This window comes from Syzygium oleosum, unplaced genomic scaffold (assembly GCF_021117445.2).
Source record: "Syzygium oleosum isolate NSW1041296 unplaced genomic scaffold, Sole_v2.1 Sole_v2.18, whole genome shotgun sequence".
Taxonomy (NCBI): domain Eukaryota; kingdom Viridiplantae; phylum Streptophyta; class Magnoliopsida; order Myrtales; family Myrtaceae; genus Syzygium; species Syzygium oleosum.
The window spans coordinates 3,714,400-3,784,657 of NW_026607502.1; the positions used below are offsets into that span (position 1 = coordinate 3,714,400).

General features: G+C 40.0%; 7 protein-coding genes across 11 annotated transcripts in view; 3 read left to right on the forward strand and 4 right to left on the reverse strand.

The window, feature by feature from the left end:
- The first annotated feature begins 1,756 nt into the window (after positions 1-1,756).
- Positions 1,757-8,778, forward strand: LOC115682067 (ABC transporter B family member 9-like). Of its 2 annotated transcripts, none has more exons than XM_056319519.1 (13): positions 1,757-1,879; positions 2,203-2,472; positions 3,247-3,301; positions 3,640-3,815; positions 3,929-4,150; positions 4,237-4,475; positions 4,576-5,101; positions 5,433-5,706; positions 5,796-6,471; positions 6,607-6,835; positions 6,921-7,187; positions 7,287-7,550; positions 7,912-8,778. In XM_056319519.1, exons 2-13 carry the CDS (start codon positions 2,224-2,226, stop codon positions 8,557-8,559), a joined length of 3,825 nt encoding a protein of 1,274 aa, XP_056175494.1. In that variant the 5' UTR covers positions 1,757-1,879; positions 2,203-2,223; the 3' UTR covers positions 8,560-8,778. The 2 variants fall into 2 exon arrangements, with proteins under 2 accessions (XP_056175494.1, XP_056175493.1); XM_056319518.1 differs by having other exon boundaries at positions 1,860-1,964.
- Positions 8,779-16,130: 7,352 nt separating this feature from the next.
- On the forward strand, positions 16,131-22,144 carry LOC115682075 (ABC transporter B family member 9-like). The gene is made up of 12 exons (XM_030606220.2): positions 16,131-16,391; positions 16,749-16,803; positions 17,144-17,319; positions 17,447-17,668; positions 17,775-18,013; positions 18,111-18,636; positions 18,970-19,243; positions 19,332-20,007; positions 20,142-20,370; positions 20,455-20,721; positions 20,818-21,081; positions 21,297-22,144. The coding sequence occupies exons 1-12, from the start codon at positions 16,146-16,148 to the stop codon at positions 21,942-21,944; spliced, it is 3,822 nt and encodes a 1,273-aa protein (XP_030462080.2). The 5' UTR covers positions 16,131-16,145; the 3' UTR covers positions 21,945-22,144.
- Positions 22,145-23,757: 1,613 nt separating this feature from the next.
- On the reverse strand, positions 23,758-32,106 carry LOC115682072 (SH3 domain-containing protein 3). The gene is made up of 10 exons (XM_030606216.2): positions 31,953-32,106; positions 31,115-31,237; positions 29,654-29,723; positions 29,374-29,519; positions 28,575-28,676; positions 28,243-28,440; positions 28,086-28,148; positions 27,910-27,999; positions 26,921-26,995; positions 23,758-24,063 (listed from the first exon to the last, which is right to left on the reverse strand). Exons 1-10 carry the CDS (start codon positions 32,010-32,012, stop codon positions 23,944-23,946), a joined length of 1,047 nt encoding a protein of 348 aa, XP_030462076.1. The 5' UTR covers positions 32,013-32,106; the 3' UTR covers positions 23,758-23,943.
- A 6,409-nt stretch (positions 32,107-38,515) lies between these two features.
- On the forward strand, positions 38,516-43,411 carry LOC115682071 (uncharacterized). Its single transcript, XM_030606213.2, is given in 6 exon segments — positions 38,516-38,941; positions 39,287-40,067; positions 40,069-40,128; positions 40,130-40,541; positions 40,660-40,758; positions 43,070-43,411. Coding segments are annotated over 5 exon segments (1,452 nt in total). The 5' UTR covers positions 38,516-38,835; the 3' UTR covers positions 40,753-40,758; positions 43,070-43,411.
- A 540-nt stretch (positions 43,412-43,951) lies between these two features.
- Positions 43,952-45,208, reverse strand: LOC115682074 (membrane protein PM19L-like). The gene is made up of 4 exons (XM_030606219.2): positions 44,947-45,208; positions 44,630-44,849; positions 44,366-44,411; positions 43,952-44,277 (listed from the first exon to the last, which is right to left on the reverse strand). The coding sequence occupies exons 1-4, from the start codon at positions 45,080-45,082 to the stop codon at positions 44,191-44,193; spliced, it is 489 nt and encodes a 162-aa protein (XP_030462079.2). The 5' UTR covers positions 45,083-45,208; the 3' UTR covers positions 43,952-44,190.
- Positions 45,209-57,979: 12,771 nt separating this feature from the next.
- Positions 57,980-65,986, reverse strand: LOC115682068 (uncharacterized). Its single transcript, XM_030606211.2, has 10 exons — positions 65,670-65,986; positions 64,330-64,466; positions 64,083-64,217; positions 62,923-63,033; positions 62,576-62,848; positions 61,563-61,762; positions 60,841-61,096; positions 59,505-59,615; positions 58,928-59,116; positions 57,980-58,440 (listed from the first exon to the last, which is right to left on the reverse strand). Exons 1-10 carry the CDS (start codon positions 65,881-65,883, stop codon positions 58,090-58,092), a joined length of 1,977 nt encoding a protein of 658 aa, XP_030462071.2. The 5' UTR covers positions 65,884-65,986; the 3' UTR covers positions 57,980-58,089.
- Positions 65,987-69,008: 3,022 nt separating this feature from the next.
- The window catches only part of LOC115682078 (phytochrome E), a 7,468-nt gene continuing 6,218 nt past the window's right edge, over positions 69,009-70,258 (reverse strand). For 3 of the 4 annotated variants that reach the window (XM_056319603.1, XM_030606222.2, XM_030606221.2), the window contains exon 4: positions 69,009-69,627. In XM_056319603.1, coding sequence (XP_056175578.1) covers positions 69,402-69,627 — 226 coding nt within the window. In that variant the 3' untranslated portion in view covers positions 69,009-69,401. The remainder of the gene's footprint in view (positions 69,628-70,258) is intronic. The other variant, XR_008818398.1, reaches the window with a different exon arrangement.

Below are 70,258 nucleotides of genomic sequence, written 5' to 3' on the forward strand. Positions count from 1 at the left end.
CGAAAAATGAATTAGGGCCTATTTGGTAACCGGCCAAACAATGCATGATTCTATTTTTTTGTTCCTCAGAACAAAAAAAGAACAGAAATTCGTTTGGCAATTTTTTTGTTTCCGGAAATAAATTTGTTCCCAGAAATAGTTTTGGAACAGAATCAAGAATAAAAAAAAAATTGATTCTTAATTCTAGGAACAAGAATTAGAAACGGAAAAGAAAATTTTTTCTTCTTCTTCTTTCTTGGCCTGTGGCCGGCGAGGGTGTCGCGGCCCTTGCTGAACCCTCACCAGATCCGGCAAGGGTTTAGCCCTCGCCCTCGCTAGCGAGGATGGCCCTGGCCTATGGCCAATCGCCGGCCATGTTGGTGACCCAGCCATGGGCCAAGGAAGGAGAAGAAGAAAAAAAAGGAAAAAAAAAGAAAAAAAATATTAAAAAATTCAAAATATTATTAATAAAAAAATTGTGTAGTTACCAAACGCATTTTTGTTCTTTTTCTATTCCAGGAATAGAAATTTTGGGTAGTTACCAAACACCTTCAAATGCTTAGAAATTATTTCCGAGAATGGAATAAAAAGAATAATTTCTGAGCAGAAATTGTTTCTGGATAACATAATGATTACTAAACGCACCCTTATTCGAAAAATATTTTTCTAAGAATAATAGTTTGTATTGTTTGAAATAATTAGTCAATGAAAAATATTTCATTATTAACAAAAAATTATATTTTTCATGGATGATGTATTTTTTTTTTCGTTTGTTTATTTTTGTAAGGCATACAAGTGATTTCTTTTATGAAAATATTTTTTAAATTATTTATATTTCGCTAAACAAATGAACCCTTCATTTGCAATCATGTGGTGAACTCCGACGGTGTGCATTTAGTTATTTGGAATAAATGAATGGCTAGATATAAAATATGAGCAATTACTTCCTTCGAAACCTATGTGGTTTTGTGTTCTCTTTAATCTGCCCCGCCCCCGCCCCCCAAAAAAAATACAAAACCCATATCCGATTTTGCAACTCAGGCTCGTCAAAATTGGTTGGGGGCGTTGAGGGATTTCCAATTTAGGAGTCGAAGGTTACCCCATTCAAATCCTATCAATTGTCGCCGAACCGCTCCGAATCAAGACCACCTGCATAAGTTGAGGGCTTGGACTTACTCGATTCATGAGACTTGTAGGATGTTTTGTAGCCTCCAAACAATTGCTCCTCTAAAATAAAAGGAAAACGAATTATCAATAAGCTAAAATGTAATCATGCCAGTGGATAAATTGTCATCATCCTCGGGGCAAGTCTTCTGGAAGCAAAACCAGGCTTCTAGAATCAAGCATGAATCCACACAAAATCCGAGTAAAAAAGCCTTAATCGCCATACGCCTTTAACTATAATTATCCAATCAGTCGTAAACATTCGTTTTCATTCTGTCTTGCGCCCTCGATTCCAGCAGTCCCGCCTGCGACACGTGCGCAAAGAAAGGAGAGATCTTGCACCATTTTAGGGCTTTCCCATCTAGTTATGGTCAGCACCATAACCCAATTTTTTACCTGGCAAAGGTCAAACCTTCTAGAAGCTGAATGTGTGCGCAAACCTTCGCCCCTGCGCACGTGCGGTTCTTTTTGTTCCTGTCGGGTTTGTCTCTGGAAGGAAACTCTCCGGCGGCCACGTGACCACCGACGTCGCCGGCCGCTAAGAATAGACACCAAAACGAACAACCTCCGCGCATCAAGAAAACCACTGCTCATCTATATATATATACATACACATGGAGCTTCACCATTTCTATCTACACCAACCCTCTTTCTGGTTCTCAGAATCAGAAACCCAGAAACCAAGAACACCCCCCCCTCTCTCTCTCTCTCTCTCCACCGTCCGCTCGTGAACTCGGTGCGTCTTTCTCTCTCTCTCTCTCTCTCTCTCTCTCTCTTTCTCTCACCATTCCGATGCCGCATTCCGGCACGTCGGCCGCCCGGTGAGTCCGGCGTTTCTTTGTTCACGTTCTTGTCTCCATAGGCAAGAGGAAGGGACGATAAGAACCCTTTTCTTTTGATTTTCTATTACCTGCCCTCAGTTTTTTTGCCTGTTCCGCGTAGCTCCGGTTCTTTTCGTGTTTCCGAGCTTCCGTTCTCGTTGCATGGCCACGTTCCGTTTTTTCTTTGGTCTTCTTTGTTGATCTTTATTAGAGGGCCATTCGTTTTTTTGTTTCGCAGAGGAAAGATTGCGGCTGAACCATGAGCGAAGATAAAAATGCGTCGGAGCAGCCACAGGGCGACGGTGGGAAAAAAGGGACGGACCAGAAGGTGTCCTTCTTCAAGCCGTTTGTCTTTGCGGACCGGCTCGACCTCATTTTCATGGTGGTCGGCACCATCACCGCCATCGCCAACGGGCTCGCGCAGCCTCTCATGACGCTCATATTTGGGAAGCTCATCAACTCTTTCGGCTCCTCCGACCGCGACCATGTTGTTAAGGAAGTCTCAAAGGTACATCTACATTGTGGTTAGCTCTTGTTCTTTTCGAATGTGTCGGATTTTTTCCTACCCGGAAAACGGGCATTGCTTGTCTGAAGCTTGGATGGGTAAAAAGTTCGATAATTATCAAGAAACCACTCGAAATCAGGATCGATACTTTTCTGGGTTTCAAGGTGAACCTAGCAAGAACTCATTTTCCCTGTTAAATGCTCTAGTTGTTACATATATGAACGTGAGGAGAACCATGTGACTCTTTCCACTTTGTTGGGGTTTTTCAAGAAAAGGAAAGAGAAGATATTAATGAAGGAATACATCTCATTCAGTGAAGCTTATGCTTTACAAGTTCTGTTCTGGTTTGACTTAACTTTGTCATATATGTTTGGCTGATTAGCATAATAGCACCAATTTATTTATTAGGTAAAATGAGTACCTAAATTGGTCAGCGCTGAAAGCAGACCCGCCCTCTTTCTGCCTGCATATACATATTTTCTTTGAAAAAAAAAATTTGTTTAATTTTTTATCTTGTGAAGGCACGGCTTTTGTGCTTAGATTTCACTCACGTCTGCGTCCTTCAGTAAATTTTATTCGAAACGTTAATTCCACCACTGAATTAATCTCATGGCCGAGAAGGAAAGGTTTTGATTTTCAGTTGCGGTCAGGTCACTATCCACATTTTCTAACTCTGTGCACCATCCTGAGCAGGATGCCGCAATAGAGCTACCAGAAAAGTCATTCTTTCCTATATATGTTACTAATGATCAGTAATTATACCTTTTTGACTTTCAGGTGGCTGTCTTGTTTTTGTACTTGGCTCTCGGTACCGGAGTCGCTTCTTTTCTCCGTAAGTGCCATCGGATTCTTTCTTTAACAATACCATGCTTGAGTATGTCTATAATTGGTCAAGTCCCTTGATTTTTCTCTTGATTGCATAAATAGGGAGTCAAAAGAAAGTTATGTTCTGTTTGCTGTGGTTTCAGGATCTATCCATGTTGTTCAGGTCTAGGCAGAATTATATTTACCGACAGTAACTTAGAATAGCATGACGCCGAAAGTTCTGTACAATGCTTAATTAGTTTCGGGTTCTTTGGTCATATTCTTTCTTCTCATCTGATGTTCGTATCTTATCTAGCTTCTCCGTAAGATCTACAATTAAAGGCTTAATTGCTGTATGTGTTGCAGAGGTAGCTTGTTGGATGGTCACAGGAGAGAGGCAAGCGACCCGGATTCGAGGTTTGTACTTGAAAACCATACTAAGACAAGACATTGCCTTCTTTGACACCGAAACAACGACCGGAGAGGTCATCGGGAGGATGTCTGGAGACACCATTCTCATTCAGGACGCAATGGGAGAAAAGGTAGAGAAGGGCTGGCACTTGCTCTTTTTTCATAAGTGTACCAGGAAAAACATGATGATTGGGAAAGTATTATCATATGCCCACAATTGACTTGTTTCATTCGCAACTTGTAGGTTGGCAAGGTTATTCAACTACTGGCGACATTCTTAGGAGGTTTCGTGGTTGCTTTTACAAGAGGATGGCTTCTTTCCTTGGTTCTCCTCTCTTGCATTCCTCTCATCGTGATTGCCGGAGGGGCTATGGCGTTGATCATGACTAAAATGTCGAGTCAAGGGCAGATCGCCTATGCAGCAGCTGGAAATGTTGTGGAGCAGACAGTCGGGGCCATTAGAACGGTAAGTAGTGGAGAGATTTATAAACCTGAAAAACTTGTAAATTTTTTTTTGTCCCATTTTTAATCTTCCTTCTGTTTCATCACTAGGTTGCATCCTTCACCGGCGAAAAGAGAGCGATAGAAAAATATGACAACAAGCTGGAAGTTGCATATAAATCTACCGTAAACCAAGGGTTTGTCTCGGGCATGGGGCTTGGAGTTGTCCTGTTAATTGTGTTCTGCACTTATGGACTTGCGGTATGGTACGGATCCAAATTGATCATAGAGAAAGGATACAATGGCGGACAAATCATCAACGTCATTATGGCCATTATGGTTGGCGGAATGTGAGCGCTGTGCTTTCTTTTTGTTCTACTTCCTTTTTTATCAGTTTGCAACTACAGAAGAAATTCTCATCTTTCCGAATGGACATTTCTTGGTCTGTAGGTCCCTGGGCCAGACATCTCCTTGCCTAAATGCATTTGCATCGGGACAAGCCGCAGCATACAAGATGTTTGAGACCATTGATCGAAAACCACTCATTGACTCCTATGACACCTCTGGAAGGATATTGGAAGATATAAAAGGCGACATTGAGCTTAGGGATGTTCATTTTAGGTATCCCGCAAGGCCAGATGTGCAAATCTTTGCTGGATTTTCTTTGACAGTCCCGAGCGGCAAAACTGCAGCTCTAGTCGGTCAAAGTGGCAGTGGGAAATCCACAGTCATCAGCTTGCTCGAGAGATTCTATGATCCTGATTCTGGTGAAGTACTCATCGATGGTGTCAATTTGAAGGAGCTTCAGCTTAAATGGATCAGGGAGAAAATTGGATTAGTGGGTCAGGAACCTGTCTTGTTTTTAACAACTATAAGAGAGAACATAGCCTATGGAAAGGAAAACGCAACTGATGAGGAAATCAGAAAAGCGATTCAACTTGCCAATGCTGCAAAATTTATCGACAAGCTGCCGAAGGTACCCCTGTTCTTTTGATTTGAACTTCGCACGAGTATACATTCATAGGGTATGAAAAGAACTCTACAAAAAGGAGCTTGACTTGATACAGAAAAGAAGTTGTGCTTACAATATGCTCATTCATCCACACAGATGCAAAAGTAAAGAGAGATTTATCAGAGTAGACCACTCATGATTGGAATTTCTCATCTGATGTTTCATCGAAGTTATCGATAATCAAGAAAACCATCAAGCATATGAACAGAAAGCCTTAATTACTTTCATATCTTGTATGTTGACTTCTGATGAGATGTTTCGAGGGAATAATCTTGACGGTTGAATGTGACTGTAGGGCCTTGACACAATGGTGGGAGAGCATGGGACACAATTATCTGGCGGACAAAAGCAGCGAATCGCCATAGCAAGGGCCATTCTGAAGAACCCAAGAATCCTCCTCCTTGATGAAGCAACAAGTGCACTTGATGCAGAGTCTGAACGAGTCGTTCAAGATGCCTTGGAGAATGTCATGACGAACCGAACTACTGTTATAGTCGCACATCGCTTGACAACTATCAGAACTGCAAACATCATTGCAGTTGTGCACCGTGGCAAGATAGTGGAGCAAGGTAAACTAATACTTCAACCTCATCTGACATGTTCTTATCATCTCTTTTTACAACTAATTCAAGTTGAGACGCTCGAATCCAACATTTAGGAACTCATGAGGAGCTGATCCAAGACCCCGAGGGGGGCTACTCGCAGCTTGTCCGTTTGCAAGAAGGAAACAAAGCCGCCGAAGAGAAACTTGGCCAGGTTGATACTAAATTGGATGCGAATTTTGAAGTCGACAAGGTACTGATTAGAACCTTTAGCAAAAACTCATCCGGTAGACCATCCATGAGGAGATCTATAAGCAGAGGTTCATCAGGAGGCCGCCCCTCTTTTGCTCTCAGCTATGGTATTCCTGGTCCAATTAATCTTGTCGAGATGGGTGGAGAGGAGGAACAATATGAGAGAACTGAACTGGACAATGAGAAGCGTCAGAGTGTATCCATCAGACGTCTTGCATATTTGAACAGGCCCGAGTTGCCGATTCTGGTTGTCGCATCCCTTGCAGCCTTGGTACACGGAGTGGTATTTCCGATATTCGGACTCTTGCTGTCTACTGCTATCAAAATGTTCTATGAACCTCCTGACCAACTAAAGAAAGACTCCAATTTCTGGGCGCTCGTTTATGTCGGTATGGGATGCATCACTCTAGTAATCGTGCCGATTCAGAACTATTTCTTCGGAATTGCTGGTGGCAAGTTAATTAGAAGGATACGATATATGAGTTTTCAGAAGGTTGTACACCAACAAATTAGTTGGTTCGATGATCCTGCTAACTCAAGGTATGCTAATTTATTATTCATACTTCTACCCTTTCAACGTATTAGCATGATTAATGCTAATGTACTCGATTAATTCAAGGGTTCTGCACCATCAAAATGTCCTTACAACCTCTTCTTTTCTTTTTAACTCTGCAGCGGTGCAGTTGGTGCGAGATTGTCCACTGATGCATCAACGGTGCGGAGTCTAGTTGGCGATGCATTAGCTCTGATTGTCCAAAATGTGGCAACAGTTACAGCGGGATTGCTCATAGCATTCATAGCGAACTGGATGTTGGCTCTCATAGTTCTTGCAGTGTCACCTTTGTTACTTGCTCAAGGATTTATCCAAGCGAAATTCACTACGGGTTTCAGTGCAGATGCCAAGGTCTGTCTGCCGGTTCTAACTGTTCCCTATTGTTTACACTTCCCATATGATTTCACATGACACTTACTGTATTCCCACGTTACAGGAGAAGTACGAGGAAGCTAGTCAAGTGGCGAATGATGCGGTGGGTAGCATCCGGACAGTGGCGTCCTTTTGCGCCGAGAACAAGGTGATGGACTTGTACGAAGAGAAATGTCAAGGCCCAAAGGAGCAGGGCGTCCGGCTTGGGGTTGTGAGCGGGATCGGATTTGGCTTCTCCTTCTTTGCCCTCTACTGCGTAAATGCGTTCTTGTTCTACATTGGAGCTATACTGGTGCAACACGGGAAAGCAACCTTTTCAGAAGTTTTCAAGGTAAAAAATTTGGGAGCTAAATTCTTCTTTTGGGGCCTTTCTTTTTTAAGTAACAATCCTTTCTCAACATGATATACTACTGACTATTGAGATCTGCAGGTGTTCTTTGCTTTAACAATTTCGGCAGTTGGGGTTTCCCAGAGCAGTGCGTTGGCCCCAGATACTAACAAGGCCAAAGATTCGGCTGCTTCGATCTTTTCCATTTTGGATAGCAAGCCTCAGATAGACTCGAGCAACGATGAAGGAATGACGCTGGAGAATGTAACTGGAAACATAGAGTTGGAACATGTCAGTTTCAAATATCCAACAAGACCAGATGTCCAAATCTTCAAAGACTTGTCCCTGACCATCCCCGCCGGCAAGGTAACAGCGATAACCCTCTCTCTCTCTCTCTCTCTCTCTCTCTCTCTCTCTCTCTCAGCTAGTTTATCAGAAATTGTAGATTTCACTAACCAAGAAGATTATCCACTTCATAGGCATTGAATATTATGCTTATGTTAAGACTAAATATGAAATTTACAGTTAATATTTCAAACTCTTAAGCAGTTTTGCGCATGTAAAAAGTTCAGAAACACCGTAACAGTCCAGATGACTTTATAAAAGACTGTATTTGGTTTGACGTTTAACGGGTTATTGATTTCGTTTATGAAAATGGTTGACACAAAATATTTAGTTCAATTGAAGGTTATCGAAGATAACTGAACCATGAAACTTTTCCTTGCAGACCGTTGCTTTAGTTGGAGAAAGTGGCAGCGGGAAATCAACAGTGATCAGTCTTATAGAGAGATTCTATGATCCTGATTCCGGCCGTGTATTTTTAGATCATGTGTTGCTCCAAAAGTTCAAGCTTAGTTGGCTGAGGCGACAGTTAGGTTTGGTAGGCCAAGAGCCTATCCTCTTCAACGAAACAATCCGCGACAACATTGCTTATGGTAAGCAAGGCGGCGTCACTGAGGATGAGATCATTGCCGCTGCAAAGGCATCAAATGCACACAACTTTATATCTTCCCTGCCTCAAGGTTATGATACATCAGTTGGTGAGCGAGGAGTGCAATTATCTGGTGGACAGAAACAGAGGATAGCTATTGCTAGGGCCATTTTGAAGAATCCTAAGATACTTCTGCTCGACGAAGCTACGAGTGCGTTGGATGCGGAATCGGAGAGGATTGTGCAAGAGGCACTAGACAGGGTAATGGTGAATCGGACAACTGTAGTTGTGGCTCACCGCCTTACGACGATAAGGAATGCAGATATAATTGCGGTTGTAAAGAATGGAGTCATTGCCGAGCAGGGTAGGCACGACACTCTGATGAAGATAAATGACGGCGCTTATGCATCGTTGGTGGCACTTCATGCGAGTGCTTCAAAGTGATGACGGGAACAAGAAATGGTGGCAGAGCTTTCGCATGCAGTACAAAGGCAATCTATTCACAACCAAGGATAGTTAAATTAGACAAATCTTGCAATTCTTTTCTTGTTGTATACAATGCTCATATAAGAATCTTCCGGAGGCCACACTTCAAAAAGATGAGAACACCTATTTGTACAGTTCATCTTTTGGCAAATTGGATGCGGCTGTTGCACGACTAAATTGCGTTGGTCCTGGATATCGTGAAACCTGTAGGAGCAACACATAGAATGCTAGGATACTAATTCTCTCACGCTTGACTCGTTAATACAAGGCTTGAAACAACAAAGGCAGGAAAAGATAAATCATCCAAACATACTAGTCAGTAGTCAGAGTGCCCTTTGTGATTAAGAGTCATGCTGTTAAGGAAATGCAAGCATATTCAAGAGAAGAATTGCAACGAATTTAACAGCAGATTTCATTGAGGTGTTGCTGTTGACAGATATATCATGAAGAACAACCTCTGCAGCCATACCATTCATTGGTAACCTCTGCCGCTTCTCCACAAATGCCGATGGAAACCACCCTGCTTTACCTTTGCATTCTCCTTCCGACCATCCCGATGGACTTATGTAAGGAATACCGATTAATATCATGAATGAGCGGATAGAATATGTTTCATGCCTGTACAATTAAATCACTTGAGTGACAAATACATCATTACTAGTATCATGTCCCAAATAGAGGCTCATGTTTAGCGCGGCACTCAGCAATCCTAACTGAAAGGAATACAACCTAATGCTCATTATCACCTTTATTACCCAGATTCCGTGGCCCCAAAAGTTGTCCAGTCTTTTTTGGGTTGACATGCTAGGATTTGTATACTCTTGTCTGATCTTGTTTATACTACGAAGCGTTGAAGTACATTTATGGATATTAGTAAGTATTAGCACATGATAATAAACAAAAAAAAAAGAACTAAAGTTTTGTAGTATCTCTCATACTTTATAAATACAGCCATCTATGTAATTTTTATCGATTCATAGTAAAGATGTAAGGTTTTAGTATTTTTTCCATCCCCTTTGTTGGAGATCCTAAAATACTTACATGGTGTCAGAGCCACCAAGAGAGAGGGACGCAAATCAAAATCCTAACTTTATCTTGCTTATTGTCATTGGTCTTGAAAAAAGAACCCTATGTCATATCATTTCTACATTGACACTGTGACCACCGGTCTTCGTCATCGAGATCAGCCAAAACCAGTTGTATTCAAGGGCAGCATCATCATCCTCCGCCAGTCATAGTCTCCGATCTGCTTCAGGTGTCTCTAAGAGCAGTGTTATCTCGAGAGTCATTGGTCTCGATGCTGTCGTCATTGGGAGTTGTCGATGTTCACTGCGGCCTTATCAATCTTGTCACCTGTACTAGTGAAGTCTAACGCAAGTCGAGCCTCTCTATTGTCTACCGTCATTTCACCGTTCGTCCTTCTCGATCTTGGTCAATGGTTCTGCTAGTTTTCGTTTTTTTGTATTCTGTCCTTTTCAATTCCTAAAGAAGAAAAAAGAAAAAAAAAGGGCTTTGTAGGGTGCCCTTAATACTCCAATCTACAATGCCTCATCTCCATAAATTTAAATCAACACTTACCAAAGCCTACCGGGATGTTATTCATTGTGAAACTCCTTTTCAATTGTGAGCGTCAATGACAAATGACAAGCAAAGTTGTCATATAAAAATGTGACTCTTGCTTATGAAAAGATGTGATTGTTGACATGAAAAGTGATGATAGTTTAACAGTAAGAGTGGTGATGGTTGGGATAATGTATGTATTCCCAAGAGATGTGTTGATTGGTTGTCTAAAAATATGATCAATCATATATTGTTCATCATAACAGTTCAAGTATCACAACTCAACATTTTCTTCTTCGTAACTCTCTTCTCTTTTTATACATACAACTTTGATAACACATTCGAAGTGAAATTTCAAAAAAGAAATTAAGTAATTGCGGAACTCGTCTCTCTCGGCTTTGGTATATATCTTGGGGGTATATTTGTTTAAAACCCAGCCGCAACAATAGTGGTGCCAAATAATACCTTAAGAACAGTGATCGTCTTCGCACATCAAAATATCAAAGATCCATAACTACTGCGCTATCTTCATCGCAATCAAATTTCCCCAATAATCTTAAGGTATTACTATTTTCGTGAAGATGGAGACAATGGTCTCATTTAGTACTCACAATCTTGACAATAAGTGTTAATGAAACTTTTGTTTTTATTTATATGCTTGAGTCATCTTCCTTGTGGCACAATAGATTATCTCACGTTCGCTATAGTACTTTGAAATTTATGGATAAAAGTGATATGATATCATGTGATAATCTTAATAAGAAAAGGATGATGAAATGAGGTGTCGAGGAAGGATTCTCAATGCACTATCAGATCGTCTACATGAAAATTTCAATCTTATACAAATCCTAAAGACATTTGAAATGCCTTGGAGACCAAATGCAATAGTGACAAATAAGGTACGGATAGATTTACCACTCTGAAATATTTTGAATTTGTCATGATTAATGGAAAGTCTATCTCTAAGCAAGTGGAGGAACTTCAAATATATATTGTCAAACTCAAAGACCTTATGATTGAAGTTTCTAAACCTCTTTAAGTTACTGCAATTATTTCAAATTGCCTTCAACTTGGAATGATTACCGAAAGAAACTTCTACACATGATTGAGAACCTAATTGTCGATAGTTTAATAAAACACATTCGAATTGAGAAAAATTCTTGAGATCGTGAGGCTAATTATGTGAAGGAAGTTGTAAATATGGTGCATTTGTTGAGCATGGCAACATGAGCAGAGACAAAGAAAGCACCGAAACAATGGTGTGAGAAATTTTGATTCGGTGGTATTATCATATTTATTTAAATATAACAATGCCGATAAATGCATTTATCCAACGATTACCAAAGAGTTGGAGCTATAATCTACTTACATGTAGATGATATGCTGATTGTTGGTACAAATATGCACTGCATAGATGAAAATAAATAGTATCTATCTTTTCAATTTCAAAAGAAAGATTTGGGAGAAGTGGATACAATTTTAAGTATCAAAGTGATCAAACATAGTGGGGGTTATGATTTAAGTCAATGCCACTATGTGGAGAAGATTATTAAAAAATATCACCATTTTGGAATTAAAGAGTCAAATGTACCATATTATGTATCAATTAAATTGATGGAAAATATTGGAGAACCTTTAGCACAATTAGAACATGCTAGTGCAATTGGAAGACTGATATATGAAATGCATTGCACTAGACCGAATATAGCCTTTATAATGTGTAAATTGTCATGTATTGAAAGGCCATAAGTAGAATCCTTGGTTACTCAAAGAAGCAAACATGTCGACACCTCGATGGGTTTTTAAACTTGCAAATGGTGCAATCACTTGGGCATCAAAGAAGCAAACATGCATAGCTCATTCAATGATGGAATATAAATTTATATCACTATCGGCGGCTAGTAAAGAGGATGAACGGCTGCGGAATTTGCTATTGGATAAAGAGTTGTAGCAACAACCAATGATAGCCATATCTTTACATTGCGATAGCGAAGCAACAATGTCTAAAGCACATAGTATAGTATATAATAAAAAATCTAGACATTGGCTTGCGACATGAGTATGTTAGACAATTCATTACTGATGATATTATTTCAGTAATATATCTTTAGACAAATAATTACTAGGTCGATCCATTCATTAAGTGACTCTCGAGAGGTTTAGCTAACGGTACTACCATAGGAATGGATCTTAAACCAATTGATAATAGTCGAGTATAGTAGAAACCCAATTTTATAATTTCTAACGAAATTGTTATAGTTCAATTGGTAACAACAAGCTACTATATCTTGACGGTGATCGATTACAAATCCAATGATGGCATGAGTTGACGAAATTATTAAAGTTCAATAGCGGCTACTCTCCAATAGTATGTCCTTTCTCCTTCAACCTTAATATTTGTAAGCAATTATCATTTTTTTTTTGGTAACCCGGGAACCCCCGCACGGCCGACGGTCGGGAGTAAACCCGGGGCGACACGTGCTAGCCACCACACACGTGCCACCAGTTAAGTCACCCTGCGGCGCCGGGATTCGAACACTCAACCTTTTGCGAGAGGAAGAGTGCGCGCTCCAGCAAGCGCCACCCGGGCGGGTGGTATTGTAAGCAATATCATGATACATTACAAATCCAATAATGGTACGAGCTGACAGTAAGTTCATCGTTTTAGAGATTTTTTTATCATATACCATTGAGACCAGCCTTTGGAAAGCAACTCTTTGTTGCTGAGGTTCAACAGCTGCCAGTGCCGTGGCAGCTTCTTTTCCAAGAACAGCCAAATTTGCCTTCAATTCCTGCATGCAGCTTAGCAACATTTTCAGTTATTGGAGTTTCTCTAACTCGAGCTTGTCTTGTAGAAACTCCTGCTGCCTGCGATCTTTTCAGGTAAATTGTGTATTACAGCTTCACATGAATTACTCGTTGTGGTACGAGGAAGCAAGGACTCCAGCACATCAATCAGTGTGTTCTGTACCTATGAAATTCCAGCTTTCTATTACCTGCATCTCTGCTTCCTGTCTCATTCGACTGCAACGCTGGAGCAAGATGACGAGCATCTTCCAAGGGAGCACCAGTAATCATAACTCTCAAGGGTTCTAAGATCTGACAAAGGGGAAAGGTGATAAGTACAACATGAACATGTTGACTACGCGGAGCCTATAATGCTGTAATCCAAATAAGCATTGACCTTTGATCTTGATAAAAGAGTTATTAGGTCATAAGCAAAAAGGTAATTGGTTTGTAATCTTCATGGGACGAAGCACATTCCGGATGTTGTGAGGTCTACATCCCCATGACATCATACATCCCACGCGACTGAAATTATAAAGGCTGCTATACCTCCATGTGGAATTGCCACACAAATCCTCTTGCATCACTTAATCTTCTTGGAAAAGTTTGATAGTCCCTCAAAAAATGAGGACCAAAAACGTCACTCCTTGCTAACTTTAAAACACACCTTTCCAAAAACCAAGAGTATGCTTGCTATATGGATGACCTTCTGCAGTTCCACGTCTTCTCCAAACATAGATCGTCATGTCAACCAATACCATCAAGCAGGATGCAAATCAGGGTGTAACTAGGCCGTTTGTCAAACTAGACATATGTAACGCATGTCGTCACACTTTTTGCGCATGTCGTACATATTATGCAAATACTTTAGATGTTTTCAGTGAACGATTGAGACCTATTCCTTTATGATCCAACCATCACAGGTCCAGATCAAAACCCTCGAGAACTTGGGAATGACCCTTTGATCGAACTCTAGCTTGTCAATGTTATAATTTGGGGATATGTTTACTAAAATTCCTAAAACTTATCACTACAGTATAATTGAGTTCTAAAACTTGCAAAAAGTGCAATCAAATTCTAAAACTTATCAAATTGATTCAATCGAGTCCTAAAGTTAACACCGTCAAACTTACTAACGGAAAATACTGAAGTGGCTTATCTTAATATTTTCTCTCTCCTACGTGACGATGACGTGGCTAAAGTATGGAAACATAAGATTAAAATGACGTTGTTTTGACTCAAATTTGATTTTTAATACTAATTTTATTTAAATTAAATTTAAAAATAAGCTTAAGAAAAGGAGGAGGACAAGCGGGGAGGGCAGCAAGCCCTCGCCGCCCCCGCCGCTGCCTTGCCATTGCCGGGAGGGGCTGGCGAGGGCATGCGGGCCTTCGCCCAAATCTAGGGAGGGGTCGCAACCCTTGCTTGCCGTTGGCGAGGGTTGCCGGCCCTGCCCGCCTATTGTCCCCCACCCTCTTGCCGTTGGCGAGGGTTGCCGGCCCTGCCCGCCTATTGTCCCCCACCCTCGCTGGCCCCTCCTGGCAAGCTCTCCCCGCTTGTCCTCCTCCTCCTTTTTTTTTTTTTTAATAATAATAATAATAATAATAATAATAATAATAATAATAAAGCCACGTCATCGCCACGTAGGATAGAAAAGATAATAAAAAGCTACGTCAGCGTTTTTCGTTAGCTAAATTAGACGGTGTTTATTTTAGAACTTGATTTAATCAATTTGATAAGTTTTAAAATTTAATTGCACTTTTTATAAGTTTTAGGATTTATAGTACATACTTTATTTTCTCTTTTTCTTTTTGGGGGTTTTCTTATTAATTAAGACTCGGAAAAGTGTCAAAAAAAAAAAAAGGAGCGGAGCGAGACCATTGTACAGCAACCTTTTGAGGGTTTGCGAGTAAATAAAATACCCTAAATTGAACTTATTATATACTTAAGAGAGCGTCTTCTAGAAGCAAAATCAGATTGCATAAATCAAGCATTACTACATCCAAATCTGATTAAGAAACCAACCACGATTCATCTTACCATATTTGCGGAATCAGTCAAAATCAAAACATTTGTTTTCCCTCCAGCCACAATGCTCAATTGCTCATCACTATGAACCTGCAATCATCTGACCCCAATTTCCTCAAAAAACAACTTTGAGCCTATACCTGAATTTGGCCCGAGTTTTTTCTTTTATCTTATGAAAAATCACCAACTCTTAATCTATACCCAAATCTGGCCCCTAGTTATTTGTATTGCTGTTAAAGTCTGATTAGCAAATTTCACACACATATTTCTCTAATGGGTTAATACCACAAAAAACCCCAAACTGGTACACATATGACAAATTTACCCTTCGTTAGTTTCCGTTAAATTTTATTGTTAAATTGCCGAGTTGGATGACACGTGACAGTTCACTGGTGTATCAATTTAGGGTTTTACCCCTCAGTTTGTCACATATTTATCATTTTTTGATTTTTCGTGGTATTAATCCAATTTAATGGAGGGTAATTTTGTCACAAATGTACCAGTTTATGATTTTTTGTTGTCAAAAAATTAGTTTAGAATAAATTTGTCACAGATGTACCAATCTGGGGTTTTTAGTGATCAAAAAATTAATTTTTGGATCACCAAATCACAGGTGTACCGGTTTAGGATTTTTAGTGGTAAATTTATCACAGGTGTAAATTTATCACATGCTTTCACAAAACATGTATATATTTGTTTTCCGAAAAAGGTCAGACCTTCTAGAAGTTTACCTTTTTTGGGTAATTTCCTTTGCGAAGATGGAAAACGAAAGGAAGCCAATAGTGATTATAACGTACCAAAATGGACACCACCGACCCTCATATCATAAAGGTCACACCCTATATATACACACACACTGAGCTTTACCATGCTGTCTGCATTAGCCTCCTCCTTAGGCACAAAGAACTCTATCTGTCCACAGTCACTCCGCTTGTGAATCCGGTATGCATTGATCTCTCTTCATCTTGAGCGTGGCGATTGATTTGGACGAAACCGGTTCATCGGAACTCCGGTTGTTTCGCGTTTCTGAGTTTCCGTTCTCATTGCATTGACACGTTCGATTTCTTTTTCCTTTTCTGTTTGGTTGGTTTTCTTCTTCTTTCTTTGATCTTTATGGAAAGGCCAATCGTTTTTTTTTTTTTTCCAGAGGAAGAGATTGGGACAGAGCCATGAACGAAGACGATAGCGCGTCGGAGCAACCGCAAGGCGGCGGGGACAAAGGAATTGACCAGACAGTGTCCTTCTTCAAGCTGTTTGTCTTCTCAGACCGCCTGGATGTCGTTTACATGGTGGTCGGCACTGCGGCCGCCATAGCCAACGGGCTCTCGCAGCCTCTTATGACGATCATATTCGGCCAGATCATCCAAACTTTCGGCTCCACGAGCCGCAACCACATTGCTAAGGAAGTCTCAAAGGTATATTCATATAGTGTTTAGCTCTTGTTCTGTAGTCGTAGGTTTGGCAGATTAGCATAGTAGCATGCGTTCATTGATTACTTATTTATACTCTTGGAAAAAAAAATTATGGTGACGGCGCGGCTTGTTTGTTTAAATTTCGCTGGCATATGCGTCTTTTAGTCAATTTCATTACCCCTGAAATGAGAAGAGAATGTTTTGATTTTGACCCGCGGTCAAGTCACTATCCACATTTTCTAACTCTATGCACCATCCTGACCAGGATGCCACAAGATTAGATATTAGAACTGTCTTTTTTCCGTTTTTATGTTAATTTATATTAGTAATGATCTAAGGTAATACCTTGTTGATTTTCAGGTGGCCGTCTGGTTTTTGTACTTGGCTCTTGGTTCCATGGTCGCTTCTTTTCTCCGTAAGTGCAGTTGATTCTGTCTTCACAGCTGTTTTTTTTTTACATTACTAATGTCTATACTTGGTAAATTCGCTTGGTTTTTCACTTGATTGCATAAATGGGGAATCAAAAGAAAGTTATGTTCTCTTTGATGTGCTTTCAGGATCTATATATTGTTCAGGTTTAGGCAGAAATGCATTCACTAACAGTTACATAGGATTTAGCATGACACCTAAAGTTCTCTGTAATGCTTAATTAGTTTTGGGTTCTTCGGTCGTGTTTTCTTCGTTGATGTTTCGTACCTTATCTTGTGTCTACGTGAAATCTGCAATTAAAGGTTTAATTGCTGTATGTGTTGCAGAGGTAGCCTGTTGGATGATCACTGGAGAGAGGCAAGCGACGCGGATACGAGGTTTGTATCTGAAAACAATACTAAGACAAGACATTGCCTTCTTCGACACCGAAACAACGACTGGAGAGGTTATCGGGAGGATGTCGGGAGACACCATTCTCATTCAGGACGCAATGGGGGAAAAGGTAGAGAAAGGGCTCGCACTTGCTTTTCCTTTTCCTTTTTTTAATTGTACCAGGAAAAACATGATGATCGCTAAAGTATTGTCATAAGCCCTATATTGACTTGTGAAGTTTCATTTGCAACTCATAGGTTGGAAAGTTTGTACAACTCATGGTGACATTCTTAGGAGGTTTGGTAGTCGCTTTTACAAGAGGTTGGCTTCTTTCCTCGGTTCTGCTCTCTTGCGTTCCTCTCATCGTGATTGCCGGAGGGGCTATTTCGTTGATTATGTCTAAAATGACGAGTCAAGGGCAGATTGCCTATGCAGCAGCTGGAAATGTCGTGGAACAGACAGTTGGGGCCATTAGGACTGTAAGTTGTAGAGAGATTTATGAACCCCGAAAACTTATATGCCATTAGGTATTGCTAGGATATACTATTTGTCCCAGTATTAACCTACTTTCTTTTTCATCACAAGGTTGCATCCTTCACGGGCGAAAAGAGAGCGGTAGAAAAGTATGACAGCAAGCTAGAAATTGCATATAAATCTACTGTGAACCAAGGGCTTGTCTCAGGCATAGGACTTGGAGTTATTATGTTAATTGTGTTCTGCACTTACGGACTTGCCGTGTATTATGGATCGAAATTAATCATAGAGAAAGGATACAATGGCGGGAAAATCATCAATATCATAACGGCCCTTGTGACTGGCGGATTGTAAGCGCTTCCTTTCTTACTGTTTCCTTTTTGATCAGTTCACAAATATCCAGAAGAAATTATCATCTTTCTGGGATGGACATTTCTTGGTCTGTAGGTCGCTGGGCCAGACATCTCCTTGCATAAATGCATTTGCATCAGGACAAGCCGCGGCGTACAAGATGTTTGAGACCATTGAACGAAAACCACTTATCGATTCCTATGACACCTTGGGAACGATATTGGAAGATATAAAAGGCGACATTGAGCTTAGGGATGTTCATTTTAGGTACCCCGCGAGGCCAGATGTGCAAGTCTTTGCTGCATTTTCTTTGACAGTCCCGAGTGGCAAAACAGCAGCTCTAGTCGGTCAAAGTGGCAGTGGGAAATCCACAGTCATCAGCTTGCTCGAGAGATTCTATGATCCTGATTCTGGTGAAGTACTTATTGACGGCGTCAATTTGAAGGAGTTTCAGCTTAAATGGATCAGGGAGAAAATTGGATTAGTGGGTCAGGAACCGGTCTTGTTTTTAACTACGATAAGAGAGAACATAGCCTATGGAAAGGAAAATGCAACCGATGAGGAAATCAGAAAAGCGATTCAACTTGCCAATGCTGCAAAATTTATCAACAAGCTGCCAAAGGTACCTGTTTTTTTTATTTGAACTTTGCACGAGTATACGTGCATAGGCAATGAAAAGAACTCTATTAAATGGAGCTTCGACTTGGCCCAAAAATAAGATCTGTTTACAATATGCTTATTCCTCCATAAAGATACGAAGGTAGAGAAACTTGTCATACTATGCCACTCATGATTGAAGTTTCCCATTAGATGTTCGTCTAAGTTTTCACTAATCATGATAATCAGGAAAGCCATTAAGCAGATGAACAGAAAGATTTCATACCTTTCAGAACTCTATTGTTGGCTTCTGATGAGATGTTTCGAGGGGATTTTTGACGGTTGAATATGTCTACAGGGGCTTGACACAATGGTAGGAGAGCATGGAACACAATTATCCGGTGGACAAAAGCAGCGAATCGCCATAGCAAGGGCCATTCTAAAGAACCCGAGAATCCTCCTACTTGATGAAGCAACAAGTGCCCTTGATGCAGAGTCTGAACGAGTCGTTCAAGATGCCTTGGAGAATGTAATGACAAACCGAACCACTGTTATAGTCGCGCATCGCTTGACAACTATCAGAACTGCAGACATCATTGCAGTTGTGCACTGTGGCAAAATAGTGGAGCAAGGTAAACTAATACTTCAACCTCATCTGACATATTCTTTTCATCTCTTTTGCAATTAATTCATGGTGAGATGCTCGAATCCTACATTCAGGAACTCACGAGGCGCTGATCAGAGACCCCGAAGGGGGCTACTCGCAGCTTATCCGTTTGCAAAAAGGAAACAAGGCCGCTGAAGAGAAACTTGGCCTGGTAGATACTAAACTGGATGTGAGTTTTGAAGTCGACAAGGCAATGGTTAGAAGCATTAGCAGAAACGCATCCAATAGACCATCCATGAGAAGATCTATAAGCAGAGGTTCATCAGGAAGCCGCCGCTCTTTTGCTCGTAGCTTCGATGTTCCTGGTCCAATTAATCTCGTTGAGATGGGTGAAGAGGAGGAACAATATGAGAGACCTGAACTGGACAATGAGAAGCGTCAGAGTGTATCCATCAGACGTCTTGCATATTTGAACAAGCCCGAGTTTCCAATACTGATTCTTGCATCCCTTGCTGCCTCGGTACATGGAATGGTGTTTCCAATATTTGGACTCTTGTTGTCCTCTGCTATTAAAATGTTCTATGAACCTGCTGACCATCTAAAGAAAGATTCCAAGTTCTGGGCACTCGTTTATGTTGGCTTGGGATGCATCACTCTAGTACTCGTGCCGATTCAGAACTATTTCTTTGGAATTGCTGGTGGAAAGTTAATTAAAAGGATACGATACATGAGTTTTCAGAAAGTTGTACACCAACAAATTAGTTGGTTTGATAATCCTGCTAACTCAAGGTATGCTAGATTTATCTTCATTCTTCTGCCCTTCCGACATAATAGCTTGTTAATGATCATGTGATTGACAAATTTGGACGTTGTGCACCATTGAAACGTCCTAACTATTTCTTCTTTTCTTTTAAACTCTGTAGTGGTGCGGTTGGTGCAAGATTGTCTACTGATGCATCAACAATGCGGAGTGTAGTTGGAGACGCATTAGCTCTCATTGTCCAAAATGCAGCAACAATCACAGCAGGATTGCTCATAGCATTCATAGCAAACTGGATATTGGCTCTCATAGTTATTGCAGTGTCACCTTTGATACTCGCTCAAGGATTTATCCAAGCTAGATTCCTAAAGGGGTTCAGTGCAGATGCCAAGGTCTGTCTGGCGTTTCTAAATGGTCCCAATTATCTACACGTCATGTATGATTTCACATGACTCTTTCTGTATTCCTACCTTCAGGAGAAGTATGAGGAAGCTAGTCAAGTGGCGAACGATGCGGTCGGTAGCATCCGGACAGTGGCGTCCTTTTGTGCCGAGAGCAAGGTGATGGATTTGTACGAAGAGAAATGTGAAGGCCCAAAGGAGCAGGGAGTCCGGCTTGGGGTTGTGAGTGGGATCGGATATGGCTTTTCCTTCTTTGCGCTCTACTGCACAAATGCATTCTTGTTCTACATTGGAGCTATACTGGTGCAACATGGGAAAGCAACCTTTGCAGAAGTTTTCAAGGTCAAAATTTTTGGAATTAAATTCTTCTTTTGGCCTTTCGCTTTTATGTAATAATCCTTTTCAAGTTGATATACTACTAACAATCGAGACCTGCAGGTGTTCTTTGCTTTAACTATTTCGGCATATGGGGTTTCCCAGAGCAGCACGTTGGCCCCAGATACTAACAAGGCCAAAGATTCGGCTGCTTCTATCTTTTCCATTTTGGATAGCAAGCCTCAGATAGATTCGAGCAACGATGAAGGAATTACGCTGGAGAATGTAACTGGAAACCTAGAGTTGGAACATGTCAGTTTCACATATCCAACAAGACCAGATGTCCAAATCTTCAAAGACTTGTCCTTGACCATCCCCGCGGGCAAGGTATCAGCAACAAGCCTCTCTCTCTCTCTCTGCTAGTTTATCAGAAACTGTAGAATTCCATGGAGAAGAAAATTATCCACTTCATCGGTATTGAACATGCTTATGTTAGACTGAAGATGGAATTTATTGTTAATATTTGAATTACTTGCACAGTTGCATAACATTAAAAGTTCAGATACACATAACAAACTGAACCATGAACCTCTTTCTTGCAGACGGTTGCTTTAGTAGGAGAAAGCGGCAGTGGGAAATCAACGGTGATCAGTCTCATAGAGAGATTCTACGATCCCGATTCTGGCCATGTTTTTTTAGATTCTGTGCTGCTTCAAAAGTTCAAGCTAAGTTGGCTGAGACAACAGCTAGGTTTGGTAGGCCAAGAGCCTATACTCTTCAACGAAACAATCCGTGACAACATTGCTTACGGTAAGCAAGGCGGCACCACTGAGGATGAGCTCATTGCTGCCGCAAAGGCATCAAATGCACACAACTTCATATCTTCCCTCCCTCAAGGTTATGATACATCAGTTGGGGAGCGAGGAGTGCAATTATCTGGGGGACAGAAACAGAGGATAGCTATTGCTCGGGCTATTTTGAAGAATCCTAAGATACTTCTGCTCGACGAAGCTACGAGTGCATTGGATGCGGAATCGGAGAGGATTGTGCAAGAGGCACTAGACAGGGTTATGGTGAATCGGACAACTGTAGTTGTGGCTCACCGCCTTACAACGATAAAGAATGCGGATATAATTGCGGTTGTAAAGAATGGAGCCATTGCCGAGCAGGGAAGGCACGACACTCTGATGAAGATCACTGATGGCGCGTATGCGTCGTTGCTGGCACTTCACGCAAGTGCGTCAAAGTGAAGACAGGACCAAGAAATGGTGGCAGAGGATCGGTTAAGAAGATTAGATCAGGAAGCGAGCACATTAACATCTCAATTTATGTCCAAAGGTTGTTTTCACATATTTTCAGAAAAATAAACGTTGTCATTTATGCATCTAGTCGGGGTGATTATGAGAAAAACTCATCTATAATATCGCTGATTCTGATCAATTTGCCTAAACGACCTTGTGTCATCTCTTCTTGAGAAATTTGCTTTGGAGGGTGACCAGGTCCCATCTAGCTGGCAAGTGGATCGGAAATGACTCACAATTGTCCTCAGCCATGATCAATAGTTGAAAGTTTCCGAATCAATGTAAACGCCCTGTCGGAGGAACTCGAGGATCTATAAAACTCCTGATGGAGGACATTCACGTCATCCCTAGGAAAAGTCGCACCGGGCCAAACCCTTCTCTCCTTCACCTATTCGTTTTCTTTCATTCACGGCTTCACCTTCTTCTTCCGTAGTCTTCCACCTTTCATCTTCATCCCCGCATGCCTCTCGTCACCAACAGACTTCCTCTTCAACCCAAGTTTATCTTGTTCAAGCTTGGTCTATCACCTGCAGTCACAACCCCCATGACGAATTCCGCTGCAAGCAAACATCACGGTTCGTCGGTCTAAAGTTACCACCAGAAATTCAGACCAAAACAGTGTCCATTCGTGTCCCTTGTCCACTGTGCCGGAACCATCAATGTAGCCTCACCGGTCGTTGTCATGGTAGTGCCATTGTCACCATCCGCTGTTCAGGGCCACCTCGTCCCGTTCTCGCTAGAGCTGCTGTTAGAACTGCAGGTTGTTGCCTGTGCAATTGGTTCAGCACCGTGGTCCGTCATCTTTGTCGAGCCGCTGTCTAGGTCTACCTCGTCTGTCCAGATCAGTCCTTGCAGCCCAGGCCAACATCATAGATTTTAGAGCAAGCTTGGAGCCACCTCGGCTTGAGATTCACTTGTCTATTGCTGTTTCTAGTCGTCCACTTCATCACCATACGGTTGTTTCTATTCCACCTCATCTCCAATCACTTGCCAGTTCTGGTTTTGGGTGTTCTCTATAACCGGGTCATAGGAGAGCTGAGTTGTCATGGTTTGCCTTTTGAAGCTGAGTCGTCGTTGGGCCGACACTTTGTCACAGAATCGTTGTGCCGTGGCTGCCCCACAATTTCCGTCACCCATCGTAATCCTCCACTACAGGCCATCACCCCACTTCGTGTGCCCTCCTTTCATGGAGAAAACACTATTGCTTTGACAGTGCCCATTCACCATCACTGAGTATATTCCACTAAGATAGACACATCTTTCTTTAGGATGATTTAACCGGTGAATTGCGAATGAAATTGGTGAGAACTCAAGATCTATTTGTTGTTGGATCGTACATACTTAGCCAAGTTCAATTGATTTTTTTTCCCACGTGAGAGATTTCACGAGTCCACATATTTTGAAGACTGTTGAATTGAGGAATTCTTGGAATTTAAGGGGCATTGGGTGGGTTAAAAGAATTGTTGAAGTTACCATCTTTTTATCTAGTATCAACCCAGATGATGTTAACAGAATCTTTTACAGGAAGCTCAGCCCCTGACCAACCTAGAATAGGTTAGTGGCAACTCTAATCTCATTCTAGTAATGAATATGTACTTGTACGGTTCATCTTTTGGCAAATTGAATGCAATTGTTGCAAGATTAAATTGTTTTAAGTCCTGGATATTTGGAAACCTACTGGGGCAACACATACAATGCTCTCTCACTTAGCTCGTCAATCCATGAGAAACTCAAGGCTTGAAACAATAAAGGCAGGAAGAGATAAATCATCCAAACAATACTTAATCAATCCCCATAGCGATCAAGAGTCGTGCTGTTTAGGAAATGAGAATTGCAACAAATTTCACAACAGATTGCATTGAGGTCTTGTTATTGACAGATATAATATGAACAGCAACTATTACATGGGCAGGGACAAGTAAACAATAAGTAGACAGATCAGTACGGATCAGTAAACCTCTGCAGCCATACCATTCGTGGGTAATCTCTGGCGCTTCTCCACAAATGCTGATGGAAACCACCCTGCTTTACCCTTGCATTCTCCTTCCGACCATCCCAATGGATTCACCTAGATATATTGAATTAATATCCCAGTTGAGCAAACAGAATGTGTTTCATCCATATACAGATTAAATATCGAGAGTGACAAGCAAACCATTACTAATATCATGTTTCAAATAGAGGTGCATGTTTAAGGCGGCACTGATTGATCACAATTATGAGGAACACAAACTAGTCTTTTTGAGTTGACATGCTAAAGTTTGTATACTGCAGTTGAGTAATTGTGTCAATTTGTTTATAGTAAAAAAAGTTGAAGCATATTTTTGAATATTAGTCAGAGATACTAGCTGGTCATAAATAAGGAAGTTAAGGTTTCATTAATGTCTCACGCTTTAGTATTTTCTCTCTCTGTCTCTTGAAGTTCTTAAAATATTTACATGGGATTAGTGGGATCCAAATCAAAACCCTAGCTTTATTTTTCTTCTTGTCACCAGTCTTAAAAAAAACAAAGAATCCTATTCATGCATCATCTTTTCTACTACGACACTGAGACCACCACCGGTCATCATTCCAAGTTCTTTGTTTTTTGTCCATTGGTCTTCATCCTCGAGAGCAGCCAAAACCAATTGTCTTCAAGAGCAACATCATCATCCTCTGCTTGTCGCTGTCTCATATCTCTTCGGTTGTCTCTGAGAGCAATGCTATCTAGTGAACCATTGGTCTCTACATTGTCGTCAGGGGAAGGAGTTGTCATTCATTGTGTCAGTGAAGTCTACAACAAGTTAAACGTTTCTGTTCTCCACCTTCATTCCGCCATGCATCCTTCTCGGTCTTGGTCAATGGTTTTGCATCTCCGTCAAAATCAAGCTATGGTCCTCACTAGTTGCTCGTACTAGTCTTAGTTTTCTTTTTTCGTTTTCTGTTCTTTTCAATTCTCAAAGAAAGAAAAAAAAAAGGGCTTTCTAGGGTACCGTTGGTGCTCCAATCTTCAGAAACTTCCCCAAATTTGGTCAACACTCAACAATGCATCTAGGGATTTTAATATACAGTCGGCGTCACTCTTAATTGCAAGTGTCATTGACAAGCAGAGTTGCCGTTGTCAAATGTTCAGCCCTCTATGACCGCCGCAATTTATGTTGGGTTTTCACATGATTTTATCAAGGTTGTGTGAGAATGCAATGTTAACTTTCTGATCATGTGTTTCATCGGCATTTGTTGACTTTCTGATCATGTGTTTCCTCAGCATTTGTTAGATCCGACGATGATGTGGAATACATTCAATAATGTAAGGTCCGGCTTACACAATAGGCATCATCTCAAATTCGAATCCATGTGCTCACATCCCTTGGCTAGTGTATGGTCCACAGCTTACATGGCACTTTGGTCAGTCTTTTGAAGAAAGTTGCACAAGTCATATGCTAGCTGCAGGCTCTAGCTTGAGGGGGAGTTAGGATTTATATATATGAACGTTAGTCAGTAGTTAGTAGGTGGTCGATCATAAATCAGGAAACTAGGTTTTAGTTAGTGTATCTCATGCCCTATAATCTAGGGTTAATTCCAAAAAAAAACACCAACTTTAGGTCGAGGGGACAATTCTGGCCCGAACTTCATTTTGTCCCATAAAAAAGCACCAACTTTAAGTCGATGAACAATTATGGCCCAAACTATTTTTTGTCCCATAAAAAAGCACCAACTTTAGGTCAATTGACAATTCTGGTCCCAACTTTTTTTTGTCTTATAAAAAATCACAAACTTTCACCCTGATCCCAAATTTGGTCCCCCGTTGACTTTCTGTCTGAAGTCACCCTTATTTGAGGAAAAAGGTTATGGTGGTAAGCTTGACGAATCTCGTCCATGACGTTTGTCGACGGATGGTGGTCTACAGCTTTAGATTACGACAAAATGACGAAATCTGGTCAGAGAAATTCAATCTGGAGATATTTTTGACTTGCCGGTGAAGTGAAGGAAACAAATAATTTCACCGTTATTCTTCAAGCTGTGGCTCAGAGAATAAAACAATGAATAATGCTTTAAATCTAGTCAGCGAACCATGTGGATTTATTGTTAAAGTTGAATAGTCAAGTTGGATAATCAATGGTTCTAAGTCAATGGAAGCCAAATTTAGGATTTAAGTGAAAGTTAGTGTTTTTTTACGAGACAAAAAAAAATTGGCGCTAGAATTGTCACTCAACCAAAAGTTGGTGCTTTTTTATGGGACAAAAAAAGTTTGGGCTAGAATTGTCCCTCGACCTAAAGTTGGTGCTTTTTTATGGGACAAAAAAAAGTTTGGGCCAGAATTGTCCCTCGACTTAAAATTTGTGCTTTTTTTTGGAATTAGGCCCTATAATATGTGCTCTTTTTTCAAGTCATTTAGTAAAAATGTAGGGCTTATTTCCTCTCCCTTTCTCTTGAAGATCCTACAACATTGACTCAAGGAAAAAATATATTTCCAATCACCAGCACAGACAAGGAAGAACACAACTTGATTGGGAAGAGAGACGGGCTTGATGATATGTATAGCTACCTCAATGAAAATCATTATAAATCAGCCAAGATGATGGCAAAGTGAGGGGAAAGAACAGAAAACTAGATACTCAGTAGATGTAAGATTCACAACCAGATATTGCTGCACTGACTGGCATCTTAGATCTTTTAAGTATCTCTGATAAATTGAAAGCTTTTCTTAGAAAAAGTGATTTTAAACTGGTTTACGAAAGATGAAATTCGCAGGAAAACTTCTAGATGCTTCAAAAAGAGCATCACCTACGCATTAAAGGAGAATTGAAGTTGTTTTCCAAAATGACATGGCTTAATCACTTTTATTAACTAGATGCATCAACATTCGCTTGCTAGATGATCACTCAATGAGGCAATAAGTAGGAAAAACGAGTACCATCAAATGAATACATAAGGAAAACAAATACCTTTCGCACAACAACATAGTCACCCACTGCCAGGCTCAATTCCTTCTCTGATTCAGCATCAAAATTATGCATTGCCTGCATTAGAATACACAAACAACGGAACAAAGTGCCGTAGTCTGTTTTAGTGAGCTTGAAAACAAAGATGAGGCATGAGATGAGGCATGATTACAAGACCAAGAATTATCTTGACCAGCAACCCAGCAGATGAAAAGGAGGGACAACAGAAAAGAAGAAAAATAATAACTCCTTCGGGAAGATGATATGTCTTACCGCTCCCACTTGAAAGGATACAGATAATTGGCAAAAAAAATCTATACCCTCTCTCTCTCTCTCTCTCTCTCTCTCTCTCTCTCTCTCTCTCTCTCTCTCTCCACAACAATGTTCAAGACTCAATAATAAGAGGCTGTCCTTAGTTTCCCTCCTCACTTGATATACTTGTTTTGCAGAGTTTCATAATGGATACACTGAATATAACCTCAACCAATCCTTCATTCTGATACTTATGATTTTTCAAGTTTCCTACTTACCAACGAGTCTTTGTTCTTTTGCCAACCTACTTTGAAAGATGGCTTGAAAATAATATGGATTTTTCCTTTAATATATCTAAAGTGCAGTGGCTGCGGCAGTAGCGTAGCAGCAACTGGCTGTAAATGGTAATGGTGGCAATGGCCACTACAGCTGAGCCCCTACTCCATTACGTTGATCATCTAATTGACAATGCTGCCCATCTAATCGACAATGGTTAAAAAGGTGGACTAATTAGCTATGCAAGTTTTGTGAAACGGACTTTGGGTTGCCCTGAAATTCAACTACATATTGTCTTTTTTTTTTTTGGTTGAAACTACATATTGTCTACTTAAAAGAAAATGATTTCCTCCAGCTACTTTTTTTAGGAGTAAGTGCATCCTCAGTATAAACAGTAATCCTGTTGAAGCAGCAAACAACAATTACAGCATAGTACTTGTGAGCCAATAGAATGCATTACAAACCTCAGCCAAGAAATATGCTGTTTTCTCCGAACTACTTTCTGATAAAAACAAAGGAGGAGCAGATTCCTTCCGCTGTTTCTCTGAAACCATCTGAAACAAAGTTTCCAATAAACTACTACTTATACAGTGCTGATGGAAAACAACCAAACCCTGGAAAATCTAAGCATATAACCAACCTCAGTTTCAACTTCGCCAAGAATAGCAGCTACTCTCAAATGGTAGGTCCTTTCTCCTTCAACCTTAAAATTGGTAAGCATCATGATACATTACAAATCCAATAATGGTATGAGCTGACAGCAAGTTCATCGTTTTAGAGATTGTTTGATCATATACCATTGAGACCAGCCTTTGGAAAGTAACTTTTTGTTGCTGAGATTCGACAGCTGCCAGTGCCGTGGCAGCTTCTTTTCCAAGAACAGCCATATTTGCCTTCAATTCATGCATCTTTGCTTCAGCTGCATGCAGCTTAGCAACATTTTCAGGTATTGGAGTTTCTCTAACTCGAGCTTGTCTTCTAGAAACTTCCGCTGCCTGCAAGCTTTTCAGGTGAATTGTGAATTACAGCTTCACATGAATTAATCATGGTGGTATGAGGAAGTGAAAACTCCAACACAACAATCAGTGTGTGCTGAAACACTACCTATGAAATTCTAGCTTTTCATTACCTGCATCTCTGCTTCCTGTCTCATTCGACTGTAACGTTGAGCAAGATGACGAGCATCTTCCAAGGGAGAACCAGTAATCATAGCCCTCAAGGGTTCTAAGATCTAACAAAGGGGAAAGGTGATAAGTACAGCATGAACATGTTGTCTTCACAGAGCTTATAAAGCTGTAATCCAAATAATCATTGACCTTTGATCTTAATAAAAGATTTATTAGCCCATAAGCAAAAGGTAATGGGTTTGCAAGCTTCACTGGATGAATCGCATTTCGGACGTTGTGAGAACTAAATCTCCATGACATCATAGATTCCACATGACTGAAATAATCAAGGCTGCTATCCCGCCATGCGGAGGTGGCCCCACAAATCCTCTTGCATCACTCAATTCTTTGTGGAAAATTTTGATAGTCCCTCAAAAGATGAAGACCAAAAACGTCACTCCTCGCTAACTTAGAGCCTACCTTTCCAAAAACCAACAGTATGCTTGCTACATGGATGACCTTTTGCAGTTCTATTTCTTCTCCAAACATTCACGGTCATGTCAGCCAACACCATCAATGATGCAAATCATGAGTTACTGTTTCAAGTTATAGTTTTTGAAGACATAATAGGGTGTAACTAGGCCGTTTGTCAAATTAGATATATGAAACTACGCGTTTGTCATTGAATTACCTAACCTCAGTTCACATAACATGCAAAAAACAAGAGAGATACAAAGACTTTGGTGCATGCTTTGTCCATGTTTCAAAAAAATTTGAATTTACAGATATACTTGCCATCCAAAAGAATCTGAGAAAGCTCACCTGTGAATATAATAGCTTATTATAGTCTTCTTGCTCCTTTTCGACATGTTTAAGAGAATCGCCATATACAGCTGCTGCCTTAGCTAAAATGTTGTCATGGATATTCTCAGCTCCATATTTGCAAGAGTCTTCAGATAATTTGGTTCCTGATAGTTTAATTGTTCAGAGTCATGGCCCCATCACATTACAGTACGACATATACAGACAGAAGACTCATCTGATTGAAGAAAAGATGGGAAACTACAACCTGTTTTGACAAAAGCAGTGATCAAGGAGATACCTGTTTCAATATGCTTATATCCTAGAGCTGTGAATCCCTCTGCAGCCTTTACAATATCTTTCTGAAAGTCCTGTCAGGAAAATTAAGAATTGGATATGAACACTTTGAAGTCCCATAGTAAATCAGCTAACAAGTACAGTAAATCAAGTGAATCACCCAGTTCTTTGTATTCATTGAATAAAAGTCAACACATTTATGCGTGGATTACACATGCAGTCAACTCATTTATCATCAACGCCATTTTTCTTTCTATTTATTGTCTTTTATTTTACTGTGCCTTCTGTGTTCGGTCCCATGAATACCTTACCAACCTCGTGGATCAGGCAAGATGAGACCCAAAGCTTGGAGGGGGCCCAACATAAGATTATTTGTACTTATTATTGTGGAGAATCAAACATACATAGAAGTTCGTTCCTTAACCATCAAGACAGAACCATGAAGTTAAAAAATAAGTCTACCTTCCAGACATGGATTTGAACCTATGACCTCCTTGCGTAAGGGCACATGCTCACAAGTCATACCAATTATTTTCTCTATTTCATTTTCTCTCAAATTTGGAACTTATCAAATAGTTACTTGTAATGTGTAGGTGAATTTAAACCACTTAACAGTACTATCATAGCCATACTACTACACAGATTTAACCAACAAAGATAAACTGTTTGTAATTAATATGAACATAGCAACTCTAAATGGGTAACTTAAGCACATAGGTGGAGAAACCACCAGATATTACTAGCTACTGTATGGATATATAAATGGTCAGTACATCAAACTCAATCACTGGAAGATGTTCACACATCATTATGTTCCCTGCCTTCATAAAATTTTGGTGCCTCACTTGGCACAATTTGGCAGGCAAGAATGGTCTTATCAATACTTTCATTAGTTGCGGGAGGTAATGCCACCAGCGGAGCACGTACCACAATCAAATTACTTTAACAGATAGCATTTTATTAGGTAACTAGATATCATTGGTCGTCATAAGCTTGTAGTGTGCATCATGTTTGTCATAGGTCATCTTGATTGCTTCCCTAGTTTGCTAAGCCTTCAACGACAACGAAAGCTAGCACCAGTCTCGAAATGGCTTTCTCAATGACACTGTCAATCAACCGTTCCTCATAATACTTCAGGAGGAAACCTTCATATATTCCCATAATGAAGCCAAGCCATTTCGCTTCACCACAATTAAATAAATAGTCTCATACTGTACATAATAGCAGATAGGGTCTAGCTTTACATTGGAATTAGCCCCACCACATTACCGAGTTGAAGCATTCATTTCCGAGATTCCAAGGAAACTAGATCTATCTAATCAACTACGGTCAGACGCAACCATTGACTCGACCATCTTAGAGACCATACTCCCCACCCATCCCCTATAAATGGTAATAACGAATTAAGCCATTCACAATCACCAAATATAGAATGACAAAATAAAGGAGCTAAAACCATCTTCACCTTGGAGGCGCGAGTAGCCCGGTAAAGTTTCTCGAGCTGTTGATGTCTCTGCATTTCGACCTCATCTATAACCACCACATCGGAGTGCTCATAGCCAGTCCCACCGAACTGCTTTATCACAGCCTAGAACCACACAACAAGCAAAAACCATAATCAACACCCGAATTGCGGTAAGAACAGAAAAAAGAAATCACACAAAAAAGGATAAAGTCTCGCAGACGCGTATTGCACACAAGTTCGCTCGCCGAAGCAGCACCGCAGCACATTCACACCGCACAGCTGGATCTAAACTCATGATGCCCAAATCAGCTATGACCCAGAAATTAGCAATTTTGACTGATGCCCACACCGTTTTCGACTTCAATTCAAACCAGGAAAACATCGCGGAATCGAACGAGAGGCTAAAAGGATCAGTTCATTTCGCGGAAAGCATTCACACCACGCAGCTGGATCTAAACTCATGATGCCCAAATCAGCTATGACCCAGAAATTATCGATTTTGACTGATGCCCACACCGTTTTCGACTTCAATTCAAACAAGGAAAACATCCCGGAATCGAACGAGGGGCTAAAGGGATCAGTTCATTTCGCGGAAAGCATTCACACCACGCAGCTGGATCAAAACTCATGATGCCCAGTTTAGCTATGACCCAGAAATTATCGATTTTGACTGATGCCCACACCGTTTTCGACTTCGATTCAAACAAGGAAAGCATCCCGGAATCGAACGAGAGGCCAAAAAGAATCAGTTCATCTCGCGGTTCCCGGAGCTCTCTTCCGGGAGTCGCAACGCGACCGCGATTGCCAAATCGATCGAAAGCTCGGACGGGGGGAGAACCTGCTGCTGCTTGGCGACTTGCTCCCGGAGCTTGCTAGCTTGTTTCCTCAGCGCGTCCATTGCGCTTCCGCGAGCAGAGACGTAGCTGCTGCTGCAGCTCCTCTGCGTCTCGAGCGGAAGAAGAAGGAGAAGAAGGAGAAGAGGCGGCAGCTTCGGTTCTTAACAAAGCCCAAGCATAAGAGCAAAAGATGGCCAAACCCAATAATTTGAACCCAGATCTGTCTCGCTCCATCGTAACACGTTTAACTCAAACTAATTTTTATTTCGTAAAAAAAAAATCTCTAAATTGGCATTTAGTACATGACGCGTTTATCTAAATTAATTTTTGTCTAAAAAAATATCAAACCGGTATGCTCGATTACCCCGAACTAGCTTTCATCTCCCAAAGAAAAAAAAAAAAAAACCTAAAATTGGCATCTCTATCCCAAATCTACCCTTCACTAACATTCCCTCTAATATTTCGTTGATATACACACATGTTAGCTCACATTATAAAGACAGTAAGACGGATATGATGTGGAGAATGACAAATCTATTGTGAAAAATCCATATGGGTTGATACGGATGCATTGACAAGACTGGTAGATTTGGGTCATACGCACATATTTAAGATTTTTTATGAGACGAAAAGTAGTTGTTGGATAAATATGTTACGAGATATCGGTTTTTAATTTTTCGTGAGACGAAAATTAGTTTTGGGTTTTGGCGGTGGGTTGTTGGGCTAGTCTCCCTTGAGGTATAAGTGCCATGATTACCTGTGCGGGCTCGTCCCCGGGGAATAGTGGCGGATCCTCGATTACCAAAAAAACAAAATTAGTTTTGGGTTAATATATCATGGGATACCAGTTTAAGATTTTTATTAGTATTAATCCTTTCAAATTGAAGCAACTGAACTATCATAATATACAGACATTAATACATAAATGTTTCAATTTCTCTTCATTTCAATAATTACAAATTGTCCCGTGGATGTAAGGGTCAAAACATGGAAGAAAGAGATATTTCTATGTACATACGATTCTTTTCATGAATTCTTTTGATGCAAGATCACTAAGTCCTATCGAACAACTCTCGAGTTCAACTCTGGTCTTGTCGATTGATCCAACACAATTCTTACTCCTATAAGTAAAGGCCAATTTTGGTTACAATGTGATTTGATGGGTTCAAGGTTGAAGATGTCGATTCGATATGGAAGTTGTCGATTCAATGGACTAATTGTCGATTTCATGGTTGCCGATCGACTATCAATATGTCAAAGTTCGTTGTTGATTTTGAAGCTGCTAATCAACTAGATAATGACTGGAGGCTATTCTAGTTTATTTCATGGCTATTTATTGATCTTCTAAGGTGGCTATTTTGGTTTCCAAGGCCGGTGGATGAATTTGGAGAGTCTTATATTAGTTACTATGCATTTGATATTGATTAATAGCATTTTAGTCTTAATTTTATGAGTCTTTATTATGATGTAAATTTCAAAAGTCTTAATTATATAAATACTCCAAGAGTCATTTCGGGCAAGAGTTGTTTGTTTAGCATAATCATTCTATAAATAAAGGTGTGATTTCATTTGTATATAGACCAAACTTGCATTTGAATATACATGAGATTTTCCTCAAGTGAGCAAATTTCTTATTTTGGTTTTTTATCCAAATTTCTTTGGTTAGTAAACCAAGAAATCGTTTATCCTTGGCTAATGGATTTCCTTTAGATCTTAGTAGTGAACTTCTTTTATCCCGAAAGCCTTTTATCCTTGTTTGGTGGCGTTCTATTAAGCTTTGGTGGTAAACTTCATCTATCATGATCTTTGTCCTTAGCTGATGGTTAGTCCTTTATGCCTTGATGGGGATCATTATTAATTAAACATCATATTGTCATTCAAAACACATCCCCATCACGCATTAACATGGTGTCAGAACTCAAAGTTGAACTCGTATCTAGTGATTCACTTTGTTATCCATCTCACACTTTAGTTAAACAAAATGACTAATCATGTTCCAAGAGGCTTGACCTTGGAACAAGCACAAAACAAAATGCGTGACCATGCCTTAGAGGATCAATAGAGACAAATGGAGCAAGTTCTCGACATCCAGAAGAATTTGACAAGACGGGAGTAGCAAGAGAGACCTCCTATTAATCAACCACGCCGTGACGACCTAGATCCCTGTCAAACTTTTGGTGATGAATCCGATGACACTGGAGCTAACTCTAGCGATTAAGATTATCGAGTTAGGAGGAGAAGAAGAATACGCAAGGAGAATGATTGTGAAGTCAAAGTGAGGCCTTAGTTTGAGGGTAACCTGAATCTAGACGTCTTTGTCAACTGGCTACATGCTATCAAATGAGTATTTGACTTTCACAAACAAAAAAATGTTTTTGATTTGCTTATTGTTGAAATCGAAAAGGTGAGATAGAGAGACCCCTGTACCAAAATATGCAACCCTTGATGGATGAGTTTGAAGATGTTTTTTCGATGGATTTGCCATCCGGAGTACCTCCCATAAGAGAAATTGAGTATCCAATCGATTTCCTTCATGATGCTTTTCTATCCAACAAATCAGCTTATCGATGTAATTCCGAGGAAAGCAAGGAACTACAACAATAAGTTGATGGGTTAATTGTAAGAGGATACTTAAGGAAGAGCTTGAGTTCTTGTTCAGGTTCCAACCCTGCTTGTGCCGAAGAAGGTATGAAACATAGGATGTGTGTCGATAGCTAAGCTATTCACTACATTAGGATCAAGTTTAGGTTTCCCATACCTAAACCTAACGACATGCTCGATGAGTTGCATGGATCGACAGTGTTTTCAAAGATCAATTTGAGAAGTGGTTATCATCAAATCCGATTAAGAAAATGAGATGAGTGGAAAACAACCTTCAAAACTAAAGGATGCCTTTATGAGTTGGTCGTTATGTCATTCGGTTTGTCAAATACTCCCAACACTTTTATGAGGCTCATGAACAAGGTCCTTCATCCCTTTATTGGTCAATTTTATGTTGTTTATTTTAACGACATTATTGTTTGTAGTTAAAATGAGGAGGAGAATGTATCTCATTTGTGACAAGTCTTTAAAGTCTCGAGAGCATAAGCTCTAACCAAAGATTGAGAAATGCCAGTTCTTTTTTACAAGCATCATATTCTTGGGTTATGTAGTTTCTAATGATGGGATCTTTGTCGATCAGTCTAAGGTGGAAGCGATGAAGGCTTGGCCAATTGCAAAATTGATTTTTGATGTAATGAACTTCCATGAACTTACTTCTTTCTATCGACGGCTTGTGACGAATTTCAGCACCATCATGGCTCCCATTACGGAATGAATGAAGAAGGGAACTTTCGAATGGACTAAGGCTGCCTACAATGCCATCGAAATTATAAAACAAAAACTTTGTGAGTCTCTTATCCTTGCCCTTCTAGACTTTGATGAAATGTTTGAGGTTGAATGTGATGCAAGTGGAGACGACATTGGTGTTGTTATCACCCAAGTCCAAAGGCCTCTAGCATATTTCAATGAAAAGATACATGGTCGAGGAGGAATTAGTTTACATATGACAGGGAGTTCTATGCAATTATAAGGACTCTTGGTTACTAAAGTCACTACCTGAGGCCCGATAGTTTGTTCTAAATTTTGATCTTGAGACTCGAAATCATACTAGTGGCCAACACAAACTTGAGACACACCAAATTGGTGGAGTTCCTTCAATCTCTTTCCTTTGTCTAAAAATATGAACTCAGTAAGACTAATGTTATAGCAGATGCACTATCAAGAAGGTACTCGATGATCATTGTTATGTACTCTAGGATTTTTTACTTCAATTCGATAAAAGAACTCTATGCTGAAGATCCAGGATTCTACCCATCATTGACAACTGCAAACATAAAGTTCATGTTGCCTATTCGATCCAGAATGGATTCCTCTTTAAGGGAAATGAACTCCATGCGCCAAAGAGTTCCTTTAGAGAGCTAATAGTTCAAGAAACACATGGTAGAGGATTGGTTGGACACTTCGAAATCAACAAAACTCTCAAAATCCTTCAAGAATATTTTCATTGGGTAAAGATGAATTGAGATGTACATATAATGTTTCTAGATGTTTGACGTGTCAGAGAGCGAAGAGTCAATTCTATCAAGAGTTTATACCCCACTTTCAATTTGAACATTACCTTTGGGAGGATGTAAGTATGGATTTTAATGTGGCACTTCCAAGAACTCAAAGGAAGAAAGATGCCATCACGGTGGTTATAGATTGATTTTTGAAAATGGCACATCTTGTTTAGTGTCATAGGACGGATGATGCTTCTCACTGTAAGGAGGTTATTCGCCTCCATGGGGCTCCTAAAACCATTGTCCCGGATCGAGATTTCAAGTTCCTGAGTTACTTTTGGAAGATCCTACGGAGAATGCTTGGCATTAAACTCCTATTCGGTATAACTTGTCATCCACAAATAGATGGCCAAATTGAGGTAAGCAACCGCACCATCACTACTCTTCTTCAAAGTTTGGTGAGTAAGACTTTAAAGCACTAGGATTTAAAGCTACCGCATGTTGAATTTGCTTATAATTAATCGCTAAGTTACGCCCCTAGTCGATTACCTTTTGAAGTTGTGTATGGAATCAACCCTCTCGCACCTATCAACTTAATTCCCATTCCATCAAACTTACAAGTCAACTATAAAGCTAAAGAGAGAGTCAAAGTGATGAAAAAGCTTCATGTGCAAATTCGACCCAAGATTGAAGAGGCGAACGAGTTTTATAAAAAGAAAGCAAACAAGCATAGGAAGAATGCTCATTTTCAACCGGGTGATCTTTTGTGGATACACTTGAGGAATGAAAAGTTTCTATCTCGACAAAAGAACAAGCTCATATCCATAGTTGATGGCCTATTTAGAGTGCTTGAGAGAATAGGCAAGAATGCATACAAAGTTGATCTCCTAGGAGATTATGGTGTCTCGACAACTTTCAATGGGGAGACATTTCTCTTTTTTTCGAAGATGAATGCTTATCAAATTTTAGGTCAAATCTCAATCAATTTGAGGAGGTTGATGTGGGAGCATCAGGTCCTTTCGAATAACTCTCAAGCTCAACTCTGGTCTTGTTGATTGATCTAGCACAATCCCTACTCCTGCAACTAAAGGCCAATTTTGGCTACAATTTGGTTCGATCGGTTCAAGGTTGAAGATGTCGATTCTATAGGGAAGTTGTCGATTTCATGGTTGCCGATTAACTATCAATATGTCGATTTACAAGTTTAATATCGATTTCGAAGTTGCTAATGAACTACCTAATGACTAGAGGCTATTATGGTCGATTTCCATGACTGTTTGTTGATATTCTAACGTGGCTCTTTAGCTTCCAAAACTAGTGGACGAATTTGGAAAGTTTAATATTAGCTACTGTGCATTTGGTCTTAGTAAATGCATTTAGACCTAATTCTATGAGTCTCTATAATAATGTCAGTTTCAAGAGTCTCTCTTACGTGAATACTCTAAGAGTTATTTCAGTTTTGAGGATTGCAAGAGTCGCGGTCTTTTGTATAGCAAAACATGTCTATAAATAAAAGTGTTATCTCTTTTGCATGGAGACCAGACTTACATGTGAATATATGTGAGATTTTCTTATTTCAGCTCTTTATCTAAATTCTTTGGTGGCGAACCAATAAATCCTTTATACTAGGCTGGTGGTTTCCGTTAGGCCTTAGCAGTGAATTTCTCTTATCCCAAAATACTTTATTAGTGGCTGGTGGTGTTCCTTTATACTTTGGTGGTGAACTTTATCTATCCAGATCTTTATTCTTGATCAGTATTGTGTCCTTTATGCCTTGGTTGCGATAATTATTTATTAATAATCATATTATCATTCAAAACACATCCCATCACCCACCCTCGTTTTTTTTGCAGGTATACTTATGGTATAGTGAAAAAAAGGGGAGAGAAAGGTCACCTTTTACACTTGGAAGTTTCTAATCAAATTCTGTCCAACCGCCGGCAAACAAAAAGAGAGTCTATATCAACACCTACCCATTCCTTTTTCTTCCCCTCAAAAGCCTCGGGGTTCCTCGTTCATCCTCTTCCAACCTTCAATTTTTTTTTTGTGTTCTTCCCTTCACGCTTCAATTGGGTCATTAACGGTTTTAGCAAAAAAAAAAATTGGGTCATTAATGGTGCGAGGAGAAAGAGATTTTCTTTCCCTAATGTTTCAGCCTCCTTCAATGCTCCGACCTAGCAGGGACCCGAATCTGGACAGGTCGGCATTGAAGATGCAATAATTTCATTGGAACAAGATCTAGAAAGATGTCCTTAGATCATTACGCACGCACACGCACACGCACACGCACACGCAGCCGAACACTGATCTCTGGACCTCCCACTGAGTTGGCAAGCGACCCACCACTCCCTCTCTGTGTCTCTCAATCCAAAAAGGAAAGCGTCCCACCCCCCATCTTTACGTTCCAGATTTTCGGATTCTTGGACTTCTTGAAACGTTCACACGCCTTCCGCAAGAGGACAGCATGACGATTCATGCGTTACATGATTTGAACAGTTGCAATGATACAGTATTCTCCTCTCTCTCTGCCTCTCTCTCCTGAGAAGATAATCTTTTTTTGGGTCAGAGCTCTCCTGAGGAGATTAAACAAGTCTTGTTTTCTGCACTAAAAAAAAAAAATCAAAAGGGAGAAAGAATCCTCTGTTCTTATTTACCTTTCTCAGTCCTCGCTCACTCTCTCTCTCTCTCTCTCTGTCTTACCCTTCTCGCTGCGCTGCCTAGTGTTGGGCGGTGGCTTAAAGAAACCAAAAGTTTTTCTTGGGGAGAGAGAGAGATTCGTTTTGAGGGGCCTGATTAGGGACAACCCACGAAGATCTGTGTTGGGAGAGGAGACCTTTAATCAATCATGCCATCGGGGTCGAAGAGGAGAAAAGCTGCCAAGAAAAAGAAGGAAAAGGGAGCCCCAACCAGTGATTCTTCCTCTGCCAACGCCAACAACACCAACGCTCACGGTACTTTGCTGTCTTCTTTTCTGTGGGTGACCCATCTGTCCCTCAATTATGACTTTGCCTTTTTCGATTGAGAGATTGGTGTGTCTGTCGATTATTGTTGGAGGGTTTCACTGGACTTCACTGTTCACTGCTACAGAAATCAACCCTTTTCTTTGTGTTGCTTAATATGAGGTTTCTCTTCTTGAGTTTGATCTGAAAATGGGGTGTTTGTGTATTTAGCCGTATCTCCTAGTTTGGCTTGATTCTGATTGGAACCGTTGTTGGAAGTGATCTGCTTATCTATCAAAGGACATTAACCATACTTAGGTTGTCTCTTTCTCTGATTTTTTTATTTAACAATGATAGAAAATGATGAAGTGAGGAGTCATGATGAGAAAGATAGCGAAGGCGGAGAGCCCAAGTTCCCTGGATCTCAATCTCATGACCAACATGGCCCATTCAACGGGGGGAGTGAAGAATTGGGAAAGAGTGATCCATCGCCTGTTGCATCAGCTGATGTTGAGAACAAGCCAGTGGATATACCAGTTGATTCCAATGCCGCGCAAAAAATTGAAGTAGAGGGCAATGGTGGAGTCGAAACTGTTGAGGAAGTGAAGTTTGAAGATGATTCTCCCATTCCCATTGAGTGTGTTGAGCCTGTGAAGGAACAGCATGATGAGGGCAACGAAAAATCCAGCATCATTAGGTCTGATGGTGAGTCTCTGGTCACTGAGGAGGAGAAGTTTGGAGCAGAAGAAGGAAGCAAAAATTTGGAAACGACCCAATTTGAAGATTTGGAAAAGCCAGGTGAATTTTTGCCTCAAGAGTTGACCAAAGTGATTGATGGTGGCCCGGGTGAGGATGTAAATATGGCTGAACCGGTGGTCTCTCTGTCCGAGAAGGTTATTGACTTGACCGAAGCTGCTCCAATAGAAAATAAAACTGACATTGGACTCAATTCTTGGGGAAAAGAGGATTTGTTGACCTCAATAGATGAGGTCCAAGGAGTTGCATCCAATGGGTTGGAGTCTGCATCAAACAATGTTGGGGCTAAAGTGTTTCCTGTGTCAGTTGAAAATTCTGGAGTTGAATCTGGTGCTGTAACTTCTGCCTCAAAAGAAAAAGAAGGTGAACTGTGGCCATCTTCAGAGTTTCGTTACTCAGACTCATAATGGTACAGAGAAGGCCAAGGATTTGAGGTTTGTGAGTCGATGGGTTGGAGTCTGCATCAAATAATGTTTGGTCTAAAGTGTTTCCTGTGTCAGTTGAAAATTCTGTCGTTGAATCTGGTGCTGTAACTTCTGTCTCAAAAGAAAAGGAGGGTGAATTGTTGCCAACTCCAGGAGTTTTGGTTGCACAGACTCATAATGGAACTGAGAAGGCCAAGGATTTTGAGGTTTGTGGATCAAGCATCAGGTTGGAGTCTGCATCAAACAATGTTGGGGCTAAAGTGTTTCCTGTGTCAGTTGAAAATTCTGTCGTTGAATCTGGTGCTGTAATTTCTGTCTCAAAAGAAAAGGAGGGTGAATTGTTGCCATCTCCAGGAGTTTCGGTTGGTCAGACTCATAATGCTACAGAGAAGGCCAAGGATTTTGAGGTTTGTGAATCCTCCGAGGACCAGGTATTACCTCTGTCTGTCTAACTTGAACTTCTATGTCTATCTGGAGCTTTGGTTGTTGATATTTTAAAAAAAACTGGTTTGGCTGTGACTCTCAATAGTAATTTCTGTTTATCTGCAGCCATTGGTGGCGCCAGCTCCTAGAATTGCGGAAAAGACGTCCTGGATGAGCTGTTGCGGACTATTTGATGTCTTTATGGGCTCCAGTAGATGAATAAAGGTAGAGAATCAATAAAAGCAGAACTACACAAATGCACGCACCCTACACACGTACTCATACGTGCACGCATGCCCACTCACAAACCATCTACACCGCAGCTTCTGCATGCACATATTCAGTGTCACTCTCTCTCATATAAGTAGGATGCGTTTATTTTGGTGTGAGGATGAAATTGCATGATCCTCTGTCAACACAGGCCATCCACTTAGTCCAAAGGACTTATTTTCACATTGATCATATTCTGGATGCATAGAGGAATTGATGCTTTTACTGCTTGGACCAGAGATTTTTTGTTCCTTTTCATTTTTATGTAGAAACGAGTGTCAGAGCTAAAGTAATATGTTGATGCATTATTAACATCTAAGAGTGAACGGCCTATGGCTAGGACTGGTAATTGATAACACACTTCTGGATGCATAGAGGAATTGATGCTTTACTGCTTGGACCAGAGATTTTTTTTTTGTCCTTTTTATGGAGAAATGGGTGTCAGAGCTAAAGTAATATGTTGATGCATTATTAACATCTAAGAGTGAACAGCCTATGGCTAGGACTGGCAATTGATAACACAACTTGTTTAGATGAATTGTGTAAAGTATTTAGTTTAAGCATGTTTATGACTGGCTTCTTTGTGTTTGTATTGACGTACAGGTAAAAGAAATGGGTGTAATGTGGGTTGACTCTCGTAACTTTTTTGTGTAGATTTACATGACATTCACCTTAACACGCAGGTTTATATGGACATATGCTCATTTTTACACATGCATTAATACATTTATGTTTGATAAGCTATTTAGAAGATGCGATAAATGTGTCTTGTCATTCACTTAACTTGTTAAATAATTATTTGTATCACATTTCCCATATGTGACATGAAACACAAATTGTCAATCCTTCTAATGGCACATTGAGAAATGACTCTTGTATTTATATGGTCATTTCTAGAACCCTATAATCTAAGACTGACTGGGGGAATGTCTGAGCTAACCTGAACTTGTTATATATACATATATGTGGACATTATCTTTATGGGATTGAGCTTCTTTTCTTTTATCTTAACTGATATGATTGGTCATGTTTTCTTTGAAGAAGTAAATGAAGTTCTCAACTTTTCAGGCATTGAATTGGGCTATGAACTGGCATTAAATTGCTGTGGCTTTGATGAAAGACATGAATTTAGCCAAATAAGAAGTTTTTTTCACTGTCCTCTCTAGAAGAAGTGTTGTTTGTTCTAATAGTACAAGCTTGTGCTTCCATGAGCTGTTGCTAGACGGTAAAACATGCAAATTCTCTATGGTGATTGAGAATCCGATACTTGAACTATGGAAATAGGGGATGTTGCAACAGTTATAATGTTTGTTCATTTAGATTATATGCAGTATGCGAAAATTGAATATATCTGGTGGATTCTTCACATACTCTATGCTTCTCATGTATTGTCTTGTATTTTTAACATGATCAGTGAGGAACCATATGAATTAAAATGCTTCGAACGTCATTTTGCTGCTTTGAACTGACATTTCTTACAAGAAACAAACAAAGAAATGTACTTGCTTTGGAGACTAATGTCTGTAGTTCGGTTGCCAGTCATAATACCCTGTGGTGATCCTATTGTGGCCCTTATGCCTATACAAGCTGCTAAAAAATCAACTTGTTTGGCTTACTAAGACGAGGGATGCACTTGGTTTAGATTCAAGTACTGATCACACCTCAAAGTCAAAAATAGAGATTAGTCACACACACAATAAGCAGTGGCTTGGAAATCTGGAAATCACTGTTCATGCATGGAGGTCACTAACATATGATATTCTGATGATGTTTATTATCTTTTCTTTAGGGTAAAATAGTTCTTTATTTCCCCTCCTCTGTGCCATAAGGAAAGGTGCATTTAGGGGCCGAAAGTTGAAAATGTTGCATTTTACTCTCACTAACTTTCAATTTGTTGGGACAGCTTGTCCTTCTAACAGTTGATAATAGGAATATTACAGTGCAACAAAATGGAAGTGGGGGTGCAAAGTGCAGCCTTTTTAAGTTTAGTTGAGTGGTTTCAACCAAAACAAAAGTTTAGTTGAGTGCAATTCCCTTCATTGATGAAGGGGGTAAATTTCCAATTCCCTTGTTTTATGTTTTCAGCATTCAAGTTCCTTTCCGGTTCTAGCATTGCTGAGATTCTGGCCATTTGTTTCTGATTGCCTTTAGGGTTTTAAAATGGAGAAATATCTGTTTTTAACCATCTCTGTATTTGCACGTGCACATGTATGTGTTAATCTTGTATCCCTCAAGCTGATAATCTCTTATATGTTAATCTTTGCAGAGTTACAATATTAGCGAAACTTTAGGCGAGGGATGAAGCTGTGGGAAAGCTAGGAATGATTTTGTTTGAAGTTCAGGAGCTTTCATCTTGAAGACAATCCTAGGTTTCTCCTTACCTGATAGACCTGACTGAAATAAGAAAAAAAAAAAACAGTTTTGAGTGTTGTGCTGGGAATTGTGTCGACTTTGTTAAGCCTTGGCAGGCCCCCGCTTGCAGCTCACTTTTTTTTTATATGAATTTTGGATTTTGGTTTTTCTCCCTTGAAAATGTGTGCTGTGTCTGTCCTTTTTTCCTTTCTGTGGTATAGGACCATTACATAAAAGAGGAGGATGTGTTTGTGTATGAGATAAGGTTAATTAGAACTTTATAATGCGTATCTTTAAGTTTTAACATTGGAGGGCAGAATTTCAAGAATTGCGCTGTGCGACTTCTCTAGGAATAATTAGCCTTCCCTTAGCCGATTGAGGAAATCGATATCGTCTGATGACGGATTTGATGATTTATTTGTTGATATGGGATGTTTTGTATGCTTCTGCTGTGTCGCCTGATAATTTTCTGTTTAGAAAGTCATTTCTTATTTGAATCCCTCTTTCATATTCCCTAGCTACTGGGTTGATGTGGATCAAGACTATAGAAACCTAGTAGATCTTTTATTCAAGAGTAGATATCCTTGATGTTTATGTATCATGAGGCCATCATTTTTGCGAATATTCCTTCACAGTGGAGCTCGACACCACAGCCCTATCTTAGTCAGGTTTGAGAGCTGTTGACGGTGTTCCTTCTATCGGGGCATCATCGACTAAAATGAGTAGATCGCTCAGGTAATAATTAGTATCCCCAAATTTTTCAATGTTGAAATCATCATGAGAGACATCCTTATCGTAGCGAAAAATGCGAGCTCTTCACTTCATTTATCCTCCTATTTGACCACTCTCAAAGTTGACAAGTTCTTGTTGATTGAGATTGATGTCTTATTCATTTATACAAATCAGATATGAACACCATAAATCGAACCACAAGGCCAATCCCATGCCCTGTTTTTTACAAGATGCCTGAAGAAAAGAGGAAAAACTGCGACACGAAAGCACTCAAACCTTCACACAACACTGAAGTTTAATGATTCATGTTCTTCTTGAGGCAGCATGAATTGTTGCGATGTATATAAGTTGAGTCGCTGACAGGATTATCAGGAATGCCTCCATTGTTCTCTGCATAATCGTAGAAAGTGTCATCGTAACATGTCCGATGATCGAAAAGAGAATATGTCGAGGGTGGAAGGTAAATGTATATTCTTACCAGGCGAGAGTTTCGGATGCGGAGCTCTATTTCTTTACAAGCGAAACTGCAAAAATAGAAGAAACCAAACTCTTAGCATGATAAGGCTTGAACTGGCATTTGAAATTTGGAACAACGTCCGACCAAAAAAAAAAAAAATTTGGAACGACGGGTGCTAACTATGTGAATCGTAGGGCATGCAAGAGGTTATTCACCGTGATAAACTCTTTTAGGATCGAATTTCATTAATAGCATTAAAGGCAATATTTGAAGAAAGTAGATTACCCTGTAGCTAGAAGAGTGAGAGTCCAGGCAATCGCAGCAGCTGAAGCTGCGGACGGCAAGCTATCGGCGTTCCAAGAGTGGATATGGTTGACTCCGACGATGACTGACGCAACCCCGACGACTCCGGCTATCAATGAGAATGTCACAAAAAATCCGGTCGCGGCATTTCCCATAGGGAAGTATATGGGCGAGAAATGCGCCGGAAGGTCAAATCCTGGTCCTGCAATTTGCGCTCCCCCAGAATTAGCAGCAAACATTTGAAGTATGAGAAAGGCAAACAATTGAGTAATGGTTTATGGAGGTGAGATTTTAGTTACCAATGATGAAACCATGATCAATAGCTCTGTTCATAGCCCACCCACCAATGCCCAGAACAATGGCATACATACAAAAGTTAAGGAGCAAAAGCAGCGAAGCGACAGGTTTCATCTGTTGATTGGCCCCCGTCGGCATATTGTTTCGGCTCAATGATAAAGCGAAAGGGAGGATTAAAAAGGGACGAAAGAATGTTCAGAAACCCAAGGATGCCAACGCGAATGTGCAAAAGATGAGAGTACTGAAGGTGCATGAGATCTGGTGGTGGTGGCTGATGTCTTATATGCATTGTGTGCGTGAAGGTCTTGGTTCTTTTCTTGCAAGGCTGTTGTTTCTGAAGGAATGTGTGGGGTTGTAAAGAGGAATGCTTCATAATCAAGGAAGCCGCGGAAAGAATTGCAGATACTTCCTTGGCTTTATCTTGAGATGGAACATTCTTGGCTCTTCCATTGCAGGAGGAAACTGATATTCCTTGCCCATGGAAAAGATATCCGATGACCTCGACCCTTTACACTAAAGTTAAACTTGAGCGTTTGGACCATCTATCCAAAAAAAAAAAAAAAACGAATTCCTTTTAATATGATAATGATAACACTTTGCGCACAGTAATTTCTCTGGAACGAAAAAAGTACCTGTATATCCGAAAACTCCAAGATTGCGTGGTGTCATGCTATCAACGCGTTGCTTCAATTTTTTCAAGTAAAAAACTCATCGTTTCTTGTTATTATGACAAGAAAAACCATCACATTGCATCACAAAAGATAATAGCCAGCAACTCCTTTTACAAGCTCGAGTCAAGAACAAACCCCATTACTGTGCTGTGAATTTGTACAGTGAATCTTAAAAATTATTCCCTGTACAAGATTAGTAAAATGCTTCACGTTACAACAACTACTAAATCTCGTCGCCATAAATAGCATTGATCCTCCATCTCATACACACCTCTCTCAATACATCTGAAAATGTCTTCTGCCCAGCTGAATGAAGGAAAGCAAAGATCACATGAACAGAAAACCTAACAGCTATAATAACTCTGTCAACTCCAGCAAACGTATTTTCATGCATCATCCAATTGCGCTCCATCCGCATAGAGTAGATTGATGCATTCCATGCTCACTTCAAGGAAAACTCAATTGTTTCAACAATCTAGTAATAAAGTTTTTCCCTCTGTTAAAAGGTGGCGATCATCAAATTGTTCCTAGGATGCACCGATGCATGAATTTTTTAAGGTGACGCGAGTTGTCCCTGTATACCAGAAGAGATCGCAAGGCATTGCAGAGTTTGAGCTTGTCGCAATCCTCTTCTTAAGGGAATTGAAAAAGCCTGATTGTTAGGCTGAAGTACCTCAAAGTCTGCTCAAGAATGAGTTTCTCTAACGGGCCAAACTTGAGAGTACCGTTCCTGTCACAAAGTCTAGGACCACAAAGCTGTTTAGCATATTCTTCTCTCTTCTTCTGTTTGCTTCTCCTCCTATATCCTGTTATCGGAAAGGACAAGGCCATTTCTTGGATAGACTCGGTCAATGCAGACCGACATGATCATGGTCAATTGCGTGGAGTCTACGATGGGATCCATACGGTCAGTGGCTATGATGATGTTGGTCACACAAGCTGAGTCCATAGAAGTAGAAGACCTCTTTTTTATTGCAAAGTTATGTGAATATTTGAGAAGAGGACATGTAGATTGATGTATGAGATTATCGTATCATTATATCTGATACAATGTGTAATAACCAATTTTACGTTTCATTTTACACGAGAGTTGAAATTGTGGTATATTTTATATGAATTAATACCACAAAAAAAATCAAAACTGGAACACTTGTGATAAATTTTCCCTCCGTTAGTTTTCGTTAAATTTGACCGTCAAATTATTGAGTTAGATGACACGTGGCAGTTGATGGGTGTACCAGTTTAGAATTTTACCCCTTTGTTTCTCACAAATTTACCAATATATGATTTTTTATTGTATTAATCCAATTTAACAAAAGGTAAATTTGTCACAAGTGTACCAGTTTTGGATTTTTAGTGATAAAAAAATTAGTTTAGGATAAATTTGTCATAAGTGTACCAGTTTTGAGATTTTAGTGGTAAAAAAATTAGTTTATGATAAATTTGTCACAGGTGTACATAATGGTACCAGTTTAGGGTTTTTTGTGGCAAAAAATTAGTTTAAGGTAAATTTATCACATGTGTACCAATTTTGAGTTTTTCGTGGTATTAACCCATTTAATATTTTGTGGAATTAATTCAATAGATATTTTATGGTGGATAGATGTCGATGGTTATTGGAACTTAATATGAATTTGATTCAATTTTGGAAAATAACATGACCATGCATTTCATGCGAAATATGTGTGTTGCATCATTTAATGAATTTTGACATGAAAGCAAACACTTATTTGAATGGTATAAGTGCATTAAAGTCCTAAAACTTGTTAAATCGGTCAAATCAAGTCCTTTTGTTAATTACATTTTTTGAGAATTTTAGAACTCGATTACACTTTCGTGACAAATTTTAGGACTTGATTGCACTTTTTAAAAGTTTTAAGGACTCAATGATACTTTCATGACAAGTTTTATGACTTAATTGCACTTTCGTGATAAATTTTAGGGTTAGTCTTGTATTGTGAACCTAGCTATTTGTCTATCGTCATGTACCATTGTTACGGATCCAAGGATTTGACTTGATATTAATTTGGCTCTGAGTATGCTACCATTTCTCTCAAATTTATCAATCTAACTCAACGTTTTCTTGTGGATCAAAGGTCAACCCATCGCTGGGGTGTGATCCTCTTTATTCTCTTCTGTCATGTTTGATTGACGGCAGAGAGGGGCATGCAAGAGAACCCGTGGAACCTACCGTGGAATAGATTCCTGGATAGGTTCCTCGGAAACCTGCGGACGCTTACGCGAACGTACAAAAGACGAGGATTGAAGGTGAATGAGCACTGGTGGTGGCGGCTGATGCGTTTATAGACTCTGCATGTTAAGGTTTTGGTTCTTTTCTTGCAAAGCTGTTGGTTCTAAAGGGACTTGTGGGGCTGTAAACATGAATGCTTCACCATCAAGGAAGCCCTAGAAACAATAGCAGATTCTTTCCTGGCTTTGTCTTGGGAATTTCTTTCTTGAGATGGAGCATTCTTGGCTCTTCAATTGCAGGAGGAAAGTGATATTCCTTGCCTGTGGAAAGGGAGCCGATGGCTGAAAGTTCGAGCCTTTGCATTGCACTTGAGACTAGGGATATGGTCAGACCTATGGTGAGACAGAAGGAGTACTTAATCGATCCGAAAGGACCACGTTCCTCGCAACCAAGCCAATAATCGTGCAGTCAAATATTAAGAATTTGATTGTTTTCTTTTAATTGATAATACTTCGCATGCAGTGATTTAATAGAGTGAGTGAAATACTTTCTTTCGAGAGTACCTAAGGGTGCGTTTTGTAACAATTTTATTTCTCTGTTTTTCTGTTCTTTTGTTCCCTGGAACAGAAAAACAACAGTATTCCGTATGTGTACGTCAGTTAATTTTTCTATTCTCCATAATAGATTAGTGGCAGGGGAATAGATTTGGAATAAAAACAAGAAGTAAAAAGAAATCTACTTTTTCTGTTTCTGAAACAAAAAGAGAAACAAGGCCATCTTAGAGAAACAAGCTCAGCGTAACGTCTTTAAACAATCGATACATACTTAGCGTAAATCCTAACCCCTAAACTGTAAAACCCTAAACCCAAACCATAAAACCCTAAAACCCTACACCCTAAACGCTAAATAAGTGAAGGTTGCAGATGATACATCACATGCAGAGGCGGCTGAGATAAACATGCTTAGGAAAAATATTCAAATAAAATGGCAAAAGATCACAATATGCCTAAGGTTCCATAACTTTGAGTTTCTGACTTTTGTAATGTTGTTTTTAAATACTTGGCAACATTTCTGTTAATTGTATTAAGGTCATCCAATTTTATATCATAATATATTCTGATTCTATTTCTTAGACCATGGCATTCTCTCATAATGAGCCGATGACAGTATATTTTTTTAAATTTAAAAAGCATGGGTTTAGGAATCCAATTCCACCTTCCTCTTTTAGAGAATTTATATAATCAACTATAACTGGGATTTGACCACACAAAAAAAAAAAACCTATAACTGGGACGTGAGTGTTGAAGTGCTTAAAAAATACCTGAGAAGTTGTCTTCTTTAAAAACTTTTAGCAGATAAATCAAGCTATTGAAGACATATGATAGAGTTATGACGTACAAATGGACTCTACTAATCAGAATCGGTTAATGCTATAACCATTTGTCTTGTGTTCATTGCATTCAAATAAGCCTATGCTCCATGGATTTCCAATGTCATTTGCTTGAAGGTTTGATAAGTAGAAAAAGCACTGTGCAATTATAAAGAGTTTTCGAAGAGAGAACGTGAAAATTTGAAGGTAATTTTGGTTGAAGCTAAGAATGTGTTCACTGAATTCGAAAAAGAGACTAAGCTTCCGCTTGTTTCGTAGAAAATGAATTGTTTGGAAATTATTTTCCTAAAAATAATGGTTTATATCGCTTGAAATAATTAGCCAATGAAATTTTTTTTAATTTTCGACAATAATTTATATCTTAATATTTTTGTGGACGATGAAAATATTTTCTGTTTGTCATTTTTTATAGCGATATAAGCGACCATTTTCAAGAAAATATTTTCCAATTCATTAATTTTTTGCAAAACAAATAGCATCTTAAGAACACGAATACTTTAGGGGATACCATTTGCTATTTAGAGCAGAACTTGAGCATATGTTTGAGAACAATGTGGAAGGAATAGATTGCAAAGTGAAAGAATCCAAGAACAAAATTAACCAGGATGTCCTCATGTCATTTGTGATTGCCGTAGCGGTTATACGGAAGCCCTCGAATGCGTTAGCTGTCCAAGAAAAATTATTAATCTTCATTATTGACTGCCAAATAAGCCAGCGCATTCACTAGAAATTTTCTATCATGTTAGCACTAAAGAGCATTTTATCGATCACCTCTCTCATTACGTCACGGTCATCAACTAGAAATTTGTCATGAAAATGATTAAAGAAATAATATATCAACTATCATGTAGAGTAAATAGATGTTCCTAGTTTAAGTAAACTTGTTTACCCTAAAAGTCCCTGAATGTCCATTAAAAAGTTTCCACATGCATGGACAAAAGTGTAAAATCCGAGCTACCCAACATCTAATTTAAACTTCGACCAAAAAAAAAACGTCTAATTTAAACTAACCCATTAAAAATGAAAATGAGAAAATGCTAAAGAGTGCCCGTAGAGTGCGTGTTAATGGTGATTAGTGGTGTTTCGAAAACGTGAATATCTCTATTACAAAGCATGTTGCTTTCTAGAAATATGTTTCTTTTCAACTTGCAAACTGTATCGACCTGCGGTTTTTACAAATTTGATAGTCTTAGCCGGTACCTCAAGGCACTTGTTAATGAGACCAATTTAATTAACCTCTTATCCATTTTTTGTATAGCGGTCGGGTGGTGACCGATTTAGCTCTCTTGCACCTCGACTAGTCCTCCTTCCCGGCAACTTTAGGGGCGTACATCCCCACATTGGACCGGTGTCAAGGCTTTACTCTTGGAATGCTTCCAATAAGGCTTGAATTCAAGATCACAAGAAGACAAGCAAAACTCTCTTCCCATCTAACATCACATTTTGTTGGCAGCCTCTTTTCCCTCTTACCCTAAAGTCAAACTCAAGTCCACCCTTTCTTTTTCTGTGGAATGTGGTGAAATTTATAATACAGAAAGATGTACAAAATGTGAAACCCTATTTGGAGGTGCTGACTCGTTAGGGTAATAGCCAATATAGGGCATTGCAAGTAGCATAGCTTGAGTGAAATCCTTGAGAAAAACTTGCACATATGCAAATTATTGCAAATGTCATTGATCAATCACCCAACTCAGCACAATGAGCTTCATATAAAAACTCAGAAAAGTACATGAGAAACTTAATTTTTAAGTTTTTTGTCCCACAGATTGCACATACCCTTTATTTCGCTCCTCTAATGGATGTGATTCTCCGAGTCATCTCAAAACTTTCAATTGGCGTAAGACTGCTTGCAACCTTCCGCACACGAGTTCGCACAGGCGCCCGCTTTCTTGGCATCTGCGACACGAGAAAGTACAAAACAAATCCATCTTATATTTCCAAAGATTGAAATTAGAAGTAGATAACAAAAATGACATTTTTTTTAGGTAAATCGCAAGGGAATAGAGCATATTTCTAACGGTAGGTGATGGCTAGCGCGTCTAAATTCGATTGAAGTGACCTCCAGTTTTTTTTTTTTTTGGTCAAAGAAATATTTTATTCATTTCCACGGATATAAAATAGAAGTCCAACTATAAATCAAGAGAAAAAAAAACAGGTTCCAGATTAGAAGATGAATCATGAAAATAAAGTTATAGGCCACATGTTCAAATAGCAGATCTGAGATTTCTTCAACCTTCAGTCATTTAATAGTCAACTTTTTACCTATTGAACTTAAATCTCCAAATCAAATATCACCTACAAAGAGTCAATGTCCACCTAAAAAAAGGTGCATTTGCGACGAGGAAAGAAGTTCGTCACATCAGCTAGTACCGTTTTGAAAAAAAAAATGAGTGAAGGGCTAATTTTAAGGAGAAGAAGTAAACAAAGAAAAATCAATACTTGATACTTCGAAATTGAACTGATAATTAAGAAGAAACTATCTAATTTGAAGACCTGGACCCCAATACCTAGACTCGTGTGCAAAACCCAATTCTCGGGACGAGACCCAAGAACCAGCGTAGAAGTGGAGTTTCTTCAATAGACTCGAAGGGACATAACTGTAGGTCTAGACACACCAAATCTTCTGTGACAAATGGATTTCAAGGTTGATGAAAATACTAGACTTTTATGCCATAAAATGCTATTCGACGAAAGTTCTTTTTCTGTGAGCAGCCTCTTATACAGATTATATGGGCACTTGTCCGATTTGTTATGCGAACAAATCGATTGTGAAGAGTCAATTCGTGACCATCATCACACAAAGGTGAAGGTTTTCCTCTATACCCGGATGTGGGTCAAGACATTTGGACATCACACAACCAAGATTGCATTGGTCCTGGGTTGTCTCAACCTTGCTGTCGCATTTCCTCAAGCATCGGTTAAGGCAAGCAGGTGGGTTGGGCGCGCAAAGCGTCCAACATTTAAGTTTACACAAGGAGATCCCCCTGCGGTGGACGCCTGCGGCTCTTGGCACACATGGTGATTTGTTTTCACTTGTAGGATGTTTTTACTGGATTTTAGTGCTGGAGCGATATGATTCCAAGTCTTTTTTAAAGATGCATGACCCCAGGATGACGATGTTCATTATAGGCTCATATGCTGAATTTTTTGGCAACTTCTTTGGTTACTTCCTCAATTTAGATGGGTGTAAAATTTCATTAAATGAGAAAGACAAAACCTTATCCGTCTTTGTCAATCAGTGGATTTGATCAGGACGACAAAAAAGGAATGTGAAGGTAACGAGAAACTCAAATCTCCATGATCACGTCAGTATTGGAAAAGATCGGAATCGCAATTGATTTTTTTCCTGATTCAAGTTGAAGGTAGGTGAACAAGATCGCTATTTAAGGAATGGATCAAGCCCTCGTTTGGTCTTCTCATAAAAAGACAGATTTTGTTGTACGTAGTGTTGTCTAGTGAATGTGGGAAATAGAGTAAATAGACATATCGATGCTGCCAAATCCATTAATTCCCAACTCCTGAGTGGGAGCAATTACTTGGAAACTAGAAGAATAAGAGTTGGGAGAGATTAAAATTGCATTGTAACTGCATGAATCAAAATTGTGTTCTACGACGGCAAAGTGTGCAAGTCATCGACAGATAGCAATAATTCGATTAAGAGACTAGTGTCGGTTAAGGTTTGTCAAATGGCCGAATCTTGATTTTGCTATTTACATAGATGCATGTGTCACTGTCCTGAGGTTTCCCATGCACGAAGGATCATGAACCATCCGAGAAAAAAGGATGACCCTCTCCAGTGTATTCTAGAATGTTCCCAAGGGCGGACAATATTGTAATTGTGCACTATTTTAGAGTCTTCATGTAATAAATGCGAGTAGTTGGTAAATGAGGAGATACCGTTAGATTGAGAAGATATCTTTGGCCATGGTTAGGCCAATACTTGTATATAAATGGTCTCCTCCCTTCATTTATATCATCTCATTCTCACAAATAATACAAATCTAGAACTTCTTTCTCTAGAGTTTATCTCTATAAAGATTATTGTAAGCGAGTAAGTGTGGAAAAAGCTAACTTGGAAAGAAATTCCTAAGGCTGCATGGGTAGGGGAACGCTAGATCGATTGACCCGTAACAAGTGGCATAAGAGCAAGTCAATCCTAGGTGCAATAGATCCACATTTCGATGTATCATTCGTCCAGACTGAGAAGGGCGTGGGCGAGGATCATGGGAGGGCCACCAAGAGACAAGGTGTCAAGGCAAAGAAGGGTTGTAGTAGCTCAAGTTTGAGGGACATGCTAGGTGACTTGGAGAACTGCGTGGCGAAGATGGAGATCGTCATCGCGGACGTCAAAGGAACAGTCAAGGAATTGTCTGTGAGAATAGAAGGGGGCGAGACCGAAACAGGGGAGCTCGAGGCCGAGGTGCAAGAGCTCAAATCTGGCATGGGAGAACTTCGAGGGGAGATTTTGGGCAGCCTGACCTACACGTCCGAAGAACTCCGGCAACGGGATGATGCCTTGAAGGCCTTGGTGGAGGCCATGCGTGCGGAGATGGCTGAGCTCAAGGCAAAGCTTGCCGAATTGGAAGTGGCACGTGTGGACAGGGTGGTCATCTTGCAAATCGATCCGCAAGTGGGCGCCACAAAGCCAAAGAAGTTCAAGGGCTCACGGGTGACCAATGATGTGGACAACTTCCTTTGGTACATACAGCGGTACTTCCAAGCGATGGGGATCACCAATGGAGTGCTTCAAGTAAGTACCATGGCCATATATTTGATTAATAACGTACTACTGTGGTGGCATCGTAGGTCCGATGATAGGAGTGGTGAGCCTATCACAACTTCAGAAATGTTCGTCAATGACAATATTATCCCGCTTATGTAGAAGAGGAAGCTCGAGATGAACTCCATCACCTAGCGCAAAAGGGAGGAGTTCAGAAGTACGTCAAGAAGTTCTCGAAGTTACTGCTTCAAATTTTGTCCATGAACGATACGAAGGCCTATTACCAATTCATGGATGGCCTCAAGCCATGGGTGAAACAAGAATTGAAACGACATAATGCAAGGGATCTCTCAACGGCCATGTCCGTGGCTAAGACCCTTGTGGAGTACAAGGCGACTTTCGGAAACAAGCCGGATTCCCGACCGAAGAATAAGGCTATTGGTGGGGGAGACACTTACAAATTTCACCACTCAAGTAGAAACAAACCACCAGTGGTCCCCGCAAAGGTGAAAGTAGAGTCAAGCGGAGGAGAGCACGAGAAGGGAGGTATTTTCAAGTGTTCCCAGTGCGACGGTGCACACGTGGCTCGTGATTGACCAACCCGAGACAAGCTTGTGATGCTTGTCAAGGAACACGAGTAGGAACAAGAGGAGACGCGACTTGGTTCGTAGCGGATCCCAAGTTCGATATCCAAAAATGCGAACAAGCCCAAGTGACTCATGTTCGCGGATGATACGATTGGAGAAACCACGATGGGTGCCATCATACATATTGGGGCATCCGATCTCTTCATTTTAGAAGAGGCTGCAAAGAAGCTCAACCTTCGAGTCGAGAAAGGAGCTGGGTGGCTCAAGATGGTGAACTCTAAGGAGGCCCCAACAAGCGGGATGGTTAGGGACGTGGAGCTTTATATTAGATAATGGAAGAGCAAGGAGACGATCGAGGTAATTCCATTCGATGACTATAATTTCATTATTGGTTTGGGTTTCCTCGATAAAACAGATGCTCTCATTGTCCCATTCATCGATTGCATTTGCATTTTGGACACACGATACCAATGTGTGGTCCTGGTCAAATGAGATTCGGGTAGTGATCGAAAGATGCTTTTGGCAATACAAGTCTCTAAAGAAGTAAAGAAAGGGGAGGTAACCTTCTGGGCCAATTTGAAGGTCGAGGACCATAAGGGAGATGGGAATGTGGTCCCAACAGAATGACCCAAGTCCTCGACTTGTTCAAGGACATGATGCCTTTTGAATTACCTAAGAAGCTACCGCCTCGAAGGGAAGTGGATCATCTGATTGAGCTGGTGCCCGATGCTCAATCACCTGTCATGGCACCCCACCGCATGGTGCCCCTTGAGTTGGAGGAATTGCGCAAACAACTGAAGGAATTGATTGATACTAGATACATCCGACCGTTGAAGGCTCCGTTTGGCGCTCCGATCATGTTCCAAAAGAAACATGACGGTTCACACCCTATGTGTATCGACTACCGAGCACTGAATAACCTAACGATCAAGAACAAATACCTGATTCCGCTCATCAGCGACTTGTTCAATCAACTTGGAGGAGCGCAATGGTTTACGAAGTTGGATCTTCGATCGGGCTACTATCAAGTTCGGATAGCTAAGGGAGATAAGTCAAAGACCGCACGTGTGAGCCGATACCGCTCATATGAGTTCCTGGTCATGCCCTTCGGCTTAACCAATGCTTCGGCCACTTTCTACACCTTGATGAACAAGGTACTCCACCCATTCCTTAATCGTTTGTTGTGGTTTACCTAGATGACATTGTGGTGTATAGCCGAACGTTTGAGGAACATATCAAGCACTTCAAACAGTTCTTCCAAGCGATGAGGGAGAATGACCTGTACTTCAAGCGCAAGGAGTGCGCCTTCTCACAAAAGGAAGTGCCATTCTTGGGCACATTGTCAGGGGTGGACGAGTGCATCTGGATTTGGCCAAGATCCAAGCCATTGTGGACTGGGAGCCGTCGACCAGGGCAATGGAGTTAAGATCGTTTCTTGATCTCACTAGCTACTACAAGCAGTTCATCCGGAACTACTTGAGTATCACCGTGCTACTCACTGACCTGCTGAAAAAGGAGAAGCTGTGGGAGTGGACGGATCAGTGCCTAAAGGTGTTTGATTGGCTGAAGCAAGCAATGATTGAGGAACCGGTGCTCGTGTTGCCCGATCATACCAAGCCTTATAAGGTAGAGACTGATGCTTTTAATTATGCTATTGGTGGTGTTCTTATTCAAGATAGACACCCGATGGCTTTCAAGTTTATGAAGTTTAAGGAAACTGAACGGCAATACACAGTCTAAGAGAAGGAGATGACTGAGGTGGTGCATTGCTTTCGTACGTGGAGGCACTATCTTTTGGGATCGCGGTTCTTTGTATAGACGGATAACGTGGCCACGAGCTATTTCCAACTGCAAAAGAAGCTGAGTCCAAAGCAAGCTCGTTCGCAAGATTTCAAGACGGAGTTTGACTATATGCTAGAGTACAAGCCTAGGAAGGCCAACTCCGTGGTCGATGCACTAAGTCGAAAGATGGAGCTGGCCACTGTCAGTCGACCCGAGTGTCCAAGGACTGAGCAGATCAAAGAGGATGAAGCATGACCCAACCGCCAAGGCGGTTCTTGAGTATGCATGGCAGAGAAAGACTTGACAATTTTGGTGTGAGAGCAACCTACTTTATTAAATTGCATCATAACTTGCGTAAATCGAAAATGTGCACCACGGCAACAAAGTGCGCGGGTCATCGACAAATAGCAATCATTCGATTAAGAGACCAGCGTCGGTTAAGGTTTGTCAAACGGCCAGAATCTTGATTTTGCTGTTTATATAGATGCTGAAATAATCTTTGTTTGTTAATATAGTAATTTGGTTTCAACCCTCGTTTATGGGTTATTTTTCATTTTATGTAAAGAAAACATCTTTTCCATCTTCGCAGGGCCACTTGTCGAACTCGAAAGAATCGAAAAGAGCTAAATGTTTTATCCGTTGATAATTGTCCCTTTTTGGATGGAGGGAAATTTGTTTGAGGATATTTTTTTTTTCCCAATAATCAACCCAAAGGAGAAAAATAAATCTTCAACTTCAAAAATATCATTAACATAGCATTGATAAACCTATCGAGTACTGGGTGTTATGTCGAAGCTGGCATTTGTTTGGGCTCTTTTGATTCCTTCTATGACTAAGTCCATCCCGTTTTCAGTGAGAAGATTTGATATTACATTCCGAGACTAATCAAATGATAAATTTACCATAAAAGGGAGTCTTTAAAATAAGAGTGACATAAAAAGATACGTTGGATAAGAGCAACCAGGGAGAAGAGGCTAATTTTTCTTTTCAAAACAGGGTTTAAGTTGTGAAAACTCACAATAAGCAAATATCTACTAAACGTAAAGGAATTGTGTAAATATGGAAACCATCGAAGACAATTTTGTCTATCTAATGAGAAAAAAAAGACTGAATATAGAGGGTGGAAATAGCATCACTTTTTTTTTTCTAATCATATTTCCCAAATTATAAGGTAGGTTGAATCTTTTGTTTCTATGGTGTGTTCGTTTCGAGGAAAATAAGTGATTTGAAAAATAATTTTCAAAAAATAATTACTTGTATTGCTTACAAAAATAAATAAATGGAAAAAATTTTAATTGCCCACGAAAATAATTAGGCATAGATTTTTATCGATGATGAAATATTTTCCGTCGACTAATTTTTCTAAACAATATAAGCAATTATTTTTTGGAAAATATTTTCCAAATCACTCATTTTCCGTGAAACAAACACATCTTAAGCACTCTTGCCTAGAATAAGGCCGATTCTGCTCACTCTGCATGGGGTACTTTAACAACTTAACCACAAGAATAGATACATATAAATTTATCTCCGTAATTGGATAATCCATTTTGATTAGACCTTAACTTTCCAAGATCAATTCATAGACAGGTTCTTGGTGGTAGCTGGGTATCGATATACTCCATGAGAAATTGCTAAGAGTTATTAAGGAATAGTAACTTTGAAAGCCTAATATCCGCAACACACTAAGAAACTTCCAAAATGGTCAAAATGATTTATATGCGTCATATAATTAGGCAATTCATGCAAAACCTCATCTATGGTAACTTGCTATAATACATTTCGATCATTGTTATAAGTTACGTTACTCGGGGATCTCCAGTAAGCAAACCTTGTTCGAGGAACATATATTCAGACAACTTAATAGAAGGGAACAGCGGATCTCACGTGAGTTGGGAGACGAAGGGGTGACATCCACCCACTCTTTGTCGACCAGCTCGACATGTGCGTTTGGCTTCACTGCGGCGTCAAACTGAAGTTTGTTCGTCTCGGTCATCAACTTCTTCAAGAAATCCATGGAGAATATGATGTCGGGGCTTTCCTCGGAGAACAGTTTATCTTCTACGACCTGAATGCCCACGTCTGCTTCCCTAGAATGAACATACCCAAGAAGCAGTGTCCTCGTATCGAGAAATTGTCGATTGGTGCTACAAATCTGCGGCGTTACCACATTAAGGATCACATATATAATTCTCATGATGTAAAAGGAGCGTAAGAAGTGCATCTCAGAGTACATGATGATTCATCTGTGGATGTCCCAGCAGATGCGGATACATGTGGATGCTCGTGGAAACATGCATGGACAATATAGGTACACAACCTCTAATGGAATTATGCGGAAGAAGAAAACAATTTGCTAAATCAGCAGAATAACAACAAAGTAGCATAGTGATCCATTTTGGAACATGTTTTCATGTCGATCTATATTTCCAGTCTAACCAATGTGATGAAATTCATGACATGAAGGAACCTTCTAGTGCAAGATCATTCTTTTGGAGCTCATACTATGCAACCTAATACAAATGGCTGACCACCATTGGGATTTGCAGATAAGATCACCGCTACTAAATGCTACCTATGCACTCTGTTCACCACTCCCTGGACTTTGTATCATGCAAAGAGATCCAAGAAATGTAACGCACCTGTATATATTCCACACCAATTTTACCAAGATTATCAGCAATACTTTCTGATGAAATCAAACTTAAAATTCCTCCAGATCCTATTGGTGATTGGAGCATCTCCCAAGGAGATTTCATCAGAATCTTATGCCTCTTCTGTTCATCTGGACAGCCAACCACTGGCAGCATCTGTTCTTTCAAAAACCAAACCTGTCCAATATGATTAAATATAATTGCTTAACTTTTGCGTCATTTAAAAATTATGAAATTGTGTAGGCTCTCCATATCAGATACATCAAGTCATCAACAATAACATCGCATGCACAATCACAAGATCCTTGTGAACTTTATAGATATTCGCTGGTCCAGCAAGTTCGGCTGGCTGAACTGAAAACCTAGATGCCACAACTGGCTAGAGACTGTCACTTTTAAAACCCGTGTAGAGTGACATTATCATTGTATAGTACTTTAGCTACACAGGACATCACCATCTGAACTGTTTTGCAATTGATTTAAAAATTCTTATCAATGAACAGGAAGGCATGTTGATTTCAAATATTTAAGCTGTTTAATGATAGAACATGAGATGAGCGCTAACCTTCTCAGAGTCAAATCCAAAATAATCATTCTCTGAGAATAACTTTTGGAAAGATAGGATTTCACCAGCCGGGCAGATCATTAGTAGAGGCATAGATGCACGGTCTTCTTCCTGCAGTGTTACATGTTTGTTAAGCTAGTTGATAAATAGCATATACTGAGTACAGCCAGCCTGTCCAAATAGAAAAAGTTTAGCCCACTGTTTGTTATATGAAAAATAAGCCATAAGGAAGCATCCTGACTTCCCTTAACTCTCCAAAGTAATAACCAGACTTGCAGTTACCAAACTCATGTACCAGTGAATCTCATGCATAGTTCTAGACCTGTTCACTTATTTTTCATATATTCCATAAATCTCACATGGTCGACTGCATAGATCTCTCATGGATGACAAAAAATAGGTTGAAATCCTCAAGGACCACAGGTTATTAACAAGTGAGAAAAGATATACGATCATGTAATAACTTTGATCACTCATGTTAATAAGCAGAGATGTAACACTAACATCAGATCCGAGAGATATCTTCTTCATTTTAGCTATAAAACCGCATAAGCCCTTTTTAATGAAATGAGACTGCAATAGTAAGTTTTTCAAAGGCAGGTGCGAGATCTATATAAAGTGTAAGGAATCAGTTTAGTGTTGAGAAGCCATCAACCACACCAGCAGCTTTCAGAGGATTCAACAACACTGTCAATATCTATAAAATTACAGAATAGATCTTTGGTCTTCCAGCATAAATGAGGAAGGCCTATATTAAGTAACGGAAATTAAGTTTCAAAAACTAAAACAGGGAGAAAAGATACGATCCCGGTCTGGTCTGGTCAAACAGCTTCAGGGCAAACAAATAGCGTTCATTAGTAAATGTTCTATAACTTAGCCCACTAGATACTGATAAAAATGACTTTAAGTCAAAAGATACAATAGAGTGTTAATGTACTTAATGAACTGAAAAAGCCCAAAAATGAACCAGTATCTGAAACTATGGTAATAGCTGCCAGACATTTTCACCTCACTCGAATCCAATTTGACAACGGCTCTCATTTAGTGAAATATTTCTCTACATTACAGTCAATCATCTCAACCAGCCAGTGGGGCAGCACCCCCTTTCAAATTTGGTGGGACCATCCTTGTTTTATCTGACCTCAATTTTTCCTAGCAAACCAAGTGATGATAATATAAAAGGAGAAGTAAGAGAAGGTTACATAATCCCTTCCAATCAGAAGTTGTGTAAGCAATAAAAGGTATTAATCTCATGACAAATCAACTTGAAAAAGCCAATGGAAATATTCAACCAAAAAACATCCTCTATATAAAGAAACTGGACAAAAAACCTCACCTTCACTAGCTTCTGATTAGTACAATCTAATGTCTGAACAAGAGACTTGGACAATATAGTAGGGTCAGAGGCCTCCTTAGCATTATTAGTCACAACCAAGACAGTGGCAACTTTGCCCTTCGAAATCAGATGAAGCCCCTTCTCTTCAAAAACAGAATTTACACACTGTTTATCCATCCTTACCAAAGGAGTGAGGTAGTTTTCTGATGTTGTCAGAGCATCATAAATGTTGGTTCTTGTAGCATCAGCACTCCATCTGATTCATGACATGAGACAAAGCAGAATATGTTTGATAGAAATAGTTGAGACATAAGGACAAAAGTAAAAATCCTTACCGTCAGCTTCACCAGTGGAAGCACAAAATACCATTGCATTTACAATGTGATTGATATAAGTAACATTTCAAGCAGTCTTTGCATAGAAATCAAGAACATGATAGAAAAATTATGTTAATGAAATATTCAATCAGGAAACAGGTTCAAGAAGTTGTCATATCTGATCAATAGAACAAAAGCGACAACCACAATTTTAGCCAACCATAATCATGTTAGACACAAAGATGGCATGTCTGACAACATTTTTTATGCCTGTCTGTTTTATCACTGAATGATGAACGACTAATTTACATATTTTCTCTACTAGGGCCAAAAAAAAAAACACACACACACACACACTACACATGCTCTAGAAAGTGACTCAATCAAACATGCGCAGCAGCTTACCTTTGAGAGGATAGGTCTATATTTTGCAAAGCCTGTTGAAGCAATTTAGAGTTCACTCCAACAATCTGATCTGCAAGTAAGCTTGTTTGGGTTTTATCACCATATCTAAACCCATGAAACACATGTTGTTGCTCCAGTTCACATAACTTCTTTTTTGCTGCTATGAGGAGTTTTCGGAACTTTTTCCTTTCTTTCCATTCCTGAAATGCATCAAAGCATATCTAACTTACACTGGTTACAACAGATACCATATTTCAATAAATAAAACCGGAAATTTTACTGTGCAACGGCAGCCACAAGCACATAAAAATTCATACATTACAGAATAAGCAAAGAAATTTGATCTAAACTTCTATGTTTATTTATATCATGATTCCATTTGCCATATGCTCAAAGGTTTGTTAAATAATTTCACTATAAGCGAAGTTCAAAGAGCATAGCTCCAAGAGAACAATGTGTTTTCTCGTATTTAATAGGCTGCACTATGAATATGCTACTTTAGTCTTATCTATATACATACTATGCAGTCTGTACATCTTTCATTTCTTTCATCATATTCCTGCCTTCTAATTAAAGAATGAGGTGAATTTGTGACCTTGACCACCAATATATGATCTTTCTAGTTAGGTCTGCCTTGCTGTTCAAATGTTATATGACACCTGAAAGTTAATTTTCAAGCTATGCCATCCGTCTCTCTTTTCATGGTTCTCAAAATGGACTCAAGTCACCTACCTGACAAGAGAAGACTAACTTTTGTTTGGACAGATATATTGCGATAAATCCAATCAAGACGCAAACAAGAGAAAGCATTTGCACTCCAGAATATGGGCATAACAGAGAATGAGAACCCCAATTCCAAAGGCCCAATAGAAAGAAGAGGAAAAAATGTAAACATCCAGAAGCAAATTTATGTACCGCTATGAACATGGTGAAAACAGATGTCTAATGAAATTTCCATTAAGCAATAGTTGAAACATACAACCCAAACAAGCACAAAAAGAAAGTGCTCTCACAAGTTGGCGCCTCTCTTTCTTGGACTTCTCGTGGGTGCGCAAATTTAACTCGAGTAGCCCTTTTGGAGGTGTGATCATCATTTCTCCTCTATCCATGTCAACATGTGGAACGATTGCTTCAACGAATGGCACCCAGACAAAGTGATTGGAGGCACCAGTTTCTGCTAGCTTTGACTTTCCAGCGCCATCAGAACTATCAAGCATGACATGCAAAAGATCACTTGCTCCACTGTTGTAGACATTAACAACTGTTCCAATGGGTTCACCAGATTCCTGAAATGGGCCAAATGAGCACCATCGTGAATGGTCCCTTAACATATATACATAAGATAAAACTGCATCCCAACCTTGAGGAGAACTCTCATGCCAACAAGATCACGAGTATAGAATTCGCCTTTTTCAAGCACTGGTCTATCTTCTTCTCTTACAAGTAATGCTGCACCAACAAGTCTCTTAGCCTGGATGGAGTTTAAAATCCTGATTAGAAGTACAAAATGGAAAGATAATGAAGTAGTTAGTAACTCTTACCACAATATTCTACCCAAATTAGCAAAATGAAAAACTGAGTTACTCTCCTGCTCATAATTAGGAGATATGTTGGGGTTCACTCATCAATATTGAGTAGATAACACACAGAAAGATTCCATAACATCATGGCATATTGCTTAGCTTTTTCTTGTCTAGGCTGCAACTATCAGGGCAATTAGTAATAAAGTCCACTATATATATTTTCTAGCTTTCATGAAACTGTGCATCAAGCACATGCGCTTGAGACATTATAACATTACAAGGAAAAACAAGTATCAATTTACCTTCTCAGGATTTTTTTTTTAAACGGAAACCATTATATCTGAGACTGTGGCCTGACGTTCATGCCATATCCAGCAAACAGATATTCAGAATTAGGGAAAAATATCCAAACAACCCAACGTGTCATGCATGTATAAAGCCTTTGCAATGGGACAATGCCTACCATGTATTCAGCTATTTCAGGCTCAGGCCCAGTACTGCGCATAGTTGCATCACTAGGGCTACTGTCTAAAAAGATCTCTACTAGAGTCATCCTTCTTGACAACCCTAATGGTTTCCAGGTCAGATTCCCTTAATATTTAACAAGGAAGATGAACGGAAGTGTCAATGCTAATAAGTAGTACAAGGACTAAAATTGCAGAATTATAGTGCATAGATATAGCTTATGCCCCACAGTACAAGGTTGTTTGCCCACCTAAAAACTTAATCATGATCAATGAAGCCAAGTCTTAGTTACATATAATTCAATCCAAGATCCAAGTATGTTGCAAGTAAAATACTAGAGAAACAACACAGATTGTAAATATATGCCCGTCCGGATTGAATTTTATATTTTGCTTTACCTAAATCTTGTGGCTCACACACTTTAACCTTTTTTCTTAAGTTCATAGTATATCTCAGATTTTAGCAGGAAAGCCAAAAAGTACTTTTTGCTTTAGCTTAAGTGTAAACAAACAGGCCTTTTGGACAAGCTCACCTGTTCCACATTGTCAATTCCTTCAAACTTGAGTAGCCAACTTTTCTGCCCAGGGTATCCTCTTCCCTCTACCAACTCCACTTCTTGAATTGTCTCCTTGCCTAAAACCTGTTGCTTCAACCATCTTTTCCCAGTCTACTAGAAAAGGAATTGGTTTTGGTATTAAATATTGATGCATACAGAGATCTATAACCTTCTCACATGTAAGGTCACAAAGCTACAAATTGATAGTAAGAATATGTTTTACCCGAGAAAATCGCAGTTCAGGGAAGTCGGTGCTGGATTTGACACAGATCTCCCCTTGCAGCCCATGAACACTTGATATATACCCAATTTCAACAAGGCCTGATTCGGTTGTACTAGTTTCAACTGTTTCCTGGATAACTGCATGGTATAAGAAATTCTTACAAGGAATTACATTAAAAGGCATGCCAGAACTAATTCAAGAATGAGGCAATCAAAACTATAAACTGAAGAAGGGCGTAGAAGCACAGCCATTAAAACTTCTCAATTCAACAGAACGTTGACATGATGGAGGGTCTTATATGGTGATAAGAATAATGGTCTTGCGAAAAACTAATATGCAACCTACAGAGCCTTTACAATATCACATGACATTTTAAACCAACGAATTCCATGGTCTACCAGCTCAATATGCACCTAGTTCAGGAAATAAAGTATAGCTACAATTTCGAATGGACAATATGGACCTATCCAAGAATATGGACCAATGCAACAAGAAATGCGGAAAAATTAAGCATACCCATAAAATAGGAGAATGAATTAGGCTCCTTCTCAAAGCCTACTTATCTCAAATTATCAATTGCCCCTTGAGTTGATGATAAGTGGATGTCATGTGATATGTTGGCATACTTTTTGGGGTGTATCTTCTCATAATTTAACCTTTTGAGACAAACAATTGTCTAAGATGAAAAGAAAATTAACTCCACAGGGAATATCATCGTAAAGCAAAATTAACCAGATTGCCAGCTCGACCTCAAGCTTCCCGCAGCAACCGACGACAAAGCAACATTTGCTAACCAGTTTTGCATAGAAGACAAGCCCGTGGGTTCTTGTCCACGTGCGCGTGTTTATCTTGCCCATTAATCACACGAAGCAGCGAGAAAGACCGCACAAAGGAGTTACCAATTTGAGAGGGGAGGGACTGACATTCACACATACATATATTCCTCCAGCCTTAACACACAAATCACATTCAAAAGCAAAGTAAAAACTACTCAGTAACTAGCGAAAAAAGCACACGCGACACACACGACCTATGTCCACGACAAAGAAACTATATAGGCATCCGACGAAATCAATTCCCTACAAAAAGCAAGTCCCCAGCGAGAACGAACCGACCACGTCCTATATGCACACGACCAAACAAAGGCGAAAGACTCGATTTTTGGACAACAGATTCCCAAATGCTCGGTTCAGAGTTCTCGAATCTTCTCACCGAATTTCATCGCTTTCCACTACCAACACTACAAAACACGCTGCTCAATCGACTAAAATCGATAATAATAAAGAAATTAAAAAAAAAACACGAGACTGGACTCGGAGCTAATCAGGTAATCGCCGAACCGGTGCTCTGCAGAGGAGAGGCAACTCGCGGTGGCCCGGCTGGCGAGCGCCGCGACGACAACCGAACGCGACAGGGAGACGAGGCCGAGGCCGCGCGGTGGAGGTGGTGCCGAATACCGGCGGCGTGACTCGGACTGGGAGCGAAGGATTGCGGCGGCGGCGGCGGCGGCGACAAGGCGTTGGAAGAGCAAAGAAGCGAGCTCGCCGTCTGCATCGTCGTCGCTGGCTGGAAGCAGAGAGACTAGAGTGAGAGAGAGAGAGAAGAGGTCGAGCGAAGAAGACGATAGATTTTTTGCCCGCGTCTTCTTTCTGTAACAACAGTCGTCTTTTGGGGGCAAAATTACAAAAATGGGCTCGAAGTGGAGTTATTTTTTCAAATAAGAATTTAAAGTGGACCTTGTCTCAAATCAAGATTTGAAATACCCTTATCTTGCGTTTGGTCGACCGGATAAAAGTCGGGATATGATATGTTTTATCACTATCACTGTGTTTGGTGGTGGTCCAAGATAGGATAAGGTGGATATAAAGGATATAACTTGGATAAAAATAGGGGAGGGTGGGATAGACCTAGGATAGGATTCTAATGCCTATTTTTCCATAAACCCTACGCTCCACTCGCCGTCATCTTCATCCCCATACCTTGTGCGATTTCACCAAAAAAATTTCTCGGCTTTTTTTCCTTCACTGACTCCTCCTGGACCCATGAATAGAAAAAATAAAAATAAAAATTATCCTATCCGACTTTAAATCGTAGTCCACCAAACAGTGGACATGATAGAAGAAATTCCAAGATTTCTTATCCTATCCTATCCAATCCTATCCCGTTTAGAAATCCGAACGACCAAACGCATGCCTTAGTTTCTCAAATAAGGGTTTGATGTGGTCATATCGTCTCGAATAAAAACCGACTTCAGGCTAAAGAGTGTTTTCGTTTTTTTTTTACTTTTTTGAATTTTTTTCTTTCTTTTTTTCTTTTTCTATTTTTCTTTTCCTTTTTTGTTTCCCTCTCTTCCCTTCGCCAGCCATCGTCGGGACCAGCGGAGGTCGCTGGCCTCAGGTGGAGGCTGCCCTCGCCTAGGCAAGCAAGGGTTGACCTCGTCGGTGTCGGGCGGGGGCCAGCCTCCTCGCTGAGTGCAGGCGGGTGAGGAGCGCCTCGCACAGTGCGGGCGGGCGAGGGCGACCCTCGCTGGCCCGGACGAGGCTAGCCCTCGCCGAATTTGGCGAGGGTTGCCCTCGCCCGCCCAGCCCAGGCGAGGCGACCCTCGCCCGACACCGACAAAGGCAACCCTCGCCTGAGGCCATCGCCAACCAGGCGCAATGACCACTAGAGAAGAAGAAAAAAAGGAAAAGGAAAACAAAGTGAAAAAAAATCAAAAAAATATACTTATAATTTTTTTTTACTAAAATACCCCTTCTTCGGCGACGGAATAATCACCGGCCGGCCAAAGGCTTTTATTTGAGATGATTTGGCCACTTCATGTCCTTATTTAAGAAAATGACTCCACTTCAGGCCCCTTTTTGGAATTTTCCCTCTTTTGGGTGCAAGATTTTTTTGTTTATGTATCATTCCAATTTCTCTCATTTCTCTTGGGGAAAATTCCTAATAAAGGCGTGAAATGTCCTTATTTTCTTAAATAAGGGTTTAAAGTGGATTTTGTGTCAAAATAAAGGCCTGAAATGGCCACGTCAGTCTCAAGTAAGGGCCCGAAGTGGCCATGTCAATCTCAAGTAAGGGCCCGAAGTGGCCATGACCATTTCAAATAAGGGCCCGACCTCACGGGTCACAGGCTAGCCAAATATTCTGATTGATCTAGGGTATTTTCTTTTGACAGCAATTTTAATTTTAATTTGTCTTTTTCATTTTTTTCCATTTTTTTCTTTTTCTAGTTTGTTCTTCGCCGGTCTAGTCGCCGACCACCGGCGATGCCCATTTGGTCGCCGACCATTGGGTGAGGGTTGCCCTCACCCGATCTTGTGAAGGTCGCCCTCACCGACCTCAGGCCACCGGTGAGGTGACCTCGCCCAAATCTGGTAAGGCCGACCTTACCCAAGCGAGATCGTCCCTCGCCTATGGCCAGCAAGGGTGGCCTTAGCGCCGCCCTTTTCGGGCATCACCGATGGCGAAGAAGAAAGAAAAAATCAGAAAAAGGAAAAAAAATTCAAAAAAAAAGGTAAAAGACGAAAATGTCCTTGATCATCCGAAAAGTCAAGCCACTCTTTAAAGCTGACATAGCCACGTTAGGCTCTTATTTTGAAAAATAAGAGCACTTCATGCCCTTATTTAAGAGTGCCCTTATTTGAGAGGGCTCTTACTTGAGATAATGAGGGCACTTCAAGCCCTTATTTAGAATTTTCCATTTTTCCTTTTATTTTTGAATTTTGTATAGATTTTTTTTTTTTGAAAAAATAGCAACATGTTCATATGATGTTTTCTTTTTAGAAAAATACTCATCAGTAAGAAAAGAAAATGATGCGAGGTTTTTTCAATTATTTCGTGCGATTAAAGCTATTTTCAACCAAAAAAAAAAAACCTATGAATTTTCCGCAATGTTGCACGAAAAATGAAAATTAACGGAGCACACACTTATTATTAGCATGTGCATGAAAACCAATCTCGATTTACATTTATTTGACGACTCTCAATTTGACTACTATTTGATATAAAGTATGTAAAACATTTTAAAACTGCACAAATATGGGCATATATACAAAGATATGCAATTTGCATAATCATTTAAAATTTAAATAAGTCAATAACATATGTTCTACTTAGAGAACCCAAAGAACAAGCATTCACGAGTTGGAACGATTCACAAACTAAATATCGCGTTCAAAGAAAGATGCAATTTTAATATACTTGAGTTTTTGCTGTATTATTCATCTTGGACATTAGTAAGCATTAATCTTAGTATGGAATTGTTTTCGTGGCAATGCCGGGCAACAAATCTTCTTCTTCTTCTTCTTCTTTTGTAATCCAAGGGCACGGGCTTGGAGATTCGGCAAAAACCCGTTGCCTACTCTCTCCCAGTAAAGCCTTCTTCTGCCAGATCTTGAACTGCACATACAAGACTTTGGCCTACATTTCAGATTCAAGATCTTCAAAACCCGACATACTCGCATAGATTTAACGAGCTAGTATGGCGGATCTAAAAAACACACCAGATGGACAGTGCACACTTTATAAGGCGAAGTTTGAAGAAAATCCATTAGCAGCAGCATCACCATGAATAGTCCGTCTCCCATCTACTTGTAGTATAGGACAGCAATGCTATCGTAGCCGATCTATTCATGCTGTGAGTTGTAACAGAAGACAGCAATACTATTGCAGCATGCACAAGATGCAGCAAAAGAAGGATCCCATCTTTCATTGCCCAGCCTATCCACATGTTACAGAAGCAATTGCACAAAAAACACAGGCATTATTTGGGTTACAAAAGGAAGACCGAGCTAGCTTATCTTCTCCATGGAGTTTCTTTGCTGACCAGGGGAATCATTACTTACTGGCACAGCTTATCCCCAGATACTTGTGAAGGGGGTTCCTAATAATCTCCACAGTTCTCGCCAAAAAAGTGAACCTGAATTCAAGAGACCACGTATAATATGCCGCCTGTACCAAAGACCGCTTTCTTGGGCAACGTTGTGTGTGTCGTGATAAATTGGGCGTAGCAGAATGCATTGACCTCGAGTATAAGATTATAAGAGAGACTGTCACCTCAACATGCCTGTTTCTGGTTACAGCATCTTGTGTCTCTCTCTTTGCGTTTTAAGGTCGAGGTCAATGACAAAGTAACATCTCTTGCTCTCTCTAATATAGTGGACCTGACCATTCATTTTGTTGAGAAGTTTCCGCGACAGGTTTAGACCGAGGCCCTCCCGTGTACTTGTACCCCACTGATTCTCTCCGTCAAACATATCATCGATCAGAGCAGAAGGCAGACCTTGCCCGGCATGTATCATCCTACATAAACAAGGAGACAAAAAGATTAGCATGGAAAAACTACTATATAGCGAGGAATAAGACAAACCAAAATTGTAAGTCAGCAAATTATAATAATAAAGACTGGCACAAGTCCAGGCTTCCATGCTGGGGGGCTTATGATACTGCTACCTTTCTGTACAGTATTCCTCAGCTTAGGGGTCTATTGCCTTCTATGAAAAAAACTTTGAAGCTTTCAATCAGGGACAGTTTATTCAAATTGAATCTGCATTATTGCCATCACTTGCAAGGAAAACGTAACTTCACTAAGACTCCGTTTGTTTCGCGGAAATGAATGATCAGAAAAACATTTTCCTAAAACCGATCACTTGTATCGCTTAAGATGAACGAACGAAAAATGTTTTCATCGTCCATGAAAATGTTTAAACATAAATTGTTGTTGGCAATAAAAACATTATTCATTGACTATTAATTTCAAGCGATACAAGCGACCATTTTTAGAAAAATGTTTTCCAAATCATTACTTTTCCGCGAAACAAACGGAGCCTAACTTCAAAGAAAGACCTACGCATGATATGCATGTTCACTTGTACCTCTGATATAAGAAAAACCTGATCTCAGAGGCTAGTCTAGTCATTACGACATTAATGCG

Bases quoted from the DNA above. Each gene is read 5' to 3' on its own strand.
- LOC115682067 (XM_056319519.1), top strand. From the start codon at position 2,224: ATGAGCGAAGATAAAAATGCGTCGGAGCAGCCACAGGGCGACGGTGGG. The intron at 5,102-5,432 runs GTACCCCTGTTC...ATGTGACTGTAG, and splicing joins TTATCGACAAGCTGCCGAAG to GGCCTTGACACAATGGTGGG. The intron at 7,551-7,911 runs GTAACAGCGATA...TTTTCCTTGCAG, and splicing joins TGACCATCCCCGCCGGCAAG to ACCGTTGCTTTAGTTGGAGA.
- LOC115682068 (XM_030606211.2), bottom strand. From the start codon at position 65,883: ATGCAGACGGCGAGCTCGCTTCTTTGCTCTTCCAACGCCTTGTCGCCG. The intron at 64,467-65,669 runs GTTCGGCGATTA...TATACCATGCAG, and splicing joins CTCTCCTCTGCAGAGCACCG to TTATCCAGGAAACAGTTGAA. The intron at 61,763-62,575 runs GTGAGAGCACTT...GATGCATTTCAG, and splicing joins AGAAAGAGAGGCGCCAACTT to GAATGGAAAGAAAGGAAAAA.
- LOC115682074 (XM_030606219.2), bottom strand. From the start codon at position 45,082: ATGCCGACGGGGGCCAATCAACAGATGAAACCTGTCGCTTCGCTGCTT. The intron at 44,850-44,946 runs GTAACTAAAATC...CGCAAATTGCAG, and splicing joins TGATCATGGTTTCATCATTG to GACCAGGATTTGACCTTCCG. The intron at 44,278-44,365 runs GTAAGAATATAC...ACGATTATGCAG, and splicing joins GCATCCGAAACTCTCGCCTG to AGAACAATGGAGGCATTCCT.
- LOC115682072 (XM_030606216.2), bottom strand. From the start codon at position 32,012: ATGGACGCGCTGAGGAAACAAGCTAGCAAGCTCCGGGAGCAAGTCGCC. The intron at 29,520-29,653 runs GTATCTCCTTGA...TTAAACTATCAG, and splicing joins ATATAAGCATATTGAAACAG to GAACCAAATTATCTGAAGAC. The intron at 28,677-29,373 runs GTGAGCTTTCTC...CCCCTTTGTTAG, and splicing joins ATAAGCTATTATATTCACAG to ATCTTAGAACCCTTGAGGGC.
- LOC115682075 (XM_030606220.2), top strand. From the start codon at position 16,146: ATGAACGAAGACGATAGCGCGTCGGAGCAACCGCAAGGCGGCGGGGAC. The intron at 17,320-17,446 runs GTAGAGAAAGGG...TGCAACTCATAG, and splicing joins AGGACGCAATGGGGGAAAAG to GTTGGAAAGTTTGTACAACT. The intron at 18,637-18,969 runs GTACCTGTTTTT...ATATGTCTACAG, and splicing joins TTATCAACAAGCTGCCAAAG to GGGCTTGACACAATGGTAGG.